This window comes from Ixodes scapularis, unplaced genomic scaffold (assembly GCF_016920785.2).
Source record: "Ixodes scapularis isolate PalLabHiFi unplaced genomic scaffold, ASM1692078v2 PGA_scaffold3__209_contigs__length_174095766, whole genome shotgun sequence".
NCBI classification, from domain to species: domain Eukaryota; kingdom Metazoa; phylum Arthropoda; class Arachnida; order Ixodida; family Ixodidae; genus Ixodes; species Ixodes scapularis.
Window position 1 is genome coordinate 11300483 of NW_024609868.1, and position 71864 is coordinate 11372346.

The window sequence follows — 71864 nt, forward strand, 5'->3', positions numbered from 1 at the left end:
CAGGAATGGACAAGCTGCGGCTCCCTCGCTACTACCCCGCCCCGTCCCCCCCCCCCCTCCCCCCTTCCCCCGCTAACTCCCGGTCACGCGAGCACTTCCCCAAAAAGCGAAATGGAACGCGTTTTAAATCGAAAGACAGATTGCGGTTTGGTTGTCTTGGGCTACTGCTACCTGACGTACAGTTTGACTGCTTTTGACTCGGATAGATTGGAAGTAGTTCGAGTTTCGTTTATTGCTGTAAACAAAAGTTTGCCCCCCCCCCCCCCCCCCCCCCCCCCGCCCCCCGCGGCTCTTGGAAGTTTCGTGGTTTTGTTTGCGGCTCTTAGACCGGGTCAGCTTGGCCACCCCTGTTATAAACGAATAACGTCGGGAGACAAAAATATATGTTTAGAGCTACGCTGGGTGTTTAACAGTTTTCCTGAGCTCGGAGTCATACTGAGTTCAGAGGGGGGAAACCAAAATTGTTGTATAATTATACACCCATCTTATTTCCTCGCTAGATTTAGGAGGCGCGTGATAATAAAATGAGGGTAATAGCGCAAACTAGCCTGTAAACGGTTATACTTAAAAGAAGAAAATCAAAATCCGAGCGTTTGCTACGTTTAGGGCGTGTGTCGCTGTTTATGACATTTCGTTTTATATAAAATCCCAGCTTTAGAACTGTTTTCGGGCAAAAGATTGTTTGTAAATACGCGCCACTATCGTACGCAAACACAATCCTGTAAACGACTTAATTTTCGCGAGGATCTAACTCTCGCAAATTTCGCTAATCGCATACAATTCGCGAAAAAGAGGTCCCGCGAACAATTCCGGTAAAATGTAAACACATTGGAATCTATATGGAGATCCCACCGCGTCGCGAAAATTAGAACCCGCGAATTAGTTAAAAACTTCACCTTTGATGTAAAACGCGAAATATTGAGCCGCCGAAAAATAAGTCGTTTACAGTATTTGTATATTTGTGGGCAAAAAAAAAAAAAAAAAAAGAAAAAGAAAAGGCCTTCCATTTTTTGTTTTTTGCAACTTCGGTAGCGTAGGTCGAAGTCGGCAGTTTTCTGGAAACGAACTTTGTCGGCAGACAGTTAGAATATCGCACATACTTGAGCGAATAAAAAAAAAATGTAATTATTCATAATTAAAACAGTGAGACAAGGGAAATAAAAGGCGACCTACACATGACAGTCTCATGTGGGGTGGTGGTATGTATGTCCAATTTTATTTCCTTTATTTCAAAACGTTTTTTTAAAATATGATTATGCACCAGCTCACCCGCGTTTTGATTCTTATTTCAGGTCATCCGTGCATCATGCCAATGCTGTAAGACCTATCGAGCAGGTTGCTTCAAGTGTCCAACCAAACTTGATTCCCCATGGGCGCTATAGATAAAAATACAATTGCAAAATAACAACAAAAAACAATCTCCGGTGAACAACAGTACTGGTATATGATACAGCAAAATATATAGAAATATTTTTCTCATTTTGAAAACTCGGACAACCCGAAAATTGATGAGCCTTATAGGCGACGAGGATCAAAATCCCTCGTGACTTCTAAACTTCCTTTCAGTAGAGCTCCGCAAGCGGCGAAAACTATATTTCCCACAGCGAGCGAAAGAAAGCGTCTCAGCGAGGCATGGGACAACGTCATGTTGTAGGGCGTGCCTCCTGTACACAACCGTCACGTGCCTCTTTTCACCACTCACATTCCCTTACGGGTACCGTAGTTTTTGCCCTCGCGGTATGTAGGCGATGCTGACACATTGTTCTCCCTTAGACACCCTGCTATCGCAGTGACTTTGCATGAAAACTAAGGAAAAACAAATACATGGCTCGTTTTGGAAAAGTTTTTACCGGGAGCACGGCAATCAATGACCCACCAGGACTACTGCCTACTTCCGTCACTGCACACGTGACTTCCCATACGCGGTTGCCCACAATGGCCATTAGAGCCAGCGTTGGTAGTGATTCCGTGACAGTGCACGCGCAAGGTCGTCTTCGTTGTGCTCCGACGACCAGTTCCAGTCGCAATGTCCGTGGCCCTGTTCAGCAGCGAACTTAGCGTTCCCTGCCGCGTAGTGAGGATGGTAGCCAGGCACATTAACCTACCCGTCACCATCAAGGACGTCGACGGCCCCGACCGCGATAGGTTTAAGGAAGAGCTCCTCAAGGTAAGAGGGGCATGCGTTTGGCATTCTTTTTTTAAAGGCTCAGAACTCAGAGCAGAAGAGAAAAACCTAATTTTAATGTTTCACCTCAATTTAAAAAAAAAACAAAAAAAAAACACACACACAAATCGGACCTCAATATTTCTCCTCTAGACGAATTTTTTTTTTTTTAATTTTACTTCTTGTCACTGACGATAGTTGTTCAGTCGTGCCGGAATACTGACACTCACGCAATATGAACTACAGAAGACTTTGGCAGATGCCAAAGTACGTAAAGGTGTCCTTTGTCTTAAAGTGCTTTGATGCTGTGTGGATCTTCTTTAACCAGTAACAACGGCTAAAATGCGTACATTATAGGCACATTTTGCGCAAAAGAACTTGGTATTCTCGTTTAATCTGTCCGCTTTACGCCGTCATTTACTTCGCAAAACCTGCGTCCGGTACAGCAATTTACGCTATGAAGATGTCGATACTTGTAAGAAGCCAAAAGCGCGCCTTTTATCTTTGAACTTTATTTCGACGTCTGGCGCATTCGATGGTTAGTGTCATTTATGTTCATGTTAATTAATGAAGTCGCTCCTACTCTTTCTTGAATCAGACGAGAGTAGGACTTCAATCTAACCTGACACTGGGAAAATAAATGACCAAACTCTTGTCTCTAACTAAGCGGAACCGTTATTTCACAAAATTGATTATATAGGCGCATGAAACCCTCTCCATGTCTTTCAAATTATTTTTAAATAAAGAAGTAGCTAATCTTGAAATGGTGGAGCGCTTTTTTGTTTCCAGTTTTGTATAAATTATGGAAGTCGTACGCAAGCCTGATTGCGTTTTTAATTTATAAAAAAAATTGAGGGAAATGAATTGACGGAAAGAGTTGTTATGCAAAGTCTGGAGGATCGTCGGAGAAATGTGAAGGGCTTTTGTTTAATCATAAGTTCGGAAACAAAGTGCTCCTTCTCGTTTTATTTGTTTAGCTTGTATCTATCTCCGCACTTTATTGAATTGCAGTTCGTATACTTTGTTTGTTTAGCGCAAGAGCCCACACGTGTCCCAAAGTGTTTGAAAACGTGCATCGATCATTGCCTTTTATCTTGACATCAGCCGTTTTTCTAATGAGTTTGGTTGAATAATAACAAAACGGAATTATAATTTAATCGAGCGGTATAAATGGGTAAATCGCTGCTAGAACCATGCACCCGACTAGGTTGGACTCCCGAATATCTTAGTCATTATTTCATATTCACAAAATACTATGAGTAGAAATCTACCTTCCCTCTTTTTTCAAAAGAAAAAAAAATCATGAGAAGTGACTCAGGCCTAATAAAATTTCTGTTGCTTGGGTTCTCTTAGATGAATCCGCCTCACGCTGTGCCCGTCCTCGTCGATGGCAGCTTCACTCTCTTCGAAAGGTACGACCCCTCGCATTGAGGAGCAGGGTTCTTCTTCGACCTTAGTGACTTCCTTTGTCACAGTCACGCCATCATCACCTACCTGGTGGACAAGTATGCCAGCGGCAGTCCCTTGTACCCGGAGGACATCGAGACACGCGCCGAGGTCATGAGTTACTTGATGTTCGACGTGGGCACCCTCAGCAGGAGAATGATCAACTACTTCGTGAGTATGATAGTACTCATTTGGATAACAGCCTAATGATATTTTTTTGTCATTTCGTGGGACAATGTAAAGTACGAAGATATCGTGAGTTTCGCATGGACACTAAAATGAACCAGTTGCTAAACGCTAAAGTTTTATCGCCGAAATTAATTAGGGAACATGCTACTCCCATAATTTGAATACTATAGTTAAGAAAACCAATATGAAAGTTCCACACTACAATAACACTCGTTGGCCAGAGGTAAGACCACTGCGGCTGTTCCTTGTAGTGTCGCTCTAGAAATCTGAATAGGGTCTCCGAGATTGCAGGTGGAGTGACTTGCAAGACGCCGCTGTCGTCCCGAGGCGCCTCGCTCTCCACTATTCACCTTCATAGCGATGTACTCCACACTTCATCGCTGTATCATCTTCTAAGGCACTGTTTATTAAAAAAAATGATGAGTAGTGAAATGTGGAAGAGACTCCCACAATTACGCTTGGAAGAGTGACGTAGTCATTTTAATCATGTCGTCACTGACTCGGCAGAATGCCCTTGGTGTGTGAGCCGGCCACCCAAGTGACGACGTGACTGTAACGATCACGTCACTCTTCTAAGCGTAATTGTGGTCAGTGCTTGTGGTACTCTTTTTGGCGTAATCTTCAGATCATAGGAAAAAAGAATATTCATAAATTAATATCTCACACACCATTATATTTTCTCAAATTGTTTAAATTGGTCTGGCCTCCCAATAGCAACTGGCGTCAATACTGCAATTGCAACAGGGTCCGACCCCTAGAACCAATAATTCACTAGTTAATAACAGATTTGAGTGAATTAGTAAACTGACGCTGGCGATTATCCCCTGATCTAACAATTTATTTTTTATCGGCCAAAACTGGTAAATACATAGTAAAGACGAACTCGCCCAACTCTCACCCCTTTTTTTTTTAAATAAGTATGTTCGAAATCACCCTATATACCCTACCCTGTTTTCCCAGTACCCGATCCTAGTTCACAAGGCGGAGCCCACCTCAGACGCCGAGACCCCGATGAAGGACGCTCTGCAGGTCCTGGGCTACTTCCTGTGCCACAAGCGGTACCTCGTGGGCGACCAGGTCACTCTCGCCGACATCGCCGTGGCCGGAACCCTGAGCTTCTCAGACGTAATCAAAGCTCCGTCTTCTTTCGTGACTACAGACCTTTCTAGAAAATCCCACAAGGCCTCTCGCCAACCCTACACTGCACTTCGCGCCGCGCGGAATTGTGGGGCAGTTCCGATGTACGCTTGGGACGGCTCGTACGGCAGCCTAGAATCGAGCCACTTCCAGGACGTACGGAGCACACATTCTGAAAGTGACTCGATTATTTCTCTCCTACCGCTGCGAGGTCAAACCACAAAGAAAGGAGAGCGAACGCATCCCGCAGCCGATACGCACCCTGTATATTTTTTGTCGCCCTGCTTTCTTTACGTTCTGAAATCGCAATATCGCGAATAAACACGAACCGCTTCTTCTATTTATGTGTACTCCCTCACGCGCCGTACATCGGATTGCCGTAGTGCATCAAAAACACGCCGGAAGGCGCTGTGTGTCTCCGGAACGGTCTATTCGCAGCATGCAGTCCCACAAACGTTTCCTTTACGCGCACCACCCATGTTAAATTTTTTTTTAACGAACAAATGTGCTTGTTGTGAGCATGCGCTGTGTACAGCCTGCTCAAATATACTGTCCAGTGAATGCTACCTGTTCAATGCATTTAAATGGCCGCAGTTACAGCGTGTCTTGGTGTCCAATACAGGCTGAAAGCAAAGTACTACAGTTTTCATTTGCAGACGATAAAAGCTGATGAATTTTGCAAATCACCGCGAAGAAGGCCACACGCCCATACTTTGTTTTTTTATCCGCACTTATTACATTTAGTTTCGCTGCGTCCTTCTACAGCTAAATCGAACTAAAGTAGTTCCCACTCTTATGACCACTTTCTTTTCACCCGAGAAAGCCTTGATGCTGCGGTATGCTGCTTCAGTGCGTGCTCCATCTGTCGCGAATACGCAGTCCCACCACTGAGTGTTTTAAACGTAAACTCAGCATGCGTTTTTTTTTTTTTTTTTAGGCTGCTGATTACAGCCTGAGCGCTTACCCAAGGGTTCAGCACTACTACCACTCCCTGAAGAAAGAGCTGCCATATTTCGTTGAAGAGAACAGCAAGGCTACTGAAATATTCCGGCAGACCGCGCGTTAGAACCGCGCACGGTTACCTTTTTCTAGAGCTTTGTTAAAACAATTTTCGCATTGTTCCCTCTGATTATTTTCATCATTGCGTATTGTTCGCAATATCATGCGTTGGTGTGCTGTAGGCACCGATGACAATAAAACATCGAAAACGACTTTTGTTTGTTTGGATCTCATGGGTGATGCATATTCAGGTTGGTTTATATAGAAAAAATTATTGAAAGTGTGCTGATGGTGTATACATTGTTCCCATATTCGTGGATCTACGAGAAACAAACACAGTCAGTCCTTGGTCATGGTAAGATAGACGAATAGGTGTGATGATCGCGCAGGCGAGAGCGGTCGTAATCTGGGGTATTAGTGCTATCTTGCACCCCTGGGTCATTAGGCGAGAAGTGGTGTTGCAGGCGTTGCCTTCGTCAAACCGGTGATGGCTGGCTGCTGACCGAGCACCTGGGTGAGCGGCAACCTACGGGTGAGGGTAGGACGATAGTGGTTCGGGACCGCGGATGCAGCGCGGAGCGCAGCTGTGCACTCTAAGAAAAAAGGGAGCGTGACTTGCTCCCTTAGGGGAGCAAATACGCTGACACAACCATCGCTCCCCTAGGGGAGCAACTGTAGCGGGAGCAACTGTTGCACCCCGTCCGTTAGTCCCTCACACTAGCACCCCCAGGACCAACTGTTAGGCCCTTGCACTTGGACCCCTGGGACTAACTGTTAGGCCCTTGCACTTGGACCCCTGGGACTAACTGTTAGACCCTTGCACTTGGACCCCTGGGACTAACTGTTACACCCTTTCAAATGAACCCCGAGGACCAACTGTTAAGCCCTTGCACTTGGACCCCTGGGACTAACTGTTAGGCCCTTGCACTTGGACCCCTGAGACTAACTGTTGCACCATTTCAATTGAACCCCGAGGACCAACTGTTGAGCCCTTGCACTAGGACCCGTGGGAGTAAATGTTAATCCAAGACATTTGGTCCCCGGGGACTAAATTTTAATCCTTTACATATGATCCCAAGGGACCAAATGCTTAGTCTCCTGGGACTAAATGTTCCCCTGTTTCGAACCGTGGTTAAAAGCGCTAAAAAGACGAACACAAGAGAGAATACAAACAAAGGAGCTTCTCTCTTGTGTTAATGCTTTTAGCACTTTTAGCCATGGTTCAAAACGTTCATCACCAACTAGCACAACAAGTACTTTTAGCTCCCCTAATGATGGACTCAATATTGCAGTGTTGGGAATGACATTGTGTGGTTCAAGACAAGAATAGCTTTATTTTTGCATAAACATGTGTTCGACATTTTAAACAATTAGTACATGGCGCAGCACTTCCCTTTAAACTAAGGCGAAAAAAATTGAGTATTACTTTTCCAGGAAACTGGACTTCATATATACCTTAAATCCTCATTTACTTCTTCTGCCACATGGCATACAGACGTTTAAAAAAAAAAAAGTCTAATTTCACATTTGGCAAAACAATAAAAGCAGAAACTTGATAAAATGAGCGTGCTCGTCGAGTTATGGGATATTGAGGAAAGCAAGAAAATGGGACAGAAACGGGACGAGACATCTTTGCTGGTTTGTCCACAACTACAGCTTAGAAAGCTTAGAGAAGCCTCCCCCTTCATCCCACTTCGAGGTCAGTTCCTTCATTCCCTTCCCTTCCCCCCCCCCCCCTCCCCCCTCCCCCGCACCCCGCCTATCATTACCTATCTTTCTGAAGCAGGCTGTCGCCACGGCTACCGCGGTACCTGTGGGTCAAACATGTTCCTTCCTCCTCATCCTCCCCTCCTTTCCCCTATCTCCTTGGGTATCCGCTGCGATGGTTGTCGTAGATGGACCAGCAATAAATGTGTTTGCTGCCAGTTGGAAAGATGTCTCGTCCCATTTTTGTACCACATTTTGTTGCTTTATTCAATATCCCAGGAAAAGCATGTGGAAGGTATTCTTGAAATAAACTGAGCACCAGCTTAGCCATTGATTATGCCAATTGCCATCAGCACAAGGGGGCTGGCCACGAGCCCACTGTCAACTCCTATCATATGGGACAAGAGTTGAAACGTTCTGGTCGCCTTTGGAGGAAATTCCATATTCAACGCCCAATACAGCGCAGTCATTGTGCTCACTGCAGCCAGAAGAGTTGGTTCTGCGATTTGCAGCTCATCAACAGACACAACAAGTGAGGTGGCATCATAGATGCTGCTGCCTTCGTAGCCCACAGCTGGATATGTTGGAAGTTCTGCAGGGTCCTAAAAAAAGTGTAGAAACAAGACAAAATTATGTTAAGAGGCGCTGAAGTTCATAAAATTCTTGAGATTGCAGTTTTCTTTTTAACTACAGCCCTTAGACTGATTTTATAAGATTAACACGCAGATTGCATCCCCACATGCCTTACATGAGATGGCATTCTGGCCATGACACCAAAACACAAAACATCCCACAGTGAAATGTGTGCTGTTGCATACCTTCATTACCATCCTACTACATTTAATTATTGCTCTAGAAGGTCAGCTGTCATTATAAGTCGAAAGGACGAGGATGAGAGAGAAAGAAGTACACAAAAGAAGCGCTTGTGGTCACTCTCCCTCGTTTTTGCTCTTGGCGCTTGTGTTTATAATGAATAAACATATAAGCAACTAGCCTAACAGAGAATTTTTGGGCAGCTGCTGCATACCAAGCACATCCATTTGCATCACTACAACCTTGTAGATTTCCACTTCCTCAGAACAAACATTTTTCTCCCCATGAAAACATATGCTTGTTTAACAAAGATATTAAATTCCAAAAAAGCAACAAATAAAGCATACAACATTACGTAAATACATTCTTAAGAGGGTACTCCACCAATTTTTCGAGCTACCCAGACTAATAACTTATTCTAAATACCCAGGCTTTGCTCTTCCAGGCCCGCTACTCAGTTTCTTTAAACTCAGCATAGCTATTGAGAAAATGCATAATCAGTTGATGCCAAAATCAACATTCAAGGTTCTGCGTGCTTACCAGTGGCGTGACGTCACGGGCGATAAGACTTAGATTGAGCCAGCACATTAGGAAACAGGCTGTGCCGCAACTTTTTAGTGAAGGCTGGAGTAAGCTTCCCTAGCCTTCATTTCACGCCATAAAATGTCTTGTAACCAGTAAGAAACCAGTTTTACTGCCTTCCCCTCTTTTACACACACACATACACAGCATCAAGTTTTAAACTTCAATAAGAAGATTAAGCGCAAAAAGAGAAAACTATTTAAAGCTTGTGAAATCCTGCCCCACCTTTTTTACTCAAACAGTGATTGTATGCAGAGGGCGAAGTGAAGAGGTTGCTCAGAAGAGCTTTTTCAGAATATAAGGTAAACTTGACGTTGGTTCAAGTCCCAAGTGATTCAATGCACTAGAGGGGCATTCGCGGCGAGAAGTGACCAAGAAGGGTAGCCAGCGCGTCGACCGGCCTGATACTAGCTAATTCATCACAACCAAACTCAGGGGAAGCAATTTTCGAACCCTCCCTTGGCTGCAACTCCCTTGATCCCTTCCGCAAAATAATTTAGAGTTAAGCTAGAGATGTGGTGTCAGTCCATCACTTTACTAACTTTCTTATATACAAATTATTTATCAACTAGCAAGTAGTCTTTATTTTAAAAGCACCACAAGGTGCACAAGCCCTTTTAACTTTTATTTACCAGATTCTTGCTCCACAAACCCAAAGCCGGGGACGGCTTGTTGTCGTCAGAGCGCTTAGGAAACTTGGGCTTTTCTGGAGAAATGATTGGAGGATACAATCTGTTTTGACTCCACCGCACTGCTAAGTACTGTGAAACTGCTAGTAAACATTGAGGTACAAACTAAAAATCTCTGGACTCCTGTCAATCCATTTTGTTTGCTACCGCACCGGCAATATCCAGCCACGAAAGTCGCCCAACAGGAGAGCCACAGAGTGCTTGGCGGCATCCGTTTTGCTGGAATCGCGAATGTAACGCAATATCCCGAGATAGCCCACTCAAAACTGAGGGCACATTAGGTGAAAATAGGGGGTGAGCTAACCTTCAGTGTGCAAAATTTAGCCCACCTTAAGAAATGGAGATTCATGCAGAAAATAAGGATGGGCTATATTTCAGGGGATGGGTCTTCTCTCGGGATATTAGGCTTCAAAGCTATGAAAGAGTATTAATGTCCTGTTCCAATTACATTGCTAATTGTTAAAAAGCAACTCCATTCCATTTTTACGACTACTGGGTTACAATTAATTTAACTAAGTCGGCGACCCCGAAACACGAGATATAATTTTTCCGGTGGTGTGTATAGTATTGTAAATATCAGATGTCAAAGTTTCGTGTGGGCGACTTGGCGAAGCCAAAACTAGCAGCGTAGCACGTTGCCAACACTTATAATGAGATGCCGTCGACGCTGTGACGCAATTGTCATCCAGCGGTCCCGCTATACGCATGACCGGCTCAGTTGCACGAGGATTTTCAAGACATAGAGTAAGCTGCTCATTTCTTTTTCTCTTCCTGCTCCGCTTCGTAAATGAACATCAAATGCAGTAAGTGTTAGTATGTATTTATAAAGTTTCCGCTTGTAAAGCGACTGCTATGAATAATAGGACACGTGCAGTGCAGGTGCAGCGCGGCTGTATCGGTATAATTGTGTGTTGCTCGCGAACAAAAAGAAGGAAGAATGGGAGACAGATGCTGTTCACAAGCAGACACATGAAGGCTGGGTGCCTTCATGTGTGCTCATGAAGGCACCCTAGTGCAGGGGTGGAACTTCTAAAATGTACTTGGGAGCAGCTGAAACAGCTGTTTTGGAGGAGGTTGGGGAGCAGCTAAAACTATGTTCTAGAGCAGGCTCGGAGCAACTCAGATCAGTTTTCACTGCACTTCAGCTTGTGCCTTAGACAAGCACGGGAGAAATTTCAATTGTGCTTAGCAGCATAAATGAACATGAGTAGTTAGAGACCTAGGTAAATGGGATAACAGTGTAACAGATGCGAAAACTTGAAACTTTGTGAGCCCTAATGAGAACCAAAAAGCAAGTACCATATGTTTCTGAAGATAGTGTCGTTGGTAATTTCTGAGTGGCTTTCAGCTGCTCAAAATGCAAACCAGCACTGCTTATCGCACAACCCACAAGTGCTCTACAAAATAATTATATGTGCGAACCACGTGACGTGCGTAAGCAACGGACGTGCAGTTGCACGGAGGAACAGGGCAACGAATTTTGAGTCTATCCTATTGTGCAACTCAATATCGAAGCAGCAGGCTACGATTAACAGAGTTATCGTATTTGAAGCGATAAGCATGAGCAAGGTTAAAGTATGCCGAGCAGATCTACCGCTCGCGTGAGGGCTGCTGGCCCGCAAGGTTTCGGATCGGACCGCATTTCAATTCTATCAAATCATGATTTATCTTGCGGGAATGCAGGTTCCAAGTTCTAACAATGAAGTACTAAAAGGAATTGTTTGCTCATTTGTTTTCGACTGGCTGACGTCCGGATCTTGGGCCGCAGAGCCTCCGGCAATCTGACGCTCAACGACTCGACCTCACCTCGGCCGACTCTCTTAACCACTTATGGTTCAAGAATAACAATCCAGTCGCAGGTTGTGTAGCGCTAAGAATGCGAGTTTTTTCACGCGCTTCCGACTCGGGATACACAGGAAGAATAAATAGTACAAAAGATTGCAAGGCCGACCAAGCTAAACACGCTCATTGTTGCCAATCGAGTCGATAAAAACCGAAACCAAGACAAAATACTATTTTTTTGAAGCATGTTTTGTGATTTAGCGCATAATGGCGCAAGGTATTGGTTGTGGCACAGTTTCTGCAACATGGCGCAGGATGGCGCAGACAAATGCGTCTGGCGCAAAATGGCACAAATGGCGCAGCCATGCCACCCCAGTAGTGTACGCTTGTTAGAGTTGCTGCGGCCGACAGTCGAACGGCGCTTGTTTATATCGGTGAAATTGTGCGAGTCTCACATACACACAACACTGTTAGCGCGAACACGACATCGGCACATTTTTGCATTTTACTTCGAAAGAGTATTGGCGACTACGAAATTTTATCACCTATATTATAGACCTAAATAAGCTATTTCCGTTGCAATAAAAAGTTTTGATGATATCACTTGGTTTCTAAGACAAAAACTGGAATAACCGGCGATCACTTGTTCGCGCTAACAGTGTCGTGCTCTACTTCAACTTTGTCGTAATTGTTTCGGACTTACGTACTATGCATACTATGTAACTCCAAAACACCTAGGAAAATTCTTAAAGTATGTGATAAGTGTAGGACGCCTATGGAAACATCTTGAAATACGTAAAATTTGTGGCACCTAAACAGTCGCTGATTGATGGCAGGTAGCCAGCTAACCTGCTTGTGAGCAGCATCTGTCTCCTATTCTTTTTCTTTGCTGTGCGCAAGCAACTAACAAATAATAGAGCCATGCTGCACACGCTGCGCTGGCACTGAACACGTCCTATTATTCATAACAGTCGAATTCGCTCTTAGACCAGCAGGTTTATAAATACACACTAACACTTATTGTATTTGGTGCACATACACGAAGCAGAGCGGTAAAATAAAAAAGAAATGTGCTGCTTAATTAGTCTTAAAAGTTCTCGTGTGACGGAGTCAGTCGTGGCTACCACGGGATCACAATTACATCACGGCGTAAACGCGCAGTTCATTATCAGTGATGTCAATGTGCTACGCCGCTAGTTTTAGCTTTGCCGTGTCGCCGACATAAACCTTTGACATCTGATATCTTCAAAGCTATAAACACTACCGAAAAACAAATCATATCTCGTGTATCATGATCACCAACTCCATCATATCCCCAAAATTGAAAAATGAAGTAAGGTTGCTGTTGAAGGGGCAAGCAGGTCTCCAAAACTTACACTTGGCCGGAGGAATGCCACACTCCTTTCCTTGACCAGAGCTGGCAGTGCACACAGTGCGGCTTTGGTCAACATTTCTGCAATAACAAAAGCCACAAAGACAATTAGTACAAAATCAAACAAGAAATGAGGCTGCAGAAATTTCGAAAGTCGAACAGTGTAAAAAAGTTCCCTTGTTAAAATTAAATTACAAAATCCTGGCTGTTTCCTGTGCACACATCAATCAAATTGAAATGTGGAAATGCAAAACTGTTCAGTCATATTAGCTTAGACACCAAAGATACTATTCACTTCTTTGTGCGACACAATAAACCCTCATGTCAGGACATTGCATATCAAAGTTTTCACTGCAGTTACATATATATTTTTATAACAAATAGATCAAATCGAAACCAAGGCACTCATGCAGTATGGTGGGGTGCCACACCTTTCCAAAAGATGATAACCAGAAGTGCAATCACTAGCGCTCTGCAAATGTCTACACCAAAAAAAAAAAAAAAAAAAAGATTTTGTGGTTAGAACGCTGGAAGTCACGTGAATTGCTCCACTCCTCATGGTCCCATGCTCCCCAAAACCACAAGTAAGCCTTTCCATGTGCCATCCTAAGAGACAAAATTTTGTTCCATTTGCTTTGCCGCACTGGAAGCTTTTTTGTGCTTTTTCGTAAAAGTTAAGATGTACTGGATGTTGTCAGTAGCTGCCGTAAGAAACCTACTTTTAAAGGGATACTACAACGAAATTTCGGCGCTCATTTTTTTGTCTATATGTGTTCAAAAGAGCAGTATCACATGGAACATACCAATATCTTGTTAAAAAAGTCTCGAAAAGGAATTTTAAAACGAATTAAACGATTAGCAATGAGCACCTGGTGGATGTCGCTAACGCCTCATTTCTAATGCTCGTCTAGGAACCTTGACAGCTAGTGACAGAGGTTGCCTCGACTCCGGCCACGACGAGAGAAGGGGGGCAGGAGGAACTCCCCTCTTCTCGAGAATCCCTTTTGTGTGTCGCAGAAGTCGCTATTGTCCCCCTAGAAGATTATAGAAGATTAACCCGTCACTCAAAATTCGTACAAAAGCAGCCGCTTCGGTGGCTGGAACGACTAGGCCATCCTCTCGACGTCAGCCTCGCCGTAGCTTTGCTCGTCCCGAGACGACCTACGTCACGATTGCATTGGATGTCACGAGCTCTAAGCTGGGCCTTCTCCGAGCGCTTGCCAGAGTGGGCCGTTTATAACGAAAAATACAGCCACCAGGATCAAAATACAAACGTGCGATTGTCATTTACGGATATTGTGGATCATATTCAACCTATTTTTGAACACGACGGGAATATTTCAAATTTCGTTGAAGTATCCCTTTAAAGGCCATCAATATGACAAAAATATGTTGAATACAAAATGTAACACCAATCACCGGAGGAAAGTGAATGTCATTTTCATAATGCTGGACGATGTGGTGGCAAGATAAATGTATTGCCAGTGTGAGAAGTGTACATGAGTGACTGCATTAAATCTGATAGTACAGCCTTGATTTAGATGCTGAACTGACCAACCAAGAGCTTTCAGAACAAAGTTTTAGAATGCTCGCAAAGGTAAGATTGTAGCATGAAAAATTCAGACAGGTAGGTCGCGTAGTCGTTGCCCAGTCTCCAAACTGAAAATGTTTGCTGGCTTGCAAATCCAAGAGATATGGCATATTTACAACTTGTTGATTAGGTCCGTTAAGGCGGGTGCGTTGGACTACTTGAATTGGAGCCTGGCCAGTTTGGCTGCTGCCGGGAGACGGGCAGAAAACTTAAAAGACTCGGGACGGCTGGTACCTGTTACTCGACACTTGAATTTGAATGGCTCTGCAGCACACTCCAGAGAAATTTCAGGGAGCGGTATAAAACCAGTGCTGTTGCATTTGCATCCATCCTGTCACAATATGGCACAGACTCAAATATGACAGTGATTGAATGGTTGCATAAGCTGGCTGTAGCTTGAGGGGATTTTTATCACAAGATACGGGTGACTCAATGAAAAATCTAAGGCCAAGTAGATCGGCTTAACTGAAATTCCAATAAGAGCAGAGGCTGGATTCACAAAACGATCTCACAATGAAAAAAGTCTCTACAACGAAACTTGAGAACAAATCCGTATTCACCAAACAAAATTGTCGTAAAATTTGTGTGATGTGCGATGAAGTCCTACAACAACCTCCAAGGTGTCTTACTAACTTTTTAGTCAACATGGCTGCACGTCAATTGGATACCTTGCCGTGATCCCGCGACAACCGAAGAGTTTAAGGTACAAGCGAGGGCCATTTGTTTTGCATGTTATCGTGCGTTCCGGTTTCAAGCAGCAAGAGAAGAGAAAGGAGGATGCAAAAATACGCTCTCAGGACATAGCTCAGGATTCAGCCTAGCAACCAAATTTGTCCTACAAGGCCTAGAAGGGTGAGACGGCTAGACGCGCCATAGTGAATCAGTGGAAGGGGCCGCCCGTATGACTCTTGAGCGGACCTGGTGGACCGTTCTCGTATGGATAGCGTGATATTGATTTGGTGATTAGAAGTGTCCCCTCCATCGCTCGGTAGTGATTTTCTAAAAAGGTGGACTGCGGTGGCGTCCCGGGTAATGTGTGTTGGTAGTGGACGCATTCGCAAAGTGGTATTAGGGTCCAGCACATTGGATGCGTCGTTTCATTCGACATAGAGCTCAAATAAATGCCGTACAGATTTCTTTTGAAGCATGTAGTATGTAGAAACGGGCAGGCAGGTCGAGCATTCATCCTTGCGTTACGACTCCACAATCCATGTTATGTCTGGTGGGCAGATTTGTGAGCATTTTGCGCGACTCCCTTTTTCAAATTGTTGAATTAACAGCGCAAATACGACAGGAAGGAGAGATAAGGGAGACAGGATAGAGCGCTGAACTAACAACTGACGTTTAATAAAAAGAGAAAGAGGATGAAGAACCGAAGAATGCTTTTAAAACATGCATAATGAAAACCCGCAAAAACATATGCTATGGTTTGAGTTGCCTGAAAATGAATTGCTAAGAATACCAAGCTTTAAGCTTGTCGCTTAAATGACTTGTTGAAATCGATTGAGTCCTGGGACGACGTGAATAGAAATTAAGGTAGAAAAAAGAAAGAGGAAGTTTACGTTTAAAATATTCACCGAATCTAAGGACCGTTAAAGATCGCGACTTAAAAAGTAAAGTTCTTTTTGTGACAAGGCCACGGACGGCGCGCTTACGCAGGCATCCCCACAGGACAGAATAACCTGTGCCTCGTAGAGCTCGCGAGTTCGTCGTTCCCCTAAACGTTTCAGGATTTTTGTTTTCCTGAACAAGGCGGAGCACTGGCAGTCCCTGCCATGTATGGCAAAGTGGCCTGATGGCGACGACTTTAGTGACACGGCATGTTCTCTTAGACGATCGTTGACACACCTTCCTGTCTGACCCACATACACTTTCCCACAAGTAAACGGTACTTCGTAAACGACCGCACATTGGCATTCGACGTATCTTTGTTGATGTTACGAAGTACCGTTTGTTGATGTCGAACTCGCGGAGTTCGACATCAACAAAGATACGTCGAATGCCAATGTGCGGTCGTTTACGAAGTACCGTTTACTTGTGGGAAAGTGTATGTGGGTCAGACAGGAAGGTGTGTCAACGATCGTCTAAGAGAACATGCCGTGTCACTAAAGTCGTCGCCATCAGGCCACTTTGTTATACATGTCAGGGACTGCCAGTGCTCCGCCTTGTTCAGGAAAACAAAAATCCTGAAACGTTTAGGGGAACGACGAACTTGCGAGCTCTACGAGGCACAGGTTATTCTGTCCTGTGGGGATGCCTGCGTAAGCGCGCCGTCCGTGGCCTTGTCACAAAAAGAACTTTACTTTTTAAGTCGCGATCTTTAACGGTCCTTAGATTCAGTGAATATTTTAAACGTAAACTTCCTCTTTCTTTTTTCTACCGGAATTTCTATTCACGTCGTCCCAGGACTCAATCGATTTCAACAAGTCATTTAAGCGACCAGCTTAAAGCTTGGTATTCTTAGCAATTCATTTTCAGGCAACTCAAGCTATAGCATATGTTTTTGCAGGTTTTCATTATGCATGTTTTAAAAGCATTCTTCGGTTCTTCATCCTCTTTCTCTTTTTATTAAACGTCAGTTGTTAGTTCAGCGCTCCATCCTGTCTCCCTTATCTCTCCTTCCTGTCGTATTTGCGCTGTTAATTCAACAATATGATTAACCAACTAGCCCACCAGATGATCGTGATGCAGTCCCTTTTTCAATATCGCCTACGTCCTTTTAGATCCACGAGTTCTTGAAAAACTATGTGAAAATTTGTTTCCTTGCGCATGACTAAGTAAGCAAATGCGGCCCGTCTCCTTTTGCTTTAATGTCATTTGATGGCGCCAGTGACAAATCTTTTCTTGGCCTCGATAAAACTGAGCATTCGAGACCGTTTCCCCTTCGGTAGGTACCGGCATCATACTGCATGAGCACAGTAAACAAACAAGCATAATGAGACGAGCATGCCGCGACTGGCGCCGCCTCTGTTTTTCTCGAAATGCTTGTCTGCACCAGCACGGTAAGCCTCCTGATTGGCTGTTTGGGACGCTCAAGATGCCATCACCATAGCAACAGTCTGCTCTTGCGGTGTTCAGAGACTGGCGAGATGCCGGAAGTTGTAGTTTTCCTGAACGAAAACGGCGCCTTCCTCCTCTCCCCTAAGAATGCGTCTGTGAATACCGATTTCGCCTCTTACAATGCTCGTAACTTACAAATTTCTTAGCTAAGATGTCGTAATATAAGACATTTTTTTTGTAAATCTGGCCTCAGGTAGCAGAATTGTGTAGACCAATCAGTATTCCTCTTCTTCGTTCTTAAAACTCGCACGTAGCGACATTGAGCACTGCAGTTTCCTGCAATCCATATCCCTTCTGTCCACCTTGACTACTTTGATCAATTCCTACCATCAGATGGACCGTCGTCGTCTATGGCAATCCTGCGGTCCAGGTCTTCAAAAAATTCGCCGAGATGGCGTTTCCCTCTAGCAGCCTCCAGGATCCGGAGGCTGCTCCTTGCCAGGGCGGCTGTGAGGCTGTCCTGGATTGATTTTCCTGTAGCAGCAGTGAACTCCTGCTGCAGCTAGAGGACCAAAGCAAACCAAATACAGTCAACACAATGGCACTCTTCCTCTCTGGCACCCAAGTTTTCAATCTCAATAGTACTCACGATGGTACCAAGCTGATACGCTGGGTACATAGAGAGGACAGCGGCGACAGTCGGGTGCTCCGTCGTCACCCAGAGTCGCCGTGAGGCGAACGTTCTCGCCATGGCGTCGGCCACATAAACCATGTTGGGCCTGGTTTTGCAGAGTTCTCTTTGCATTTCTAGCACATGGCCGTCCACGCTTTCTTTGTCCTCTCCATCCGCTGGGAGCACCACATTCTGCAATATAATTAATGGAAGTACAGAATTTGTGTCAAACTTCACTTGATAATATAATTTAAAATAATATTTCTCAAACAATCCTTCATACCGTGCCAGGCCTGATCACGCGTTTTGGGCAAGGAGTCCTCGGCACCCTCTGCTGCTTCGGTCGCGCTGGTGCCTCTTCCTCGCCCTCTTCCGCAGCTCGCTCCTGATCCCGGAGCTTCTTGCGCTCCCGTTTTGCTTTGAAACGCAAGGCAACGTGCCAAGAGTCCTGCGTGCACAAGCAAAAAAAGAATCTCAAACAGCTGCAGAAATAATAGTGCTGAAAAAACAATAATAAAATAAACTTAAAATATACAGCACACATGGTTCACGCTAAAACTTGAAACCGAAACTGTATAACAGGCCTCCTTTCGTCTGCCATTTTCACCGACTACCGCGCCCTCCATTCGGGACTCCAACTATATAGACCATTCCATTTAGCACTCTCTGGGCAGCACCATTTTGTTCCACAGGAGCGCCCTCTCCATACATCCGGGAAATTCAGCAGGTTCGGCGGGGTAAAATGAGAGAGAGGGCACGTGCCCGACTCCGCTAGCAGATGACAAACCGGGAGGTTGCCATTCTCCATCTTTGGGCTGTACCAGCGGGCTGTACGCAACATCAAACTCTCGCTCGTGGCTGCTGTTGTGAAGTGGTTCGCATTCTTAGAATAGTTATGGCTACTACAAAATCAGCCTATGGCTCTATGTGGTTCTATTTTGGTAAATGATCAACTAGCATATCTTTTTTCTGTTACTTAAATAGCAGTTGAGTAAGCCGGCAGTACTACCTTCAACTACTCCGTGTATTGCGGCAGGAGAGCATGTTTTTATTTATCATTTCGGACTTCCACTCATGGCCGTTAAAGGCCTACAACAGTACGAACTTTGTATAGTAAAAAAGGTACAGCAACCGGATTTACTTTTCACCAGAGACCGGCTAATCTGACACAGTTTTCCTTTTTTTTTTTATTTGCACATAGGTAACAGCGCAGTTTGACCCTGTTAGTCTTTTTATCTAGCATAGTATTACACGATAACTGGCAAACCAAAATCTGCGCATCTGCACTTTAAATTTCCAAAATGACGCTATTTTAAACAGAGTTTGCATGCCAGCCGGATGATAGGTACAGCCCACTCGGCGGAGCAGACGTCATGCGGGGTGAGAGGGGGAGGGCATTTTCTCTCTCTATTACCGTCTCTGCTATGACCCTAATTGAACGGTCTATAGGTGGCGCCACCGATTTCCAAAATGGTGGACATAGGGAGGGTTGGAGATGCTAGGTGGGTGCAGTTGCCGAGATTTGCTGGTATTCTGGGTTTACTAGGCGACACAAAGTAATACCGCTTCTAGGAGGTAGAACTAGACAAACAAGGGCACATGTTCCCATGTGGGAAAAAATCAGCGATCGGCCCTTACGTTGCTATATTTGCCTTATTGCCAACGAGCGCAGAGTGATCCTGTTGACAGCTTCTAAGATCCTATACTGCTTCTGGTATTTTGTGATCTGGATCCCTCTCTTTTTGAAGCATGCGACAACACAGTGGTGCCACGTTAAGGCTCCTTGCTCAGCCAACTGATGTGGCCATGTGGTGGAGCGCGGTGGACGAGGCGAGATTCTATGCAAGGGGTGGCCAAGCTGCGGCTCTTCGCGTGTTAAAATGTGGCTCGCGGCTCCCCCCCCCCCCCCCCCCCCTGCCACTTTCCTGCCTCCCTTTCGGTCACACGAGCACTTCTCCCCAAAAAGATATTGAACGCGTTTTAAATCGAAAGACAGGTTGCAGTTTGGTAGTATTGTGCTACTCCTACCTTACGTACAGCTAGACTGCTTTTGACTCGGATAGATTGAAAGTAGTTTGAGTTTCGTTTATTGCTCTAAACAAAATATAGCCTCTCCCCTCCCCCGCGGTTCTTGGAAGTTTCGAGGTTTTGTTTGCGGCTCTTAGGCTGCCAACCTGGCCACCCCTGCTCTATGCTATCGTGTACGCAAGGAGCGAAATGGCGAAGCTTCGAATTGTTGAAAAACAAACTTTTGCACTGTTACCTGCATTATAATTGTCCGCAAGGAACAAAATTTTTCCCTTTCTCATCACGCCTATGCCTCCAAGACCACCAATACAGTCAAACCCGTGTATAACGAACAGCAGGAAACGATACAACAAGTTTGATATAGCAAGTAGTTCAATATAGCAAAAACCATTTACAACGAACTTCCACAATGCGTTCGTTATAAGGCGAGAGCTTCTCTTTCTTTCTCATCTTTTCGCTTCTGCCTTGTAATGACGCGTTGAATTTTTTCTTTTTTCTTTGCATGCGATTAGATTTTTTTTTACCTTATCTTTTCTTCTGAATCGCTTCTCTTCGTGGGCAACCGCTTTGGGCTGAAAATATTTTTTTTTCTCTGCGTGCGTGCAGTTTTTTTGTTTTTTTTTAGCTTTCTCTCCTTCTGAATTGCTTCACTTCGCTCAACTTTGTTCGGGGCTTGAGCTTTAGGAACTTTCTTTCCTACTTTTTTTTATTTTTGTTTGGGGAGGGGGGAGGAAGAGGCTAGAAGACGATTGTTTGCGCGTTTTTGGGAGCCTTCCTGGAGGGAAAAGTTTGATATAGCTAGGGTTCGGAGTTTTCAGTTTAAAACTATAAAAGTATGCCGAATCCATTTTCTAAAATTCAGTTTTAACCGGAAAAGGTCAGTCGAACCGCAGAGCCGTGGCGAGAAAGTGGAGTGACAGTGTCTATCGAAACGTGTCCAGATGTATGGGATACACGAATGTCATCACAATGTTTTGGTTTAATGTGCGCATCATCGATTGTAACATGAATTACGAAATGCCCCATGACTTCGCCATGACCGAACGTGTTTCCAAACTCGTTGTAAGGTAGACTGACTTGATGCTAGCTCTGCATGTTGTGTTGTGCCTCAAAACGTCGCACCGTGTCTCTTTTGAAGGTCACAATCGGTTCATTGTCCAATTTTGGCTCAGGCAGCGGTTCATCTCCTCAGCCTGCCAGTGTCAGCGTTGAGAGTGCATTCTCGAAGCTCAGGGTCATATTACCAAAAAACAAAGAGTGCAGATCAAGGAGGAGGACCTGGGAAAGTACATGTGCGTGTACTATAATAAGATCACATAATCCTGATGTACAGAAGGTGAAGGAAGTTTCATGTTTTTTGGGCATAGGCTTCATATCTGACTTGTTTGTACTTCTGTGTTGTTTTTTTTCCTTGTTTCTTTCACAGTTGCACACATTTGCCAAATAAAGGGTCCATTTCTCTTTCACTGTATCTGTGCCGTTATTCTTTGAGTGATCACAAATATCAGAGCTACGTACAAGGATCATCGGATCCGGTGTCCGTTGGTGTTTATTTTATACTTGCCGAAAAGAAACGATAAACTTTTTAGGCAGAGGTATACGCCGAAAAAAAACGAAAATTCAATTTTAAAATAAACACCAAAAAAAGTATGCCGAATTTTGAAAAAAAATAGAAACCGAAAACGCGGAACCCTATATATAGCCAATCTATTGTTCGTTATAAGAAGTACTTTTTACGTGCATTTTTATTTAAATTTTTCGTGAGCTAGATATTGACAATAACTCGCTGTACGTGGGTTCGTTCTAAACGGGTTTCACTGTAGTTTTGGATTCGCTGCGTACGTCATGCTATTGATAAACAACTCCCTATTAAACAAAAGAAAAACAATGGCGGAGGTGGTTCATCCTTAACATTGTGTTGAAATAATCTCCTGGAATTAAAAATGTCAGACTGGTGATTACAGATTGTGTGAACAATATATGAAGACAACAAGTTTAGATGGATATTTTTGAAAACTGCCTCGCACAAGTGAACGTTTGGTGAAAGTTAAACTGTATCACCACAAACCGCGAACGATTTTGCTACTGTACGACGAACTCAAAAGATTTCTGTGTCCTCTCCATCGGCTGGGAGCACCACATCCTGCAATGTAATAGATGGAGGTACAGAACTTATAAAAAACTCCACCTATTACTATAATTTAAAATAATTTTTATTCTCTGGACTGCTATCAATCTCCAGGAAATTGGGACTATCCTTATCAATACCTTGGTATTATGAATATCAAGACATTGATAATAAATCTATACCTTGCAATTTTCAAATGTGAGAAATTCCACAATTTATTTTCAGGACTGTTTCTTTCAAACCTACACATGTTCCGCACACCACTTGATTCAACTGAAAAGAGGAATGACAACAATAGAGATAGTTTTGGAGCCCACGAGTTGTTTTGTCGAAGGGTATGCACTTGGGCTAGGTGGTGATCCATACTTCCGAGGGGAAAAGCGCTAAAAACAATGGACCCGTAAAAAAAACATTTTGTCACCACACTCACTGCTGCATGGCTTGTTTTTTTTTCCGCTTGTTGATGAACTTAATGAATATAAGTATGGCACTTTCTCTCGCATTTAGGTCGAAAGAGGATAAAAAGATTGAAAAATCCCATGTAAGCAGTATTTGTTCCATTGGCCAGAGCCCTTCATATTTGAAGAATGCATATCCTTTTGCATTCCAGTCACTAGGCACGTTTCGTTCACCTTGGAACACAGCAACCAATAATGCGATTTACATTCAGAAATGGTTCGGTGCAAGACAAGGTCCCAAACAAATACGCCTTGGTTGCGGGCGGAGCAGCCGGAGGACACTTGCTAGAGTGCTTCCTGTTTCCGCTGCAAGAGGGCGAGCAGTGAGCTGGAGATGTGTAAAGTTCAATGGAGTCGTGAAAAAGCTAATACATTCAAATAAAATAGTATTCATTCAACATAGTGAAAAACAGCATAAAAAAGGCGGGACAAAAAGTAGAAGACAGACACAGGGCATACGCTGACTAACAACCGAAGGTTTACTGGAACTTCCACGCGGGCACAGTGACACGCGCAAGTACATGCTCTTCTTTTTCTTTCAACCCAAAAAATGCAAACAAAAAAAAAAATTGGAAAAATAGTGTGAGAAGACAATAAAAATCTACAGCGGAACAAGAAAGTTTTTGGCCTGAATCATGCGATCGCACCACGATTCTAACCATATTGGGAGGTTGTGAAACGTGCAACAAAAAAAATTGTACAATTTTTTATTTCTTTTTACAATGGCACGAGAACACAATAAGCTCATGGGCTGTGTTCACACCGCGTTCAGGACACTATAGCAAAGACCTTCACAACTGAGCAATTGTAGTTCCCTGTTTGTCAGATGCACTGTCGCGACACTGATGCAGTGATCGTGATCTGGTCTACAGGCAAGTATATGTGCCGCTTCCTTGATCTCTCTCTCCAGCTTGCTCCTCTTGCATCCCACCACCCGGGTGTTGTCCAACGCAGGGGAACACGCCCATACTCCCTCCAGTGTATAGGTAAATGTGAAACATGGCCACTGCCGAGCGAGCTGCGTGCACGTGCAGTCACTCGTTCAAACAATGACCGGTCTTTCCAAAGTAGACCCTACCACAGCTCAGAGGAATCTCGTAGACGACCCCTTGATACAAGGCTCAAACTGCTTGGCATGCCTTGTATCAGAACAACCATTCCTAGGTTTGGTCCCGCTTGACATCACGCACAGTTTGGACAGCTTGCAGGGGGCCGTGAAGACAACGTCGATGTTGAATTTCGCTCTTACATGCTTCAGATTATGCGAGATTCTGTGAACATAGGGCAGCACCTCAAACTTGTTTAGCCTTTTCCTAGTTGCCATGTCGGGATTTTTCATCTACTTAAGCGGGGATTCAGTCACTCCTCTCAGCAGAAAGGAAGAAAAACCCTAAAGTTCCAGGCAAAGTAGCTGACGGTCGAAGTTCTCACGTACGGCGTGAGCATAGGACTTCTGTAAAGCCGAGCAGAGGCATAGGTTGGCGATACCCCATTTTTCTAGTTTAGAGTGCCCAGAGTCAAAAGGTTAAAATCGTCTTTTTGGTTCGCGGCGAGCACATCTAACAGATGTGATCGGAACCATTGAAGGACAAACGTAAGCCCAAGAACTGCAAGAAACAATCCGCCAGCAACTCCAGCGTCAAACGTAAGTGGCTCGAGCACCGTTCAAAAACTTGTCAAACAGACCGAGCGACTGAGTCCAGGCGAGTTGTAGAGGGTATGCTAACGAATACGACCAAGTCATCCACATATCTACAGATCTTAACAACAGGGACGTCGGTCAAAGCATGTGAAACAATGCGGTCGAACTTAATAACAGGAACCAACGTCCCTGTTGTTAAGATCTGCACATATGTGGATGACTTGGTCGTATTCGTTAGCATACCCTCTGCAACTCGCCTGGACTCATTCACTCAGTCTGTTTGACAAGTTTTCGTACGGTGCTCGAGCCACTTACGTTTCGCGCTAGAGTTGCCGGTGGACTGTTTCTTGCAGTTCTTGGATTTACGTTTGTCCTTCAATGGTTCTGATCACATCTGTTGGATGTGCTCGCCGCAAACCAAAAAGACCATTTTAACTTTTAAACTCGGGGCACTCTAAATTAGTAAAATTGGGTATCGCCAACCTATGCCTTCGCTCGGCTTTACAAAAGTCCTGCGCCCACGCTGTACGTGAGAGCTTCGACCGTCAGCTACTTTGCCTGGAACTTTCGGGTTTTCCTTCCTTCCTGGTGAGAGGGGTGGCTGAATCCCTGCTTAAGATGATGAAAAATCCCGACACAGCAACTATTAAAAGGCTAAACAAGTTTGAAGTGCTGCCCTATGTTCACAGAATCTTGCATAATCTGAAGCACGTAAGAGCGAAATTCAACGTCAACGTTGCCTTCACGGCCTCCTGCAAGCTGTCCACTGTGCGTGATGTCAAGCAAGACCAAACCTAAGAATGGTTCTTCTGATACAAGGCATGCCAAGCAGTTTGTGCCTTGTGTCAAGGTGGTCGTCTACGAGATTCCTTTGAGCTGTGGTAGGGTCTACTTTGGAAAGACCAGTCATTGTTTGAACGAGTGACTGCACGTGCAAGCGGCCTCGCTTGGCAGTGGCCACAGTTCACATATACCTATACACGGGAGGGAGTATGGGCGTTCCCCTGCGTTGGACAACACCCGGGTGGTGGGATGCAAGAGGGGCAAGCTGGAGAGAGAGATCATGGAAGCGGCATGAATGCTTGCCTGTAGACCAGAACACGATCACTGTATCAGTGTCGCGTCAGTGCATCTGACAAACAGGGAACTACAATTTTTCAATTGTGAACGTCCTTAGTATAGTGTCACACGCAATCCGTAAAGGTAAAAAATGCGTCCTGAACGCGGTGTGAACACAGTCCATGAGCTTATTGGGTTCCATGCCATTGTAAAAAAAAAAAAAAAGTTCTACAAGTCTTTTTTTATTAATTTTAGGACCATATCGGGGTGTTTCACAACGTCCCAATATGGTCCTAACTGTGGTGCAAATGCATCATTTGGGCCTAAGGTTTTCTTGTGCCGCTGTAGATTTTTCTTCTCTTCTCACATTCTTTTTTCAAATTTTCTTCTTTCTTTATTCACATTTACCTCTGTCGAAAGAAGAATTAGAGCATGTACTTGCACGGGCCACTGTGCTCGCGTGAAAGTTCCAGTAAACCTTCAATTGCTAGTCAATGTACCCCAGGTGGCGGGTTCGAATACCGACCGAGGTGCCCGCAATATGACGGAGGCTTATTGCAGAGGAGGCGCCGTGTAACCGAGCTTTCGGTTGCACGTCAAAAGATCCCCAGGTGGTCCAAATTAATCCTCAGCCCTCCGCTGGGGCGTGCCAGATGCCCGTCGTAGGTTTGGCACGTAAAACCCCCAAATTTGACTTTTGCTAGTCAGAGTATGTCCTGTGTCCATCTTCTACTTAGTGTCTAGTATTTTGTTTGCACTGTTTTTCACTATGTCATTCAACCAACCAGCCCAGCAAGCAACCCATTACAATATTTATTCACTCACGCATTTGGTTCCTGTGGTGTCCTCCAGGACGGGGAAATTTCTAATAAGCCCCTTGGCAGCCTCTGCATACAGCTTGTCTGGATACCTGTAGGAAAAAGAGCAGACGAAATTGCTGAGGAACATCAGTTATCATTCACGGAAAAAAAGTGCCAGACATTGGCACTACTGGTGCCCTTGGAACAAACCTGACGGCGCACACAATTCATTCAGGACCACTACCCCTCCCATCACCCAGTGTAACAGGCACTGTCAAGACGAGGAAATCTCGGCGCGCACCAAAACGACCAGTAGAATTCTCTCTAAGTTAGTTTTGGGGGCTCTTATAGAAAGAAAGTCAATTCAGCTCAAAATTAACTTACAGAGTGTACTGGCATAAATCGTGGTACAACCACTGAATTATGCGATTCCTGGATTTCAGGTTGAGTCCCTTCTTGTGCTTTGCCAATGATTGCTTGATGTCCAGCGGAACTTGGGGGAACCTGTACTCCGACAGGTCCCTCAGCGGAGCTCTAGATGGACCATGTTCTTCCTGATTGACGACATCCATGACCCTAGATATGCCACAATGATGAACATATAAGCCATATTGTCAAAATAGATACCTATACTCGGGGACAACTAGGAATGCAGGACGCGGGAAGAAAGAGAAAGCACACGGAAAGCTGAAGGCAGAGGAGAAACCTCCTCTCCCCTTTGGCCTTCATTGTGCTCTTTCTTTCTCCCCTTGCCATGCGTTCTTGAGTTGTCCCCGAGCATAATTGGTATATGCACCAATCCAGCTCATAAAAATGCCCCTGAAAGCCTCCACTCAAACATTTTAGCATAAAGGATTAAATCTCATCTGAAATAATTATGTCTGATGGCCTGAAAATTCTAACAAGTATAATTTGTAGCAGAAGTCTATCAACCCGCTTGGAGATGTCTCACATAACCATTGAAAACCCCGACAGCTTCAGAATGTGCACGTGCTGTGCAGAGCATATGAAAACATGTGATAATGTTTCCTTCATAATCCCACCTTCCACTGCTTTTCAGAGGTCAAACATGCCTCTCCTTGGCAAGCTCTTTTAAAACTAGCCCTGCCATGAGCATCATGGCTTGAGCAAACTAGACCTCATCGCTTCAGTCTTGGTGAGCATTTTAACCCACCGGAACTGTGCCTCGTCCATCCTGATCTTGATGCGTGCTCTGTTCTCCAGAACAACATCTTCGGTCATGTCGACATCAGTGTCAAAGCCAGCATGGTAAATCTTAAAAACAAATAAATAACCAGCAGCTAATTAGCATGATGGTAAATAAGTTATATTCCATTTGCACAAGTGGGCCCATGGAACTCTTCATCTCTACTCTACAGATGCCACATTTTTGTTGCAGCCTCCTAATCATAAGTGTCCAAAGCAGACAATAGCAGCTGCCCTCCTGTTCTCCCTAATCAGCTTAGTTCATCTTCCTCATAAGCACCATATATTCTACCTTCAATCTTCCAGACTGCAAATTGTTTTCAAATTCTATTCCAATTTATCTCTTCCCCGCACTTTAAAACCTGCCAAACCTACAAGGTTGAAAGCACAACGGTTAATGGAGCTTAAGCTTCGTGAAAGTCTACTAAATTGTTCTGCCCTAATTAAAACAAAATAAAGTAACAACTATGCTACTGAAGCATAACTGAATAAAAGTGGATATTGCCTACAAATTATTAGGCCACTGGAAACATTGCCAATATGTTCGTCGGCCATTTGCTTGAGAATTGCAGCCACCTTTGTGTGATTGAAAGTGTAGCTCAATGCTGCCCGGGTTTAAAGATTCCCCAGATGAGGTAATCAGCACTACACGAGGGGCGTTCAAAAAGAGTCCGACCTGAATTTATTCCGTAGAAAAAAATTAAGTGCTGACAATGTCCTGTAGGGGAAAGGTGGGGGGAACATTAATGCACATGCGTGAATTTTGTCACGTCTGGAGAGAGCGTGAGTCGCTGGCAGTCAGCCTCTGAGGGAAAAAATGTAGTCAGTGCTCGTCATTTTCCTGATCTCACTGACAATTGGTGGATCGCGCCCTCCCTACTTGTTCTCTGCAGCGCAAGTGAAGCCACCGGACGGCCATCTTGCTCGGATAGGATTTGCGGTTTTGCTAGACTTTTGCTGCTGTTTGCCAGCATGCTATAGACACGTTTTCTACTCGTTCGTCGTCATTCGCCGAAGAAGCTTTTAAGACTCTGCGTACCGTGGAGACTCGCCGTTGTGAACACGTGGAAAATTTTACGAAAGCGCAGTGTCGCAGGAAAAAGGCACAACTCGTTGAAAGCAAGTTTTGCCGGTCTCGCGGCAGGATTAAAGCTCCCTTGGCACGCCGAAGTGCTGCCTCTGTGTCTTCGCACGCTTGGATACTGACCAAGAACCGACGTCATGTGAATGTGTTTTGCGAGTGCAATGTGCGTGAAGCCGTATGTGCCTCTGAATCAGTGTCTCACTTTACTCTGACGACTGTATACTTGCGGCCCTTGTGGTCCAGAAACGAGATTAATCCAGCATCCACTGGCGATAGAAGAGGGGGGCCAGGTACGTCTTTTTTTTTCGTCCTTAGATGATTTACACAATACCGTGCACAACAGCTCCTCATCACTGATCAGTGCTGGCTCATTATCAACCTACTTAATTGCACTTGACGTTTGAGCGTGGCTCGCCTAATTGTAATTGGTCAACAGATTGCATACGACCATATCGGCCGCACTTGAAAGATTTTCATTCTCGCCGTCTTGTACTTTTGCCTTCGAAAATCCTCCTTGCTCCACAACGTTGCCCTATTCATGCTCCCACAAAATCCATTAGAGCAGATTTGGAACACAGCCATGGTTAATAGTACATAGGAGCAATTGCAAATCCACCCCCCCCCCCCCCCCCCTTTATTGATAGCAACTCCTGGAAGCCGCTGGACGATCCAGAACTCCGTGGCTGATATATATATGATCTAAAGCAGTAGTTCTCAAATGGGGGTTCGCGGACCCCCATTTGAGACCCTAAAGGGTCTCAAATGGGGGTCCGCGAACCCCCATTTGAGACCCTAAAGGGTCCCAAATGGGGGAGACGGACCCTTTAGGGTCCGCGAACCCCCATTTGACCCGCCTTCGCCCCCCTTCGCGGACCCTCGAAGGCATTCTAGGGGTTCGCATTCATCAGTCAAGCCCGGCAATAAAAGTTTTTTTTCCAGGTCGAGAAGAAATGTTTCAGTTTTTGGGCGAGTTTCCTCGTGTGCATGCCAGTAAGAAAGGTCTACTTTACACAAGCCCTTACTGAAATATATTTATTCAATTATTATTATAGTTACCCTATACCTTCCCCCTCCCCTCACCCCAAACGGGGTCCTCCATCATCTCCGCCGATCCACAAGGGGTCCGCGAAACATCAATGGTTGAGAACCACTGATCTAAAGGCACCTACGAGCGACACACCTTCAGAACTTCGGTGCGGTGTCGATTCTTGATCGGTATCCAAGCGTGCAAACGCACAAAGATGCAGCACTCGGCGTACCAAGGAAGCTTTGCTCAATTTACTTGTGCAAAAAAGTAGAGACCAACGACACTTGCTTTCGACGAGTTGTGGCTTTTTCCTGCTGCACTGCGCTTCCGTAAAATTTTCCACGTGTTCACAATGGCAAGTCTCAACGGTACACAGGGTCTTAAAAAACTTCTTTGGCGAACGACAACGAACGAGTAGAAAACGTGTCTATAGCATGCTGGAAAACCACAGCGGAACGCTACCAAAACCGCAAATCGTCTCCCGGCAGGATGGCCGTCCGGTAACCTCACTTGCAGGAGCGGGAAGCGCAATCCAGCAATTGTCATTGAGACCAGTGCCCCAGCCCCCTCAACAAATCTGGAGGTACGAATAGAGGTAGATTTTATCCAATTTACGAATGCTGCATTGGATGTAATGCAGTAATAATTCGCATTTCTTTTGTATTTATATCATGGTATCATATGTAAAGCGAAACCTAGGTTGCATAGGTTACATAGGACGTAACCAATTTTATGTCAAGTTCCGTCAGACATAAATTTAATTTTCATTTTGGGTACCGTCGGATGTAACTTTAATTTTTATTTTGGGTTCCGTCAGATGTAAAGCTAGACACTGTGATTGTAAAAACGAGTTCATCCAAGCTGTGGCGTAGCTTAGTGGGAAGATGTCTGCCTCATACGCAGTGGACCGAGGTTCGATTCCCAATGTGGGCTTACTTTATTTATTTTTTTCTTGGAACATTTTGTTTTGTTTAGGCATTTGGCGATATTTACATTTAATTTTTACAATTAACACAATAAATAAAAAAATGCTGTCGACAAAATTTCGCTAAACAAAATGGTATGAGACTCTCTTTCCGCGGGTCCATGGGGGACAGCGGGACTTGGTTTGCCGGCTGGACGCCGCGAAGCGGGGCCAAGTGGGTTAATAAGTTTTGTAATTAGCGGCCGCATACTGTCGCCGCGAAGCGGCGTGAACGCAGGTGGGTTAACGAGCTTCCCAGTGATACACGCGCCGTCCGACTTTCTTTCGAAAGGCACTTCTTGGCGCGAGTGGAGTGCCGTCGGACGGCACTGTAGACACAGCCAAAATAAAAAAAAAAATCGAAAAGCATAATTGTACAACACACACAACACTGATCGCACAAAAAAGGAAGATCCATGTGCTTACCAGAATGTGGCTTGTGTTAAGATCGAATCCCTGAAAGAGTTCTTTTTGCGCAAGGCTACTAATTAGATCGGGTCGCTTCCGCTCTCCTCCCACATTAACCACCACCTTGTGTGCGCCGTAGACCACCAAGCACTCGATTACGTCCATTGCGCGAAGTCTTCAACATGCCAATCACGACGAAAGTGACAAACTCTGTGACTCCGCAATCCGACATCCGCAATCCGTACAAAGGGAACTTCATCTCTCTCCCGGATTCTGGCTCCCACAATGCACACAAGTATTTGACGCGCACAGGAACACAGAATGCTAAGCTCCAGTCTTTCCATCCTTTCCACCAGCGGGTCCGATACGTGGGAACCACTCTCTCCCGACTCTGGCTCGCACAACGCGCACATGAGTAGGCAGTAGACCCGTAGACCAGTATTACAGAGAGAGGGCGAGAGAAGGTGTTTGGAAAGAAAGAGATAGTTCTGTAGACCGGTAGACTCACTGATGGGAGTCGTGCTAACTATCTTTGGGTGAGAGGGGTGGGAGTGAAAGATCAGTAGAAAGAAGTGAGATTAGGTAGAGGTCCGGGAGTGGTCACAGAGGTGCGGGCGGAAAGCGCCCGTGGAGGGCCGAAGACACAGGCGAGTCGCGACACAGAGTTCACGGGCACACACGGGCGGGCGCAGGCGTAACAGGGGCGACAGGAGGCCAGCGCGGGAGCACGGCGGAGGCACGTGATCACTCCGGGAGTGGGGCAGGGTCAGCCGAGTCAGTCACGGACACAGCAGAAGGCAAGGGCGGAAGGGGCACGGCGGAGGCACGTGATCACTCCGGGAGTGGGCCAGAATCAGCCGAGTCAGTCACGCAATGGGAATACAAAGCATTAGCGCCTTTAGTCTCCTTTCCACCAGCAACAGCGTGCGTAAAAATTACGAAAAACAAAAAGTGTGTGTGTGTGTGTGTGAGGGGGGGAGGGGAAAGAAAGGGGTAGGTTTTTAGGTTTGGATTGGCCTGGATTGTTACTTGTTGCAGATAATGTTTTTTTTTATCATCTTTGTTGGTTATAGAAATTCACAGTTTCCAATATTTTTTTTATTACCATGTGTTGACAAAATAACGTGTATTTACAATACTGTATTTACGTATATAAACACCGAGAGACTCGCACATCAGTGCACCACATCACCGATATAATCCAAAGGCTGACAAGCCAAAACCGAAACCGAGCCGAGCTGAGCTGAACAGCCCTCCGCAGCGCGCAAGAACCTTTTTGGCAGCGCGGGTGTTTGCGGGGTGCTTTTGTTTTTCTTTCTAAAAATGGTAATAAGGCATTGCCCCAGGTGTCCTTACTTTTCCGACCAATTTACTAAAGTCCTTAACCATATTGGCTTTGTGCATGGTGCTGAAAACAACTTCTCAATCTTGTGTGGAATCGACGGATGCCCGAGCAGCTACAAGCTGTTCTCGTCATACCGAACTCATATTTATCGATGTCACAAGCAAGTGCTTCGTGAGACTGGAAGCAACTTAAGCACCGAAAAGACAGATGAGGACGCTCAGAACTTTCGAGACGACGGCAGTGATGCCGACATGGCACAAGCTCCAGACACGGACACAATGGGTGCTTCATCGGAAAGCAACGAGGAGTTCCTGGATTTTTTAGGAGAAGCCCGAGGCGCGATCTGGAACTTTTTTTTTAATGTGACCGAGAACTGCAAGCTGCCCCACACTGTAGCAGAAAAGGTGTTCAGCGATCTGCAACTCGTCTTTGAACAGATAATGAAGGCGTTTGCTAACGAAATGGCATCCAAGCTTGATCTGTCCGCCATGTCTCCCGATGTGCTCTCGCTGCTCAGATGTTCGTTCCTGCCGGACCTCTTCAAAGGAATCCAGAGCAGACATCTGCGGGAGCAGTATGCCAAAGCACATTCCCCCTATGTAGAACCAAGGAAGTGTGAACTCGGTTCCCATGGTGACAAATATCACTATGTGCCACTACCAAGAGTCCTTGAAAAGCTCTGCGAGGTGCCCGACATTGCTGCCCAGCTCATGACACGACAAGCGCGCTGCGACGACCCTAAGGTGTACAGAGACTACACGGATGGTCTTCTGTTCCAAAGCATCAAGGACCTCATCCCCGATGGCACCCAGTACACCATCTTCATCCTGCTGTACAGTGACGAGGTTGAAATTTGCAACCCATTAGGGGCAAAGCGTGGGGTGCATAAACTGCTGGCAGTTTATTTTACCCTGCTAAACCTCCATGCGAAACACAGGTCCCAGCTGAGATTTATTCACTTGGTGCTTCTTGCCAAGTATGATGACGTCCAGACCTATGGCCTGGAGAAGGTTCTGAGCCCGTTGATTGAGGATATCAACGAACTAGAAATGTGTGGAGTGAGGTTCATTGACAGAGGGCAAGTACAGAATGCACAGGTCTTCGTGTTTTGTGTTTGCGGTGACAACCTTTCCATGAATCGACTTGGAGGATTCACGTGCTGCTTTAGTCGAGGCAGGGTGTGCCGCTTCTGTATGGCATCTTCTAAACGTCTGCCAGAGCTAACCACAGAGGACTTTTGTACTATACGTACAGCTCAGGCCCATGAGGGACACCTGCAGGCCGTCTCTCTCAACCCCAAGGCCAACAAGAAACTGTATGGCGTGAATGAACGCTCTCCCATGCTGGAAGTGCCATATTTTGATGTGACGCGACAACTTCCCCCAGACCTCATGCACGACATTTTGGAAGGGGGCTTTGAGTGTGTGCTTCGGCCGGTTCTAAATGCGCTCATCGAGGATGATGTATTGTCGTACAGTGATTTGGACCGCATCACTTCGTTTCAGTATGGGGCAAATGACAGCAAAAACAAACCTGTTGCGATTAACAGGTCCTTCTTGACTCGCAAAGCAAGCCTGAAAGGCACCGCAACTGAGAAGTGGTGTCTTCTCAGGCTCATGAGCATAATCCTTGGTGACCTGGTGCCAGAAGAGAATGCTGACTGGGAATTATACCTTCAGTTCCGTGAAATTGTAGACATCTGCTTTGCAACAGTCATTCCCAGTGAATACCTTCCCTACCTGGAAACGGCTGTGCAGGCTTTTCTTGTGGCGTTCGCAGAGCGATACGGAACTGCAGCTATAATTCCCAAGCTGCATTTTCTTGTTCACTATGCAAGGTTCATCCGTGAAGTTGGACCACTGCCACAGTTCTGGTCCATGCGGTTTGAGGCTAAGCACCAATACCTCAAGAGCCTTGCCTCGCGTATCAAAAACTTCCGGAATGTGACACTGACGTTGTCGAAACGACATCAACTGCTGCAAAGCCACCAGCTGAAGGATATGTCGTTGGCCGCTGAACTCGTGGCCTCGTCTGGCAAACCGGTCGAGCAGAATGCCCTGCCGGCCTGTGCTCAGGGTGTGCTACCATTGGATGCACACCAGGTGACACATGCAGCAGTGGACCACCGCAGCTACAGGTGTGGTGACATTCTTGTCAGAGCTGCACAGAATGATGGGCCAGAATTTTGGAGAGTTGAGGCTCTGTATGTTGCCTCAGGCAGACTGCTAATCTTGGTTGAGACATTGACCAATGAAGGGTTTGACAGACACAGGTTCTGCTACAATGTGGGTAGGTCTAGCCACCGAAAACTCGTGGAGGCTGAGGAGGACGACACCCTACACTGTGCTCTGGACTTGTACAACGGCAAGGAAGTTGTTGTCAAATGGGAGGTGGTTTAATATTTGTATGCTATTGTTGGTGCTAAAATTACTGTAAATATATGTGGCAGCGGTAATAAATATAAAGCATGAGCCATGGTCAATTGTCTTGTTTTTTTTTCACCACAGCAGTTCGGGGCTCTACAAAATCTCATCATGAGCCAACTCGTCTTGCGTACCGTAACATCCCGAGAAATATCCCACCTAAAATTGAGAGGATATTTGCGGAAAATCAGGAGTGGGCTAACCTCCGGTGTGCAATCAAGAAAGGTTAAAACAGTTCAATTTTTAAATAATGGGTTTCCGTCAAACTGTTATCGCGGCGAGGGGCAATGAAGCAAAGATGACTGTACTTCAGCCAGCAATGTTCGCTTATATCCAGCAATACCTAACTAGAAACATTTACGCCGAGGTCATACTTGTTCCCAACACTGAGGGGTGAGCTACATTTCGGTGCTTAAAAGAAAATTGCAAATCAAGCCAAAAATAGGTGTGGGTTACCTCTTGGGTGTGCGGTACGTTTCGGGATTTTCAGGTAAACTGGTCAAATAAGGCAACTCGTCGGAGTCTACCTTGTATGTAGGGAGGTCATTATGGGTGGAAACGGTGCTAGCCCATTCAGCCAACATTTGTTTCCTCACTGCATACACCTTTGAGCCACAACTTGAGTTGTTATTGATACATTTCCAAAGTGATAAAAACAATGTGTGATGGAATCCCTGCAGTGCCTAGAGAATATGTTAGGTACAACACCACATTGGGTTTTGTTCAATTTAGGACTTGGTGCTGGTGAGTGACATTATCAGAACATGCCACTTTCCAGGGTTGCTAAAACGGAACGGCAAGCACACCTGCAATTTGGAGCTTTAGGGTTCATGTTTCTTACATTCGGTGGCATATGTGAAGAGATCTGCAGTGCCCCTCAATCAAATAAAAACAGAAAGAGTAAGCATAGGGACGGACAGAACAGCACCTCTTTCGACTTTCAACACAAATAGCTTTATTAGGCACTGGCACCCAGCCCAAGAGACCCAAATGTTGGTGCCGGTGCCTAATAAAGCTATTTGAGTTGAAAGTCGAAAGAGGTGCTGTTCTGTCTGTCCCTATGTTTACTCTTTCTGTTTTTATTTAACTTCACAAACGCGCTCACATCGAACTAACCCTCAATTAAATTGCTCAAGCTGCACTTTTTGTGGCGTTCAGATATTAGGAAGCAGGAATGATAACACAACTTAAGTGAACCCCTAGCAATCAATTCGGTAGCACTTGCCTTCAAAACTCACAAAAGTTTTAGAAGCACTCCAGAAGCTGCCTACATTCAACTAAATTTTTCTGGACCACTCATGACCTTTGATAAACTGTCTGCACTGAATAGTTTGTCTCACACACACACATCTCTGCTCTTTCTTAAACTAGAGATTGATAGCAAGAAGCTTTGCATCCACTTAAGTCTATCAGGATGCCAGGAGATCCAGCCAAGTCGTTGAGGGACAAGTCGTCAAAGGACAATTGCTCGAATGGGCCAATTTGTACAGGGCAACCTGTCGAAGGGCGATTCGTCGAAAGGGCTAACCTGTTGAAATGAGATTTGTCGAATTGTCCAGTACATGGTACAAGGTAAAGCTTGTTTCTTGCTACATTTGCCCCAAGTTTCATTTCCTTTCATTGCAAAGAGAATGTCCTGATCAGAGGGACTATGTTCGACAAATGTTTTGTTTCTCCTAAAAAGAAACGGAAGCGACGATATCGCGTCTGATTGGCTAGAACAGGGGTGACCAAGCTGCGGCTCGTGAGCCGCATGCAGCTCTTCGTGTGTTAAAGTGCGGCTTGCAGCTCCACCCCCCTACCCCCCCCCCCCCTCCATACACACACACACACTCCCCGCCCTCCCTCCCGATCAGATGAGCACTTCCCCAAAAAGAGAAATGGAACGCAATTTAAATCGAAAGACAGGTTGCAGTTTGGTAGTCGTGTGCTACTGGTACCTTACGTACAGATGGACTGCTTTGGCTTGGATAGATTTATCTTTTATTGTTCTGGACAAGATTCCCCCCCACCCCCTCCCCCCTGCGGCTCTTGGAAGTTTCGTGGTTTTGTTTGCAACTCTTAGGCCGGGTCAGCCTGGCCACCCCTGGGCTAGAAGCTCAAATGACGAAAGACGGAACTTCTGTCATTTGGGCCTCTAACCAATCAGACGCAATATCGTCACTTCTGTCACTTCCCTTTCTTTTTAGGAGAAACGAAACATTTGTCGAACATAGCCCCCAAGGTTACCGAGTTGAAAGGGAACTCACAAGAGAGTGAAGACAGGACGAGACGATGAGACAAGTAGAGATCTGTCTCATCCCACCATTATATATTCTCCTTCTTACTTTCAACTTATTTTTGTTTAGTTGAATGCCTGTGGGAAGGAGATGTTTTTGTTGTTTCTCTTTCCTTCTCTTGTAATTGCGTGAGCTTTCTTCTTTTCTGTCGATTGTTGTTGAAATTTATATAATTTTACTTGTTATATAGATTTCTGCATAGTTTGGGGACAATGTGCATTGTCCAGTTTCTGTCCTCCTTCGGGTTTTGTTTATTATGAACAGTTTTCAGCTGCAGTCTTTTGAATTGTAGCTGGTTATGGGATGGTACGCCGCACCTGATAAGGGTCACCATCTAGCTCCTTCTACACTATTTGAGACAATCAAAGTTCGAGTTTGGTCTTATCTTGTTTGCTGGTGATGGAGTTTCTGCACATAAAATTTCTAACATGTGCCTGTGTTCTGAGATAGGAGCTAAATGCAATGCAGCGACTGAATGGCCCTTTAGACGAGTGGTGACAAGTTGGACTTTTCGACAAATTGCCCCTCAACGAGCACCCTACTTCGAATAGCCCGATTCAACCAATTGCTCTTCGACGAATTGGTTTTCGACGATTTGGCCTAGACCCCAGTGTCAGTGCAGGCCCACGCCTCGATTTTTGCTTCCTATCGTGGTCACAAAGGAACAACCTTTATGTCAGGCTCGTGACCTTCACTATCTGTCTAGTCTTGTAGGCATGGGAATACCTTCAACTAGCACAGTGTATTGAAATTGTCTGAGAAGTAACTGCAACACCATCATCATTACATCGATCTGCATGATGCCTCCAATAAACTGTTTGTTTCCACTCAATGCAGCGACGTCTTGAGGATAAACCCAGGATGTAAAATAGAAGGAGGCAAATCGTCTTGAGTGCATCCAGTGATTGAGCCCTTGACCCGGCGCTTTGGAAGCCGAAACAGAGCCTCAGCGCCACAAAGGCTGCCAGTCAAACAAAAAAGAAACAGTATTTGCTGCGTTGGATTCTAGCAAGTTGTTTTGTGGAAAAATTTTAATAGCTAGTTTAGGGAAAAAAAGATTTTAAAATCATTTCATTAAGCTACATCAGTAATGTTTGACATTCAGATACTCGTTTCCATAATACAACTAAAATATCCAAGAAGAAGATGTGGGGGTCCCATTTGAGATGTCTCCTTAATTGGTTGACAAACCTTCCATGACATAAGCGATGATGCAAAGTCTACCCGTGAGAAAGATGTAGTTCAACCTGAGACATCAACTCCAGAAAAAACTAAGGAATGAATGCTTCACCGAATATGAAAAGGTGGTGCATGTTTACATCATGCTGTCTATCAGATCAAAAAAAGTTTATTTATAAAGGTGAGATGGGATGATTACGGATGAATGGAGAGGGAGAGGGTGTGGTTAGATGAGGTGTGTGAAGTTCACTGCGTTAAGGTAGGTGGGTGAAGAGTCCAGGATCTCGATCCTGCGTGGGTCTTTGCTTGGAGTTACCCAGTCCTGATACATTTGAAGTCGTGCATTTTGCGGAATGATGAGGAGTGCGTCGTGCCTTTGTGGCTTGTTTACCTTGCATTCATAGACTAGATGTTTACATGTAGCCGGGGTTTCGCATGTCGTGCAGTTAAGGTTGAGACCAGGGTCGTCTTCGTCGTGCAATCTGTAAATATTCCTTTTCTGCACAGGTGTTAGGCCTGTGTTGGTGGCAATGCATCACAGGCATACCTTCCCCCACCTTGAGTAATGGGATTAAAGAGGGAAACCTCCGCACATCTTTGATCGCCGATAGATAGAGATGTCGTTTCGGGGCCAATACACCATAGGAGAACAGTGTAACCCACCTCACTGGGGGTGAAAACTGGTGTCACTCAGTTCATTGAATGACGTTTCCCCGACAGTTAATTTCCCTGACACGCGATGTTTCATCGACAGCTTCTTTTTTGCGACATAGCCTTGGAAATATACTATTCGGTGGCATTCATACCGCGAGCATGTGAAGAGGGCTTCGGGGGCCTCATTTAACGAAACGGCGGCACACTCCCTCATTATTAAACCCAGTTTGCTTAATGATTGGCGGTTCAGACTAGGTGCGGTGCGATAACTCGAGCATGAGATTAAATTGAAACTCCCCGAGCCAGTGGCATCACCAGGAGGGGTAGAGGGAGGGAGGGAGGGGGGGGGGGGGGGGGGGGGCGACAGTTCCGGGTGCTGCGCTCGGGGGAGCTAGGGGGGGGGGGGGGGGGGGGGATGCAGCTGGGCAGTGAAGAGGGGGGGTGGTGCAATGACAAAGAATTATGCACCGGGTGCCACTGACCTCAGCAACGCCACTGAACCGAGCGTAGTGAAGCTAAGCAAGGGGTCACCGTGCGAAATAGCGGTCTGTTTGGTAGTCTACCTTACCGCTACGAACCCGAAGGGCGCCCTACTACGGCGCCGGTATCCGAGAGTACGCTATCGATGAAACGATAGGGACCCGTGTCTCCGTGTTTGTATCGACACACGAGCTTTCTGGGCGCTTACAAAACGCCACTCATTTGTTACTTCGTTCACTCCACGTCCGTGTTCAAATTCAAGCGGCTACTGCGACACCGTTTCCAGAGCTGCTTGTCGCCGCACGGTCATAGCCAAGGAAACAAAACACTCTGCCCTTCCGCGCTTGCGCCCCGGTGACCGCGCCGATGTCCATCTGCAGCGCCGAGAGGTTTGTGTGTCAGCTGACAGCAAAATCGGGACTGGCCGTCCGCGATCCATTCCGCGCGACTCCGCGCTCCATCGGCGCGCGATTGCTGCCGTCGCGTGGACGAGGCATAGCTCGGTCGCAATACATCGAACTGGCAGCAAGGTGTATCTCCATGCCGGCGTTCTTCGACGCGCGTCCGCGACAGATCAGATGGTTCAACTTTCCGTGCACCGTCTTAAAAACAGAGTGATCGAGTCAGCCGGTAAGGAAAAGTTTGAAATCGTGAAAAGCACTTCGCCGTCTCCTCCGCAATACTAAAACTTAAGCACCATAAAAAAATTCCGTCGTGTGAGTAGATCGTTTCAATTTCAATTTCGTTTATTTTGCAGAGAATGGAGGGACTCAGACAAAAAGCTGTTAATAGCAGCTTGATGGGATCTGAGAGTCCCGCCCAGATAGTCGGCCGGTCATTGGATGTAATCGATAGATATAATTTGCATTCGCACGCCATTCGACGTACCAATATCTTTGAACAAAATTTCAGCGGTTTCAGCGATTGCCAGTTTCTTTAGCACTTCAATCGACGACCGCGCTGGGCCGCAAACCACAGAACGAATGATAAATTAGTTGGGGCAATGGTGCGAGCATTTCGCATTTCGGGGACCATGTGGTGAAGATGCACCCTCGTCTGGCGAGAGCAACTGCTGCTTATGCTCCTCCCCACTTCTCAATTAGTCCCAGTCGACCGCGGTTGGTCCCCCAGTTTTGCACACGGCACATAGTTCCAACCAGATGGTCCCCGCGAGGTGCAAATGGGAACTCAAGGGTCCAAATGCTGTCGTTGCTCCCCAGAGGCTCGATTTTTTCTTAGAGTGTGGTGCTACTGTCAGACTTCAGATGGTACCGTGGGCAGAGTGACATTAAGAAACAACCTTTCTCAGTCGCAAAAAGAAACGAATGATTGTCACACCTTAACCTTTTAGTTTTCCCGTACCTTCGTTGAAAAAAGACAGCTGCAGCATGCACAAAAAAAAAAAAATGGTGGAAAAAGGTAGTCACGGCGCGTTTTCCTATTGACGCGCCCCCAAGCGGACATGAGAAGTGAGGAACGAGTCGTTTTTTCTCCTTCTCCAGACAGACCGGAAAGACGTTCTGCTTTCCAGTCTCATCTTCTTTCGGTATCGTTTTTCGGGCACGTCGCGCGCGTTGTTTAATAAACCCTAGAAAGTTGATTCAACATCAGAGGCACCGCCTGAAATTCAGTCTCCAAGTTGAAACACTGAGAGTACCTTGGTTGCATTGACGTTTTACCACTAATTTTGTCAAACGAGCAAACGAAGCCGTTAAAAACAGTGAAATTTCCGATCACTGCCAGCAGTGTTACGTGTGTACACTGGGCTAAGATGTCCGTCTCCGCAACTCCGCTACACTAACTCCGCACCTCCTTGCTCCGCACAATGCGCACAATACATCCGCAACACTCGGTAACGTCCGCAACAACCCTTGGCAACGACGTTGTTGCAACTTCGCGTCCCAGACAGGCAGGCTTTGCTGTGCTTCTACATTCGGTTCCGTGTCGTGTTACCAAGTGCCGGCGGGGATCGCCGTGGTTCTGTATTTCTGCATATCACCAACATCTCCACGTCAGTGTCGTCCGCTGTGAACGAAGACTAGAATCGTCGTGGTGTAACAACAAGATGAGACGACGTATGCTCGTACCGTCGCAGGTTGGCATTCTGTTTGACATGAGTTCAATTAGGAGGTCCCTTGAGCGATTACGAGCAATCGATCGACCGGCGGCTCAAGTTGGAACGCTGCTATGAGCCGTAGATCCTAATGCACGAGCCAATGTAAATATCGTCTGTATTGTCCCGTTGTTACTCCTTGAGAGTGATTGCACTCTCGGAGAGGGGCGGAAGAGGCTTGAAATATACACATGTATATTTCAAGAAATAATGTACAGTTTGGCATATTAACATTAAACAAAATCAAACAGAAAGACTGATGTGGCAAATTTGCTTCGTGATATAGCCTGTTAGATTTTAGTAGACACTCAGCTTGTGGCCGAGAAGCTGGTTTCGAATTCACCGCTGCGTAGCTAGCCGTACACAGCAGCAGCTGAAAATCGCGGCTTTGAGCCAGTTCTTGTTGGCCGAAATGCGATTTCAGTGCCTGTGGAGTATACGCCTCCAGCGGAGTGAGTTTCTCTTTTACAGAGGTGAATTCGATACTACCATTGCAGCCGCACACGAACAGCGTAAAAACAAAAAAAAAAAGTACCACGATAGAAAAACTGTTGTTCCTCGCGCCAGCGTTGTGCAGAAATACGCTAGAAAGGTTTTCGAAACACAAATAGTGGGGTACATAGAAAATACGCCTAAACTGATACTGAAATGCATTTATAAAAAGGTATTGTGATACGTATCAAAAATGCATTTGCAACATATAAAGAGTATCTGAAAATACATATACAGGAATACATTCTGCACAAATACGGATAACAAAATACTTTTTCTTTCTTTCAAAATTGCAGTTTTTTTTTTGTGAGAGTGGTTGGGTGCACCCGGTGGTGCGTACAAGTAACTAAGAGGAAACACGATCTTTATTGACTGTCTAATATTTCTGATCCAACAAAGAAGTACTCACTGTAGAATTTCAATGTTCATATTTTTGCCTCCGAAATAAATACGCGAGTCCTTGAAAAAATGCAACGTGATGCATCCGCTCCTTATAGTATCGCAATACCAGGAATACACCCAAAAATCTATTTAAATACAAAATACAAAAAAAAAAATTAAAAATGGTATCGCGATACAGAAATATAAATCCAAAGTGTATTTCGCGATACATTATAGTATCGTGATACATTTGTATCGCTTGGGGTTGGGCAGCATCGCGATACATTAGTATCGCGATACTGCCCAAATATGCCTCGCGCCATTCACGACGTGCTTTGTCGGCAAGTGAACACATGGCTTCTACGAAACGTAGTTGAGCGGGTCGCTTTATCAACTGCCGTAAATAATTACGGTATGAACGTTTAATTTTTACAAAGATATTAATCCCCTGGACCATTGCAAACACAGTCTGATGAATGATATCACCGAGAAGAAAATAGCCTACGTGGAATGTTATTTATGACTTAAGGACTCATCGAGAAAAACCGTACATTCAAAACGACGAGTATAAAAAGGTGAACTCAGTGCTCGGAATTAGTAATCGGGTTAGTGTGCGTTCATTTTGATGTAGTGTTGTGTATGTGTATGCGCTTGTGGTGTCCAGCTGATGCTATCTTGTGTTGTGGTGCGCGTAATGTATGTTCATCTGTGTATAATAATTAACGAGCTTCGAAATGCAGTGGTGGCGTAAGCAAGCAAGCAATTTTTATTTCTGGCCTGCGAATTGAGCGGTACCTTGCGCCACCTAGCCTAGTTCCTTGGAATTACTATGCTTGACCTTGCCATCTGTGGAGAGCGATTTTACCTTCTTTCACGCTTCGATACACGTCTTTTCCGGTTATCATGCAACAGCGAGCCAAGTAGGCGGCTTCAAATTAACTCTTTAGAGAGCGGCTCTTGGTTTCGCGAATAGTTTACGACTCCTCCGTGATGGGCTTTGCTGACGAAGGAATTGTGGCAAGCGGAATAGCTGCCGGCAACAGCAAGGCGGTACCAGCAGGGTGAGAGCCCACGGTTATAGCCCGTATCGTTGTAACTTAGCAAAAGGTGAACGATAAGCCCCACATTGCGTGCCGATGGCTTCGATATTCGCTACGTATGGGAATTCTGCATTCGTTAGGAGCCGCTACCGATCACCCAGCGAACTGCGCCACGCGCGGCTACTTCTGAGTCGGCGCAGGGCGAGCGGTATAGAGCTTTGCCGCCGCTCCCGCTGCTCCCGCGCTTGCACCAATGTGGTAACACAAGCAGGCATGTCTACCATGTGACACCCACGGGTGTGCCCCTGCAGTCGAGCTGCGATTGCCGAGGTCGCTTCCCGATAAACACGCGCGACGCCGCCGCGAGAGGCGCGCGTATCGGCACTGAGTTAGATCAGCAAGGTGCCCATACAAGCGCAAAACACACATATTGGAGCATGATGCAGCGAAAAGCCTGATACTTCTTCGAAGTAGAAGCCTGTTCCGGTGATAGGTAGTCACGTTCCGATTGGCCCGCCAGGGCCGTAGCTTCCGCCGTTCTGGCATGTTATGCGATCATGGCTCCCTGGCCTTCCCAGTATTTCTTGCTTCAGACACTAAGCTAAGCGGCGCCATCAGAGTGATAGCTCACGTTTGACCAATGCAGCCGCCACTCCCAGGCATACCAAATGTTTCTTGCTTCAGTATCTAGATAGCGCCAAACCAAACAGCATTTCAGGTTGGTCTCCTCGCTGCGCGGGAAGCTGGCTTGGGCAATAAGCGCATCAGTCGCTAGCTACAGGTTGGTTTCCTTGCCTGCACGGGGAGCTGGCTTCGGCAATAAACAGTTTTTGCAAAACTAGCGTTTTGTCTTTATTTGCTACTCCTCTCGCCCCGAAAGCAATTACTTGTTGGATGAATGCAAAGCGGTTTACTGTTTTTTTTTTTTTTTTTTTGACGATAGCTGTTTGCAGGCACGCTTACGCTGCAGGAACGGTGACGCCGCCAGTAGCCCCAGACTTTTGTTTGTTCGATAATATGCCAACTATTGATCCGTTAGCATTAGCACCAACATGACAGGGGAAAGCTGACGGCGTCCGACTGTGGAAAAAACAGTGTAAAGGGAATCGTGCCGCGTAAAGAGGAGGAAAGTAGTGAAAGACAAAGGCGAGAGGGAGGAGACGTCACGGGGTGGAAGCCAATACGCCCGCAGATGCCTTGATTTGAGCTACAAAATGGAGTGTAAACCAAGTATTAGCGCTGGTCTATTAGGCGGCAGAAGAATTAAAGGTAGATCCATTGGTGAATCCTTAGGAAATGTGTCAGCAACTCAGCATGACCCTTTTAAACAGATAAAAAAAGCGAAAAATGACCTAAAAAACTCGCTGCTGTTTACTTGCATTAACAGTTTAGCTCAGTATACGTACACTCACGCAGGAGCACACTTGGGAAGTAATCCGTTACAAGTAACGGGTTACTTGTAACTCGTTACTTTTTCAAGTAATTTTGTAATTGCCACGCTACTTTTTTTTCGGAAGTAATTTGTAATATAATTTTGTTACAAAATATTGGTAACGGATTTCTTTAATTACTCGTTACATTTTTAAAAATATGAGCATAATACAATAACTTTAGCAATACGAGCAGAGAATATCAGCAGCATAAAGAGATCAAGTTAAACAAAATAGAAAACACCAGGAAGGGGAAAATAGCCGAAAAGAAAACACAATTTTTTTCTATGACCGGTCACTAAAATTACTAGAAAACCGGGCAAGGTATGTACAAATACACGAAAGATAAAGGTCAAGTAAGACAACGCTGAGTAGGCTCTTCGTCTCCATCGTGTTTTTCTTCTTCTCCCGGGCAGGAGAAAGCTCTTCGTGTTTATTTGTATTTGTGTTTTACACCGTTTCACCCTTTCCAACTTCTTCGACGTCTCCCGCCACCTGCACAGACATCAAACGCGGGTCCACAACTCGCGTAACAGAAGATGTAGCCTCGCTCCAGGGGCTCGAATTATTTTTGTCTTTGATGTGCGCTACTGTATTCTAGCACGCTCTTGAGGCACGGCTGAAAAGCGTCCTGCGCGAGGCTTAGTGCATCGCCTTCGAGGGTACGGACGATACTTCTTTTGGTTTACTTGTCTGGGCAAGGTGATCGAATCCACTCCTCACTTTACAGGGGGGGGGGGGGGGGAGGGTTAGGCCATTTAAAGAGTGCTGACAGAGAGAAAGAGAACGCGTAAAAGTGGTGTGATCCTCTATTACGCTCCCCACCCCTGGCTTCCACAAATATTGTAATGGAAGTGAGAACCGATGAAAGTACGATAGACCGTAACAGCCACTTGTTCTCTGACAGTTCGAGTTTTTGGTCATGGAGTGTCCGTCGTCTCCATGGCCATCTCTTAATGAGATGTTCAACGTTCAGGGCATTAAGGAGAACGGAAACTTAGAGTTTCAGTGTATACTTTGATTGCCAAAAAAAAAAAACACACATTGGCATCAGCAAGAACAACAAACTCTAATCTACGGAAGCACATCAAGGTAAGCTGGGGCACCTGCATTCTGCATTTTAGAATCAAGTTTTTCTTTTCTTGTGAGTGACAGGAAACTTTCATAGATCGCTTCTTTAGTTCTGAATTTCGTAGTGGACGTAGACTCTGCTCATGCCCACCGCTAGCGTAAGCTAGCGGAATGGCGGGTGTGGTTGCAGCTTTCGGTGCCTTAACAGCTTAAAGGTGAACGGCGTGCACCTACACTCTTTCTATTTAATACAATATTTTATTTTTACCAGGACTACCATATTACGGGCGTTTGAGCAATAAAAAGTAGTGTTGCAGAACAATTTAAAAAAAAAATATATATATCGAAAATGGTTTCAATTGTTTTCTGGATAAGTGTACAGAAAAAGTATCGTGAAATTAATTTGGAATGTAACGAGTAAAGTAATCCGTTACTTTTTAGCGAAAGTAATTTGTAACGATAATCCATTACATTTGAGGCTGGGTAATTTGTAATTGTAATCCATTATATTTTTCAAGTAACGGGCACAAGTCGGCCCAGGAGGCGCATGTAAATCAAAAGAGCGTATTATTTTCCGTCGCAGATACTGATTGGAGAATAAAAACAAACTCACGTTAGTACACATATGAACAATAAGCGGCCGTACTCTGCACAGCAGTTTTCTGCTCGCTACTTGAAAAAATGTACTGGATTACAATTACAAATTACCCAGCCTCAAATGTAATGGATTACCGTTAATAATTACTTTCCCTGAAAAGTAACGGATTACTTTGCTTGTTACGTTACAAATTACTTTCACGTTACTTTTGTGGCCGAGCGGGCTAGCGCACACCAGCTCGGAGCACGTGGAGCGCAAGCTCGTGCTGCGGAACCCAGGGATCCTGGGCTCAGTCCTCACCCTTGCCCGTTTCGATCTGGATGAGCATCGTACAGGCGTGCGGTCATGTATCACTACAGCGCAATGCGCGTTACACACCCCAGACTAGCGCGGTCGTACCGCACTGACTAAATTGCTCATCTAAAGCCGAGACACCAGACGCCCACCGAGCCAGACTAACTTCCGGCTGTATAAACATACACACACCAATTTGCTTGTTCCTTTTCGGCTATTCTCCCCTTCCTGATGTTTTCCATTTTGCTGAAATTTCTTTCTTTATGCTGCTGAATGTCCTGCTGGTATTGCTCCAGCTACTCTAGTATACTCACATTTTAAATAAGTAACGAGTAATTGAAGTAATCCGTTACCAATATTTTGTAACGAAATTACATTACAAATTGCTTACAAAAACAGTAACGTGGCAATTACAAAATTACTTAAAAGCGTAACGAATTACAAGTAATCCGTTACTTGTAACGGATTAGTTCTCAAGTCTGCTGCATAGTATCTAGCAAAAAAAGAAAAAGAAAAGGGTCGTGCCGTGTGTGTGTGTGCTTTCTTTTTTTTTTTTTTTTAAGGATCGATCAACAGAAAAGGTAGCAGAAAGGGGCAGGATTGTTCTTCTCGCCGTAACAAGCTTACGACACTGAGATTCCACTTTCACATCCGGAGTCGTTCCCCGAGCCGCCAGATCATATTGCCTGCAGGGGTGCCCGCTCTTTTTGTTTATTGTTCAACTACCTCACTTACTCGCAAGGTTCCATATGAACCTTGTGACTGTGGCGCGTCTTTTGTTGTATCTCGAGTGCTCCTGACAGGAACAGATTAGGTTCCGCCAAAAGGCAACATTAATACTGCCTTCGGTGATGTCGGGAAAGGATTTACGAAACACCGCCCGACTACCTGCGCATTCGCGGTACGCTTTCAAATGCGGAAAGAAAGCACGTCATTAAAAAAAAAATATATATATATATATATATATATATATATATATATATATATATTACAATATATATATATATAATATATAATATATAAATATTATATATATTATATAAATAATATATATATATATATATATATATATATATATATATATATATATATATATATATATACATATATATATATTGTGAACGAAGGAGGAAGAAGGTGATTATTGAATTTATTGCATTAAAGTTAGGGAAAGAGACAGGCCCTTTCCCTTTCCCTAACTTTAATGCAATAAATTCAATAATCACCTTCTCCCCTCTTCGTTCACAATATTAATACGGCTGCACTTGTCAGTCTTCACTCATTCCCATTATACATACGGTGCAGCCTGTCCCTACGAGGACGAGGGGTTCCCTAGATATCTTGGAGGAGGGGCCCTTTCCGACATTTGCAAGCTGAGATGACGTGCCACGTCACTGCCGCATGTCGGAAATAGCGTGGGCCTTAAATCAGCAACGGTTGTCGTCTACCAAGTTAAGCGAATTTGAAACTAAACAGTACACAGAGAGCTGGTCAGAAATTGAGTCCGCCGAAACCAGTGGCCGGGATGGTCTAATCGGTTAAGGCGTCGCCCCGGACAGGCGAAGGTTGCGGGTTCAATCGCCGCTCCTGGCCCAATTTTTTGCCAGCTTTCTTTCCCTTTCCCTAACTTTAATGCAATAAATTCAATAATCACCTTCTCCCCTCTTCGTTCACAATATTACTACGGCTGCACTTGTCAATCTTCACTCCATTCCCATTATATATATACTGCGGGTTTTATTGTTTATGAATGTGGAGAGATTATAATGAAGATATGGAATCCAGAGTAAACACAAATAGTGCCATGATTTTTTTAGGGGACCCGTCCGACAAAGCGCGAGCAAGAAATGAGGATAGCAGGCGCCCGTTCAAGCAAGGTAATCCAGAATATAAGCATTCTTATGTTACGTAACTCGTGTTCAGGCCGCACCACCGAAAAGTTGATTTTAGGGAGCCCCGAGGGGGCGATCAAAGTATTAGCAAGAATATTAAAATTTGCTCTACTTTTTTATTCACAAATTGTGGAAGTTTATTGTTACATGAACTATCTTAAAATCAATTGTAAAGTTGAAACCAAAAATGTTTTAAGCGAGAAAGCAATTGTCAGTTTTCTAAGCTGGCACTGGTCATCACAACCTTACACCAGTATCACGCGTAATACCACAGTGAGGTTCCTGTAATCACGTAAACTTAAACATCTGGATGGAATAAAAATTACTTCTACACTATTCCTAGTTCTTGGAATCATTCTTATTTTTAAACGAAAATGGGTTTCAACTTTTTTATGAACTTTTTCGTGCTACTTCGTTGCACATACGACACACATATGACAAAATTTGCACGAACGCGAAACTCTGTCGAAAACACTGTTTCATTCACGCTTTGAGAATGGTATGAACAATGAAATAAGATGGTTTCTTTTGTGCAATCTGTAGGCACGCGAGTCACTTTTGTCTATTGTTGTTTACAATCGTGTGCTGTAAACATTCGTGTGTGAATGTTTACAGTCCACGACGGTCTGCTTTTTACCATCGAGTCGGCATTTCCATGCAGAATTGATTAACACATGCCAAGCAACTTCAATAACGATCAGACAGAGAAAATGCCGGACGGGCGGTTCCAAAGACGCTTGATTCACATCACATAAAAATAATAGCGTGAGAGAAAGAAAATGTGCAAATAGAAGGGAAAAAGGAAAAAGAAAGGCAGCGACGTTTCGTGCGCACGCCCTTTGCGAGGCTACGGGAGAACTAACCAAAAGAAACGCGAGTCGGAAAATGATGCCAAGGATAAAGAGGATAGCCCCTTGCTCCTCAAAACATATAAGAATAAAATGAAAACACAAAACGAGAAGCATAGCAATCGAAAGCTTGAGGGAGAGACGAAGGTCCAAACGATACCAAAATGGAGGAGATCAGGGGAACAAAGGGAAGGGGGGGAGGGGGAGAGGGAAGGTAGTGTGTGGACTTCAAAAGAAGGATTTGATACATTAGTAGCCAAAGATGAGCCTATTGTTTAAGCCGCAAAGGGAATTCAGTGCGGCGATTAAAGATCAAGCGGTTTCCTTCTTTTTTTTTTTCAAAGAGTGAGAACAAAGAAATCAGATTTAAGGAGGTCAGACGAGCACATTGAGTGCGTTGTGTCCGTTGGTTGGAGAAGTGGTCGGAAACATGGGCGTGTAGAGGCTTGGATCGAGTTTATTGGCCATCTTCAGGGTTACAAGCCGGCGGTTCTCTCGGAAACGTTCATGAAGTTTACGATTGGTTTGGCTAATACCAAAAGGGTCAAAGCGTGGGGTTCAGAAAATTACGCAAGCGATGTCAGCCGATTGGCAGGTATGGTTATCAGAAATTTTGTTTTGCAAGTTAGGGGCGACTGTGAAGATGGAAGGCGGCTCATTACCATAATCGAAGGTTTGGGCGGCGGTGGTAGGTGACAGTCGGGGCTTTTGTATTTGGAAGGGTGGAGGTGGCCAGTGGCCAAAGAAAAGGCGCTGAGCCAGTTTAAAGGGAGAAGGGTGGTATGCCAAAACAAAAGAATCGATTTTTTTTTTTTTTTGGGGGGGGGGGGGGGGGGGGGCTGAGAGAAAAGGGAGTCAAAATGAAAGGTGATGGAAATGCGGTTTAATGACCTTTCAAGAATGGGTCGATAATATACCCGGTAAAGAAAAAAAATGAACATTAATCTTATTCTGGAATTTGTTATCGTCACTGCATAAGCGTCGGATGCGAAGAAGTTGTGAAAACGGGATGGAGCCGATTTTTTGTTTCAGGAGGCAAAAAGCGTAGTTAAGGTAGCGGTGTGAATCGGTGGGCTTGTAACGACCAGGTCTTTTAAAGTGGTTGTTATCTCTAGAGGTAGAGAGATTTAAAAAAAAAATGTATAGCAGACGTAGAGACCGAGGAGCAGAATTTCAAAACGGGGTGTGCATTTCCTTGTTGTCGAAGGAAAGTATTAACCGCGCGAGGCGAGTCAAATACGAGTGTCATCGACCGCCGAGCGGGAGATGAATTTTCTAGGTAGAGCCGCCTCAACTTGATATTTCTGTCTGTGCTGCGTGCTTATAGATATCGTGCCTTTTATAATGAATATCCCAGTTGTTTCGCTGGTTTTACATAAACGGCGGAACAATATACACAAAAACAGTCTGGTGTACGCTGCTGGTGTTTCTTGCGAGTAGTAAACAACTCTACGAGTAAGGTGTCATAACCGAGGGCCTTCATCGTTCCAATAGATCTGAAACAAATCAAACACGTTTGTTGCCTTCACTTGTCACGTACCTGGAATTTTAGATAAGAACGTTGAACAAATCGCGATCTGCAAGATTACAATAAAACGACTTGAAAAAGAAATCGAGAGAGAGAGAAAGAGAGAGAGAGAGAGAGTGGGACAACGAAAGTGATAAACGTAATAAAAAAATTAAAAAATAGGGACAAGAAAAAAAAGAAAGGGGAGGAGGTAGGGGAGTTTAAAGAAATGCTGAACCGAAATCTGGATTTCGCAAAGTACGGTGACAAAAGCGTGCAACGGGATGCTACAAACATCAAAACATCACTCGTACAACGATACATCTTACGAATGACCGTATTTTTTAACGAAAAAAAAAGGAGGCGCATTTCACAGATACAGTAATACTTCGTTGACTCGAACACGGCTATATCGAAATAGTAGTTGAGTCGTAAAATTTCCTTGTCACGCAATGAGCTTCCATAGGCACAACGCATTTTGTCCATGTTGATCTTGAAAGGTTTTTATGACGGACTTCCGATATCTCGAAATCTCGTCAGCGAAAATCGCTAAAAACACAATAAACAACAAAAACTGCCGAAAAAAAAAGTGCGCGGCGCGCAAAAAAAAAACTAAAAAAAAACGCGCATGCGCAAAAAAAAAAAAAAAGAAAGAAACGAAAGCACAAGAAAATAATTGAAATAAATAAATAAAATAAAATAATCGGGGGGTGCGGTGTACGGAGACGCGGAAAGAAGTGCGACTCAACAACGTTGTTTTCTATTTTTTTTTTATTGATTTGTTGTTTGCTTTGTTTTTACGATTTCCATTTGGACAAGCTAATCGCTCGCAAGGCGGTTTGCCTGGCGTTCGGTGTCCCTTTTCCCTTGAGCGTTTTGTTCCGCTCTGCCTTTCGTTTTCTCTTTGCTCCTGGGTTCTTCGGTTTCCTTTCCGGGTCCGGTCGTCGGTCGTCGTGAATCTCGTGTTTCCCAGAGGTGTCTCGTTCGTTTCGAGAGTTGCTGCTCTTTGTTGCTTGTCCGTCATTTTTTTTCCGAGTGTTTCGATCGTCTTATGGCGTCACACGAGTAAGGGTGAAGTGTTCAATTCGGTCATCGTTTGTGAATTCTCTGATGTTGTTGGCGCGTGACTCGATTGACCGTGAAGATGGCGGAGCCCAAACATTGCAAATCACTGACGCTTGAGAGCAAAGTTGCTCTCATCAGAGAAGTAGATGTTACCGCGATTTTTAGAAGCTTTATTTAGAACATCCGCGATCTGAGGTAAACAAAATTCCGGTACTTTGCTTATCTCGAAATTCCGCTTATCTCGAATTTTTTTCGCAGCTTTTATGACTTCGAGTTAACGAGGTATTCTTGTATATTCACGCCTTGTTTCTTCGAGAGGGAGAGGGAATGGCCTCGGGTCTTCTCCGCCTCGCCGCCTTGAGGCAACACCTCCTAGAAGTAAGGCCGTAGCGCTCTTCTCGTGACGTCACCAAGGAAGGCCACGGGGGCGCACGTCGAGGCTAAGGCAATACGCGGTGACCGGCCGTCGTAACGCGCTTTTCGTCACATACGCGTGTCTTATAAGGTAAAATGAAATCTGGACATAGCAACGGGTGTAAGGAACACTTTATTACACGGGCAAAACGTTACACCCTAAATAATCGCTACGAAATGGCACGAGGTAAGCGTAGAAGACGTCTAAAAAAATGTGATTGTTTTAAATCGAAAATACTGGGCCACGCAATTATTGCTGTAGAAATGCATATTTTATACAGAAATACTTCGAAAAAATGGCCAAACACGCAGTGATTGAACACGAAAATACCGATCAGTTAAAAATCAGGTAGACGTAGCCAACGCAGACACGGCTCGACAAGTGTCACTTACGATACTGTAAGCGATGCTATCGCGTGCAGTCACTAAATTAAAATAATTTAATTTCGATTAAATGACAATATAGGGTCCACAAATCAGCTTGCGACGCTCGTATAATCACTCAAAACAGCGAGCTGATTAAACCCTGTATTATTTAATCAAAATATATTAACTTTTTCGTGTGGCAGGGGTACTAAACTTACTATTTACAGTCAACTAATTTACTTCTCCCTATGGGCTCGAGCTGCCTAAGAACAAAATATAACCTAATTTATATACAATAATACTATTACCTTAATACAGCTAAAATGCTATTATAAACGCGGTAAAGGCAAGAAAATAGCATTAGTATAAATAAACACATAAGCACAACAACGCACTTTCAATAATCACACAAACTTGTTATTTACCTTCCAATAAAAACTAGAATATTACCACGCATATTTACAAATGTTGACGCAATAACAAACGGATAACGAAGAAGAACAAAATTCCATTCTATCACAAGATTTAAACAAAAATCGACTGCAGCACTTTACTTGCGTCTTACATCACCAAGAAAGCCCGTAAATAAGTTTTCTTACTGTCGATCGTATTCATGCGTCCCACAAGATCCACCACGAAAACATTTGAACACGAACTTCAAGAAGTCTCTCTCTGTCGAGAGAGAGGTCATCGACCAGTGTCATCGTTTACTAGTTGCCACACACGTCACTCAAACCGTAGCAGGACTTGTTTCGCGAATCCACGTAAATGCCGTAGTATCAAGCGAACAAAAAAAAAAAAGAAAATAACTACCCGAAACTGCGGTGACGACAAAAAAACCCAGAAAAAACACGATGGGTAGGAGGATTAAATACACACAGACACACACACACACACACACACACACACACGCGCGCGCGCACGCACGCACCCACGCACGCACGCACACACACACACGCATGCACGCACGCACGCACGCACGAGAATGGCAGCAGCAGTGTGGGACGAGAGGCTTAACATTGTCGACCATGGAGAATAGAAGGGTAGGAGAGGGCATGACGTCAGCCGCGTAGCCTCCGCAAGTCATGCTCCCTTGACGCCTCGCCTCTTTCGCAGTTTCCTCCTTACTCTCACCACACCACGTGCCCATAGCTAGCCTTCGTCTAGCTATGGTGTACTAGAATACACCACAACCTAACCTTCGATCTGATAAAACCTACCGGACGGAGCGCGCGCAAGCCTGCAAGGATCCTCCTACAATCAACCATCCATCTCGCACGTGACATTTCACGCGCACCAATCGCCAGACAGATCTGCGGTCACGCTGGGCACAAAATCGTTTAAACTTTTTATGACTAGGCTTCACCAATATTGCAACGTGCCCCCTCCTACACTGTTAGCAAAAATAACACGCCCAGACGTGTAAACCGTTGTCCCATAGCGGACACGTCGAAACGTGTTCGTTTTACACGGAGCCATCTGTGTTTTTCGTCTACACATGAGGTGCTGTGTAAAGTTAACACGCTACACCGTGTTTGCCTTCCGAGAAGCACGGTTCAACGTGTTCCTTATGAAACATGGCGGCCAGCAGCCGCGAACAGGCGAGGGACGAGCCCAGCCAGCCGCGCCTGGACAGGACGCGTTCGTTCTCGTTCGATGTCTTTTATGCACAGTAAACAGTCTCCGAGCGGCGGACGTAGCTACGTGCAAAGGTACGTACGTGCATCGTCGGCGGTCGGTGGCGTCGGCAGCTACAACAAAACCGCTAAACAAAAAAAAAAAAAAAAAAAAAAAAAAACGAATATTGAACTTACATGGATAAATTGCTCAAGCAAACTCTTGTAATCGGACGGTAACTCGCGCCACCTAGTGCGATTTCTAGCAACCAATGAAAAAAAAAAAGCAGGAGTCGGTTAATACGCTGGGAACTATCACGAGTAGACTGCTACTCTACATACATCACAGACAACACGAGCACCACGTAGGACACAGCAGCGACACATACACAAACACAACACCGACACTACGCCCGACACTTCCTACTAACAACGGACTCTCCCCGCGGCGTATATATGCTTGACATGTACGGGTGAGCTCGTTGGTCGCTGACCGTTACCGATTTATAGAAGAAGACACAAAACACGGCACAATGGACAGCCGTATGTAAGAACTGTTTGCATTTAAAAAGTATGGAGGCAAAATCTGTAAAATTAGTCCTTTGCGAAAAACAACGATGTACTAACAATAAATCTTAAACCGGCCATGAAAAAGTTCAAATTTTTGTTATTTTCATGCTCGATCAGTGTTATGAGCAGTCCGACTCGCTTGAATCAGATAGAAAAACAAATGATTGGGATTTTATCAGTACGTATTCAATAATCAATGGAAATTATACTTGCGCAAGGCATTTTTTATATATATTATTGTGAAGGACATCCGCCCAACACTTCACTTCCGCTAGTTGTAGACTAGTACACGTACGGGAGCAGACGCCTTCACTTTTGGGGCGTTTTGATGCAGATTGTTGTCGTATGTCGTGTTGGTGTCGAGCGAAGCGGTGAGGCTTGGGAGTTTGTGACCGGTGTTATTCGTGATCATTAATGTGGCGCTGATGCGTTTTTTTTTTTTTTTTTTTTTTATATAGCCACATTGAAAATTCACGAGCCCGTGGCACTGCATTATGCTAAAATCGCGAGCTCCTTCTCTGTTGACGTCGTTTTTCTGGTAGCACTCGTGGATACTGCAAGCGTTTAAACAGTGCACAGTCTCGCCTACATCCGCGGTGACGTACTCGACCTGTTGAAACATTATGCTTGCGTCATTTTGGAGTACGCAAGGCAATTATCTCGCTGCTCTGATTTCGGTTATAAAAGCAAGGCAAAACGCTCGTAGTTCCCGCCCTCAGTACACGTTGGACATCTTCCACACTTTGACACTGGATAACTGGATGAACGAGGATTTACATTTACTTCAGAGGTCACACTCGCCGCTTCCTCACCGTCGAGCAGCAGGATCAGCTGGCGACAAGCCGCGTATGAAAGGCTCGAGCATCAACAGCCCAAGTGCACTCGGTGCCGATGCGGGCGATGCGGGTTTCTGTCAACCGCTAGCCCAGCACAGACCGTGACCGTTCCAGCTCTTCGTCATGACGCGGTGTTGCAGAAAGCAGCGTATAATACCACTACACGGACCACCGAAGCGAACGCACTGTTATCGTAAATCTTGGCTTGTGATTGCGCCTAAATTTGTAAATAATCTTACTCTTTTTTCTGGAGACGCAAACGAAGGGCATAACAAAATCGTTTGCATATTCCGCATACCTCGCAAAAGCGTCAGTCACCTTGCGAGAAGCGCAAAACACGGTGTCCGCACCGTCCTGACTTCCCAGTCTTTTACCTGCTTTAGAGCAGTTTGTACCTGTTAGTAGGTATGTCTACTGAAACTGCAACTTGAAACTTGGGGCAGTGCCAGAGGGAAAAGAGACAAATTCGGGCCTCTTCCCAATGTAAAGAAAAACCACTATGTTCTCTACGTAAAAAATTGGTCTCAGTTCATGCATCTGTGGGCAGGTAGAAAATCTTGCCCTAGTTTATTCACACCGCATGATGAGCGCAACAAACTCACACGAGTCACACGAGATTTACAGGAAAACATCGGTGGTGACTTAAGTTTCCCTGAAATTCTGTATAACCGGTCGTTTGCGGGACCGAATCATCTACTCGAGCGGTGTGCGTCGCTGTGCGAACACGTCTCTGTGCAAATGCAGTCTAACGACACGAAGCATAGAAACGGCAGATTTAGGGAAACTATCCGAAGTCCCTTGTTCAATTAAAACGACGTAATTTTGTTGAAAACGTCCGCAGCATTTTACTCACGGTATGCGTCGGGAATCTTCCACATTTTGAAACGGAACGAAGGAAGATTTACTTTTAAGAACGCTCGCTGCGTCCTCCCCGACCAGCTGGACCCGATCAGCTGACGACGACGGGGCTAAACCCGTCAAACGCAACCCCACAACAACCAATATGAGCTCCGCGTTAGTGCGGGTTTCTACCTACAAGCACCGCACCACACACCACGAACGTTTCGGCCCTTTCTCGCATCGCCGTGTTGCCCCAAACAGAACGAGATCGCCGAAGAACGCAGCGCTGTCGTGAACCTTGGCTTGTGGTGGCGCACTCGTGGACCCGTGACTCCCCTCGCTTTCAAAGCACACACGACGAATGGTACTTTCCGTCTTCCGGTAACATCACAGGGGCACTTCTCCGGTCACGTCTTCACTATGTGCTCGCAAACTGCGAAGCTTCTCGCGTCCCGTCAAACCAAAACAATAGCGGCTGCCAGAAATTTCTCCGGTCAAACAAAAAGAACGAAAGCCAACCGGCTCTTGCTTCCACCGTACATCGACGTTGCGCTTGCCATGGCCAGATCGGCCAGATCGCTTGCAGTTGAAGCAGTTGAAGGTTGAAGCAAAAACGAAACCAACTGCAATGTCACGTGTTCACATCGAAGACACGCTTTTTATATCCATTTTAACTGTTTTGAACGAATAATTGGACCCATGACTTTATTTGTGGTGTGTAAGAAACTATTATCAAGAGCCCTAAACTAAATGCAAACATGGGCGACATGAGGGAAGCCGCATTGCCATCGACCAGAAAATGGCGGTGAGCCACGGTAAGCGCGGGTTTCGCCAACGTCCCGCGACATGGCGTAATTGCTTTTGGTGCATATCTGTTTCCGAGACATGTTTCTTTCCGCGGCATTTGTCTCGACGGTCCTTTCTAAGTGTGTCCCCAAGCATTCCGGTGCTTCGATAGCCGGCAATGCCGCGGTCGTCGCCGGAGGCGATGCGTGTTATCGAGGTCGGCTACACGGTTATGCGTGTATGACCGAACCAAAACACGTTTTTTACAACCTCGCATGATATCTGAACGTATTATCCGTTACTCATCGTGTAAATTTATGGTAATTTGTGTAAATAGCGTGTTTTTCACCCCAAATATTCACCAAATACACGGCACTTGCTAACAGTGTAGTACTTTTAACCTCCTTGTTGTCGACCCATCTCTTGCTCGTGTGCGCTCCCTGCGGCGATGACTGGATTCTTTTTCGGTTCCTTTCCCTTCTGAAATGTCGCAGCGTTCCTTTTCAGACAGTCAGCAGCTCACACACAACGTAGCCGCCTCGGTGGCTCCGAGGCGAGAGTGCCGGCCTACGGATCCCCAGGTGGCGGTTCGAATCCCGACCGAGGTGCCCGCAATAGGACGGAGGCTTATTGCGGAGAAGGCGCGGCGTAACCGAGCTTTCGGTTGCACGTCAAAAGATCCCCAGGTGGTCCAAATTAATCCTCAGTCCTCCGCTGAGGCGTGCCAGATGCCCGTCGTAGGTTTAACACGTAAAACCCCCAAATTTGACTTTTTTTTTTTTTTTTTTTTTTTTTACGCACGACGTAAATTTAGCAGAATCGGAGCCCATACGAGGGAAGAAGATGTAGCATCGGAAATTCGGAGCCGGTTCATTCGAAAAATGTGGGGAGCTGCGGGACTGCGCGTAGTCCCGCGGTTACGGGGATAATCATAAATATAAATTTAGTACTTTCAACCTTGGTAACGCGTTGTATATTACGCTTATAATATATATATTTAATAAATTGTACGAGACTGCGCTTTTAAAACGCATCCTAATGTCGGATAAACGCGCACGAACACCACCGCGCCGCTCGAAAAGAAACATTATTTTCACGTCGATATGCGTCGATAGCAGAAACTTTCTCACGTAGTTGCGCCATGGCCTTCCTTCCTTCGACATTGTGATGTAACCACTCGGAGCGCTACGGCCTCATTTCTAGGAAATGGTCTTGAGTGGGCGAAAAGAAGAGAGGAGGAAACGAGATATCTTGACGTCACGCGCCTCGTCGGCCTCGTTCAATCTCGACCTTTTTTTTTCTCCAAAAATACGGCCGTCGATTCGAGATATTGCCCTACGTGTAGTGTTTTAGGGGTTGTAGTGTCCCGCACTACAGCTCCTGCATTGTTTTTCTGCAATCAAAATTTCGGTTCACCATTTTTTTAAGAAATGCTGGTATGTTTGTTTGATTATTCCAAGGTGTGGGCTTCCGTTGTGAAAGACATTGGTTAGGTTCATCGCTATCCGGTAGATCTTGCATGGGAGGACGACGGAAAAAAACACCCGCCGAATTTCCTCCCATGGTCTCCGACATCGCCGGTGCTACTGAGGTCACGTTCCAGGGAACAGCATTCGACCATATGCCGAGAGTTGGAAGAAGCGACTGTTTGCGTATGCGCATAAGTCGTCTCGGAATTTGGTTCATTGCTATGCATTGAAGGTGCACACGTAATCAGGCGAGGGAAGGCGGGGTAAAAACATTTTGATTGCCGGAGTACTTGGGCAAAAGAAGACATAAAGTTCAGTGTGGTTGTATCGACTTTCCTTCCTTTCTCCCTTCCGTCTTCCCCTTCTTCCTTCTTCCTCCGTGGGTTGTATTTTTTGAAGGAAGCTTGATTGAAGAAAATGGTTCGCATGGCAATTTCCACGCGGTTAAACCCGGGATTTGAATCTTCACAGAATGTTCAAGATTATACCCAATGGAGTGTTGGCTGGGTTGGACAGCGGAAACACGCACTTGTTTGAACTTTGTAGCAATTTATTCCTAACGTTCAGTGATAGTGGTGCCGCGGCTTGGGAATCGCTCTCGCCACATGGTCACTCGCATCTCAAGATACACAGGATATGACTTCTTATATTCACGCCTGTTTTGGTTTGTGATTGGTTTTTGGGCGTCCTTATTGTCTAATGCTGTAATCTCATTGGCTGAGGAGCCATAATGAGACTCTCTGGACTCGCCAAATCTTGCGTTTCTTAAGCTTTCAGGGACTATGCGGAGCGCAACTTCGTCTGCTTCTTGCGCAGGGGTTGCGGTGACGTCAGAACGCCGAGTTCTGTTTGGCTCCGATTGGAAGGACAGGGGGTGAACCTTAATGCTCAGCTGCCTCGAGGTCTACCCGCTGTCCTTCTAGTTTAGCCAATCAGAGCTCGGCGTACTGACGTCACATCAGCCCCTGTGCAGGAAGCAGACGAACTTCCGCACCGTATGGGTACGATGCCTGGAAAGCGTCTCTGACTGGTGCGCTTAAGGGGTGCTTCCGCGAATTTTTGAGCTACCCCAACTAACTTTACTTTCCGAGCCCCCGGGCTTTACCCTTTCGGGTATGCTACTTAGTATCGTGGATTTCAGAATAGTTATTGTGAAATCGGCAAATGAAGAGGATGCCAAAGCCAACATTCAAAAATACCCGCGCTTTTCAGTGCCGTGACATCAGAGATAAGCAGGTTCGCCAATTGTGCAAGCGGTGCAAAAAAAAAAAAAAAAAAGGATTATTCCGAGCATTTACTTTGTGCTGCTGCGCGAGGTCCTGAAATGAGCTTCCAAAGTATTCCTTCGACAAGATGAAACTGCTCGTAATCAGTTGAGAACAAATCCTACAGCCCGAAGAGTGAACCATTACCTGCCACTGGCGTTACTTTTAAGGCGTTAGCATTAGAACGCTCGTTTTGAAGGAAACCCTGCGATGTCTTTCGTTTCTCAGCTCCGGGGAGAGAGGAAAAAAAAGGGAGGGGGATGGGAGCAGGTGGTGACACTTGCGACGCCGCCATTGGTCCGAAGCGCCGACATCAGCGTGCGCTAACCTCTTCCATTGTCTCTCTTGTGCTGACAAACTGACACACTAACAAACTTAGGGAATGGGTTAGCATAACCTGTGGTAACGTTACACACGTCTCCCTTTGGGAAACGCTACCACTGACCCTGTAACTACGAAGCCAAAAAGAGGGAGCAAAAGATAGAGGACGCAAAAGAGAAAGCAAAAAGCAAAAAGTGAAGGGGTCAGCGTTAGTGTCTCCCAAACGGGGACGTCTGTGGCATTTCGAAAGGTTAGAATAACTTATTCCCCAAGCGTCCGCCATTGGATCTTCCTGTAATTTTAGAGCGCAGCTCTTAGGCGCCCGTTCCCGGCTTGAGCGGCGTCGGCGTAACCGCAACCCTCGTAACCCTCGTGAGGGTTACCAGGGTTACGAGGGTTAATCTCATGAGGGTTACCCTCACGAGGATCACGAGGGCCACGAGGGTTACTTAACCTCGTAACCCTCACGAGGGTTACGAGGGTTAGTTACCCTCAAAAGGGTTACCTTCACGAGGGTTACCCTCACGAGGGTTACTTACCCTCGTAACCCTCACAAGTGTTACGAGGGTTAGTTACTCTCAAAAGGGTTACCTTCACGAGGGTTACCCTCACGAGGGTCACGAGAGTTACCCTCACGAGGGTCACGAGAGTTGCCCTCACGAGGGTCACGAGAGTTGCCCTCACAAGGGTTACTAGGGTTATCCTCACGAGGGTCACGATGGTTACCCAGGTCACGTGACCCCCCCGGGGTCACGTGACCTGGGGATACCGCCGAGGTCACGCGACCCCCCGTTGACGTCATCACCACTGATGACGTCATCAGTGACGTCACTGATGACGTCACTGGCATCCGCATCGTCATCATCACTGATGACGTCATCAGTGACGTCACTGATGATGTCACTGGCATCCGCATCGTCATCATCATCATCACTGATGGCGTCATCAGTGACGTCACTAATGACGTCATCGGCATCGTCACGTGGCCCCAGGTCACGTGACCCCCCCCCCCGACGTCACGTGACGCCCCAAGGTCGCGTGACCCCCCGCCCCCCGAGGTCACTTGACCCACCCCCCCAGTACCCTTCCCTCCTCCTCCTCAAGAGCTGCGCTCTAATTCGGCGTTACAGGGAGTTGTAAACGGCTTTCATTTTTCAATGTTGCCATTAAAGACTTTCCGTTAAAGACCGACGACCAGTTCGCGCTTTCAACTTTTCGCCGGCTTCCTCCTCTCCTTCCTACCCTTTCCACCCACGCCCGCCCCTCTTGGTCCCTTCTTTCCATACTTCGCTTCCCTCGCCCGAAGGTGTGGAGAGGAGGGTCTTCTGCCTTGCAGAATCTCGAGTCTGGTCGTCGGCCTTTATTAAAGAAAAACATGGTAACGTGAAAAATTCTTTGCGAGAAAATTTGTTTGCCATATTATTCGGTATTCTATTTCAGTCATGTTTGTTGGTGTGTTTAGAAAATATTCTGGCGAATCAGAGACCTTGAACAAAAAACGTCGGGATACCGATATAAGCATCCTATCCCTCCTATGCATCATAGCTGCTCCCCGAAGGGGCAACAAATAACGTCACAGAAGCCAGCGTACCATGCTGACGGATGTGGCGATCATGGTGGTCGATCGTAGAAGCTCCGACAGAAGGCGCGAGCTAGCGCGAGTTTTGCTATCGTCACGGCGTCCCAACTCCTGGCTGCCGAAGCTTCTGTGAACTGTCAAGCACGAGGGCGACCTGCGGCTGAACAGGCATCGGCCCCATTCACCTACGCTGCTGTGACGCTGCCAGGATCGAGGCCGGTGACAGCATGACGCTTTTCTTACGTCGTCAGACGGAAATCGAGAGACCTTTTTTTTTGTGACGCGGTAAACGACTCAGTCAAAGACATGTTCCAGGTACCCTTGCTGAAGCTACACTTTAAAAAAAAAAGGTCTGTGAGTTTGTTTTCTTTCAGAATTCGCATACGGCCAATCACAGCGAACATAAATATCTGATCTAGTGACGAAGCTCAGAATATGACAAGATCTGCAAATGCTATTTGCGCAGGGACAATGACTAAGTGATACGTCATGATTATTGTCCCTGCGCAAATCCGTTTTGTGTGTGTGTGTCTGATTATATTACTCGCTTTGTCATTCGATGCTGTCCTCCTGTCTTTCGCCGTCAGTGAATGTCTTTGTATTGCACGGGCAAGTTAAATCACATACGATTTTTTTAGTGTAGTTCGTGGATAATTGGCTTCACAGTGTAGGAGCTTGCTTACATCTTTCTGACATACAAACATGCACGTAGCCAGGGGGGGGGGAGGCATGGGGCCCGCCTCCCCCCCCCAAAAAAAATCTTCTATTTTGCTGGGACCTTCTCTCCCCCTCCCCCTCATACAGCATTTTGTCACAAACGCCCCCCCCCCCCCCCCCCCCCCGCAACAAAATCCTTGCTACGTGCCTGCATACAAATATGATGCAATACCACTCATATTTAACAAAAATTACATACCTGCCAGAGGCTTATAGCCTGCTGCTTGCCGTTTTATGTCGATCGTCGAGATGACAACTCCTTTTGATACGTGCTGGTGTGCGCCCTTTAGGTTTCCAAAGTTGCAAGCTCCCGGTGATTCTTAGCCCAAGGAAGGATGAACTTTTTTTATGGAGCGCTAGTTAAAAATGTAAGCGACCTCTTGCTTTTTTCTTAAGCTCAAAACGTGCTGAATCAATTCACATCTGGTTCTCTTCAGTTTGGCTCCGCGTCCCTGTGGAGATCTCATTACTGAATTGGTCGAATTCCCGACCCTGTTACTCGCTTACTGTAATGACTGCAGCGATTACGTTTCCTTAAGCTGGGAACACGTGAGCGACAAAAACGGGCACCGCGCGGCAGTTTCCATGGCAACTTGCGCGCACGCTGTGACGTGGCGGCTTGGCATAGGTCCACGTCACAGCGTCCTCGACTATTGCCATGGGAATCAGCTCGCGGCGCCTGTTCATGCCGCTTATATGTTCCCTGCTTTAGGCTCTGCGAAAATGGAAACACGCGGTTATTTCTAGGCCGCATTCCGCGAGAAGCCAATAAAAAGAAAACTACCGTGGGAGCCGTCATTCTCAAAAGCAAGACAACAAAACCGAAGAATAAAAAGTGGTGCAAAACTATTGAAAAATAGAGTATCGATACTATCAATAGTTCTTCCAAGACTTTTGATAGTGTATAAAACTACCGATAGTGGGCTATCGAAAGTATATTATCGATACTACTGTCAATAGTTAACTATCGGTAGTCAACTATAGATCCTACTATCGATAGTGGCATCGACAGTTGACTATCGATAAAAATATCGATAGTGCAATCAACAGTACTATTCATAGTACCATCAATAATTGGCTTTATGGTCGACTATCGATAGTTTCGAAAGTCAGTTTAAAGAAAACTATCGAGTGTTAGGAAAATCAAGCACTCCCCAAAAAGGGAATGACGAGGGATATGTACGGTTGGACAACGCGCGGTTTTGGCAAAAGTTTGAAATTGAAAGGAAACAAAACATAGAGTTGCATTCTCGTACAAGTAATTTAGAGGTAAAACAGAAATGGGCGGTTTGCTGGTTCTTCTGCGTGCATATTTTGTATATTCATGTGGTTCAGATATCAAGCTTTACACTTTAGTATTCCCGAATTTGTAGAACTATTCAGTATACTCAGTATCTTTTTTTTTTGTTTTGTTTTGGAGTTAGGGAAAACACTTGCTGAAGACATTTCTCGTCGGGGTTTTCACAAGTTTGTTTCACGCTTGTGTTTGCTTTATGCTTCAATTGACACACATTTATTTTCAGAGCTTTGACTACTGGCCGGTGAAATGAGCAGTATGCCGGGAAACATAATATTTTTTCTCCTCATTACCATTTAGATTGAATCCCCAAAAATCGGGAATTAGATGTCGACGAAAGCACTTAGGCTTGTATGCCATGATATGTTGCCACTTTTTGTTTAGTTTTATTTTGGCAGAGTTTAATAAAGGTTGCTTTGGAAATATTTTGCTGCTAATATAAAATACAACTTCAAAATACAAAAGTTGTCACATAATCAATAAATAATTATTTTAAATCAATAATGTAACAGGGATTTTGTTGAGCAGACTTGAAATTGAACATTACCAGATAACAAGCTTATACCAAAAAAAAAACATAGTTATTTACAGATGCTCTTAGTTTTTCCATTCTTCAAATACAATAGGTTCGGGAACATTACGTTATTTCTATAAAAATAAATTATAAACATGAAAATGTATTTTGATCCAAGTAACGATATTGCTGGAAATGAGGCATTATTTCAGTGAAAAAGGCTTGTAAATACGAAATTCAATAAATATTGTTTCCTTTCTTTCTCGCAACATGTTTGTTTTAAAAGAATGCAAAATTTATCTTTTCACCCGTGTATAGTCATGTCCCCATACTTGCGTATTCAATTACCATCACTAGTATTATATTCAAGCAAGGTTCCAGATTTATGCAACCATATACCGCGTGTACACTAAAGCCGCACTCTAAGCAAAAAAGGCGGAAAAAGGTAGCGACGGCGCGGTTTTCTCCTTCTACTTACGCGCCCTCAAGCGGAGGAGGGAAAAAGGGAGGAACGAGACGTTTTTCTCCTTCCCTAGGCAGACGGGACAAAGGTCCCTCCCTCCCGCCTCTCCTTTTTTTCGGTTTGGTTTTTCAAGCACGTTGCGCGCGTTGTTTAATGAACGTTGTTTAACTGATTGAGCTTCGGCGGCAGCGAAGACCGCCTGAAATTCTGTCTCCCAGCCCAAACGTGCAGGACATCTTGGTTGCATCGTGGTTTTTACCACTAATTTGGTCGAACGAGCAAACCAGACCGTAAGAAACAGCGAAGTTCCGGAGCAGTGCCAGCAGCGCTACTTACACTGGGCTAAGAAGGCCGCCTCCTGGTTGCGGAACGACTTGCCAACGTTGACGACGTTATGGAAACGGCGGAAACTGCGTCCCAAGGCTGAGAGGTTTTGCTCCCCGGGCGCCTGCGTGTCTTCTATCCTGAGTTCAGTTTTGTTTTCCGATGACTAGTGTCAACCGGCGATTAACGTGGTTCTGTATTTCTGCGTGTCAGCAACATAGCAGCAACATCGCGATGGTAGTGTCATGCATTTTGAACGAAGATTGGAATAATTGTCGCCGATGTGACCGTGTGTTCGCGTATCTGTGTTATAAAAATATGATGAGATGACGTAAACTGTCGGGCATTAATGCCGCATGTCGGGTCGTGATCGCAGGGGGCAGGGTGTCGCAGGTTTACATTCCGCTTTATATTAAAGAGTTTTAAGACCCTTTGAGGAATTACGGTTTAATCAATCGACCTGTGGATAGTCACGTTGTAACGCTGGTCTGAACCGTAGTTCCTATTGTACATTGTTGTCTGCGATGCGATGTCCTATTGGGGAATTGTAGTAGACTGTTTCCGCAGCCCGCTAAGCACCCGGATAGCGCTCCGTAATCCGCCACAAGACCTTGAACTATGCAGAGAAGGCTGGCGGCTCGCATGCGCAGCTGCGGCGTTTTCTTCGGGGTTACCGTAGCGGAGGAGAAAAACGGTCTACTACAATTCCCTATTGTCTCCTCTCCGAGAGCAATTGCGCTCTAGGGAAAGAACTGAACAGTACGAAAATATGACGGAAAATACGTATATTTCCCGTTTCAAAGTTTTGCGTTGAAAAAAAAAATAGTTAAAATAATTTTTTTTCTTTTTGCTGTTTTATGTTACGGTGCCTGGAGAAAGTGCTCTCCAAGTGGTGCGCTAGGATAAGCACTAGAAGTTTTCGAGCTCACCACGGCGTAGTTCCTTACTCTTTACACCGGCCGCAAATCGCGGCTGTTGATCGAAAATCATGTTGATCGAAAATCAAATTCTCTCTCCGTGAAGCATCGCTTCCAGCTGAGTGAATATCCACTCAACAGAGAATAATTGAAGACGATAATTGCAGCCGCTCGCGAACAGCACAAATAGAAAACAAATACTACAACAGAACAACTGGCTAGGACGTGTGCCGTGCGGGGAAGCGATCACATGGACCAACAGTGGAGCAATTCGTTTTCTTGGCTTTCAAAAAATTACGGCATGAGAAGTTACTTTGAGCCGTTCCAAATATTCTCAAAAATATGACATTACTGAAGAAAAAAAAAAATCAACATGCTGGGGAATATAATTTTTTTTTTTTTGCTTAGATGGTCACCGTGAAAATCCGTGCCTTCAAGACTACTACGACTATAAAAGGCGGAAACGCAGAGCTCTGAAGTAGTAATCGGGTTAGTGTGTTGTTGTATTGATGATTAAACGGGCCGTGTATCTGTATGCACTCAATGTATACGTTCAACAGACGCTTGTATACTCCATTTCACGGTAACTTGGCGAACTGTGGAGGCTAGGGCCCTTGACCCAATAAGAGCGCTGGAGCGAGGCAGGTGACCTGACGTCACGGGAACATTCGTTTCACTATACGCCAAATGCGAGGCACGTGGCCCGGAGGAACCGTGGCTGTCGTCTGCTAGACAAGAGTCGTCTGCTCCGAAACCAACCAACTTCGGATGAACGTCCACCGCAGCAAAATATCCGTCCGCTAGAATAGCGAGCACTCCGGGAACAGCTCATGAGACAACCGTACGGTCAATATAGCCGCGAATCCGCGACATGTAGCTAATACCAGGGCACGGTGCCATGTTTTGTGCGGAAACGGTCGATTACACGGCTGAGATCGCTGGCAATCACCAACAACCACGACACTACAAGGCGAAAAAACTCGAACCAGCACAGATGTTGTGTTCATTTTTTTTAAAAATAAAATTGAAACTCATAAATTTGTGAATATTTATTCTTTGTTCTTCATATCTTCTCGTTAGATTTGGAATCGCGGTAGTTCAATTGCTGTCAAAAGGAAAAGAAGCCTACAACTACGCTTTGTCGCGGAGAGCTCCGTTGCTGTGGCGGTAACGAGGCCCCGGTGGCCTCGACCATGGAATGTTATCACGTGCCTTCCCCCGGAAACTTTATTGGGTTGCCGGGGCCGCAGCCTCCACAGTTCGCCAAGTTATCATGAAACGGAGTATAGTCTGCGTACTGTATCTACATGTTTGTATAATAAAGGTGCCCGAAGGGCCCTAAGCACAATGGAAGCATGAACAAATATTGCATTCTTCAGCACATCAATTTGGTGGTACCTAGCGCTACCTAGCCTAGCTACTTACAATTACTCTGCTTGACCCTGCCGCCTGGTGGCAAGCGATTTAACCTTGTTTCACACTAAGCGATAATTTCGGTCACTGTGCAACAATGAGCCCTCCCAAGTAGGGACTCTTAACTCCTCAAACACAAAGTTGGGGCCGAACTCCACGGAGCGCACCGATTGCATCATCACTACGATGACTTGGCGCTTTTGTCGCCAGCGTCCAAACGGCGCGCTCCACGAACTTTCGGCTCCAACTTTGTGTTTGTCGAGTTCAGGGCTCTATAGACCGACACGCGCCCTGACGTCGTCGCGGCCCTGACGCTGTCGACGACACTGCGCGTGCGCAGTTGCTTCACTTCACGCGAATTCGGTTTCTGAGCTCGCGCAGTGCCCACCTGTGGCCGTGGGCAAACGCGGGCTTGTTTGGAAACAGCGTGTCGGTCTATAGGCTGCTTCGAATTTGCTCTTTTTAGATCGGCTTTTGGTTTCGCAGATGGAGGCTTTGCTGTAGTTGGCTTGTATCTGTGTGAACGACAGGAAGGGGGAGAGCACGCAGTGCCTTTGCATGCTCTGCGTACATGAGCATTTTTGTTTTTTGCCGGGAAGGGGTACTAACAGCGAACGCTGTGGAAACGAGTGTCCTTGTCTAGAGGAGCAGCACCAAGATGATTTTTATTCAAAACGATATCATAGGTAGCCATGTCTGGAACAATTCTTCGCATCTCCAGCTGTAGGGCCTTGCACAATTTTCGCGACGTCAGCCGCCCTTTCTTTGGTGGGGTCATATCTCAGGGCACGCGAAAATAGGATATTTTCTGACCAAGACCAAAATTATAAAAATTAAAGTTTTATTTTTAGAACTTTGTTTCTTTTTAGGCGAAAGAGGTAAAAAGGGGGGGGGGGGGGGGGGGGTAAGTACGTGGTCGATATTGGACTTTCCATCTCGGACATTATTTTCGGACATGCCGTTGTCTCCTCCGACAGTTTCGGGACAAAGGCACAACGTCTTTTCTCTTTCAGGGCTTTCACAATAAATTCAGTCAAGTAGACGATGCCGGCGTTAATTACAGTTGGAAGAAGTCGTCTTCCTGCAAAGAGTGTAAAAACAATATGGTGGCAGATTTAACTTCAGTAAAAATCAAACTATGAAAATGGTATTACAAACGCTAGATTCTTTGAGTACGTTTTAAAAATTCAAGCATATCTACATGTTTAGGAAATAGAAATAAATTGTATCACAATATGTATCGAAACCATAATACTTGATTGAAATTACTTCTAAGGCCCTCAAAATATCATGCGGACCATCTGAAAGCTGCATAGCAAAATTACTTAAAGCAGAAATATACAGAGAATTGGGAAGCAACAGGAGAGCAGTAATCTTGGCAAATAGGAGAAAAAGTAACCACTGAGAAGGTTAAAGCAATATATGATGTTTCAGCTAAGACGGCTGATGCAGGAAGACCACGAAATTGTTGCAGTCTGAAATTTAATTAAAGGCTCAGATCAGCACGGGATGTCAACTTTAGCTGTTACAACAGTCCCAGAAACTTGCATCCTAAATAGTTTTTTTTTTCATTCTTTTTCTTACCATTTTAGATACTTATACGAACAAATCTCGGAACAGAGATATCAAGTTATCACTGGTAATTTAATAAGATATTTAATATACGTTGTGAGAAATGGCATGCTGCTATTTTCGTCTGTATTGAACTACGTAATCGTTCTCTGGGTGAACAATAAACTATTCAACCTTTTTTTTTAATGTAAAATATCGATCGTACCTCTCAGGAGCTTTACAGTTTCCAATATTTGAGTTCTGTCATTCACATGAATTGTGAGTCCTTCGAATTTTCCTTAGGTTCAAGGACACGGCACTCTTATCTAACCTGCAATTGCCTTCCGACATATGTCGCATAGCATCCAAACGGGTGAGTAGCACGGTTACGTAGAAAAATCCGCCGTCCAACAAGTGTGTAGCCGTCTCACACAGAGGAGGCTACGCGCGTTCGTGATGGTCAGTGCACCATATCATAGCAGAAACTGAGAGGGAGGAGGGGCGAGAGCTAGCGGGGAAGTTAGAACGCCGAATTTGGATTGGAATCATCAGTGGCATAGCCTCCTCTATACTCAAAAAGCCTGGCCGTTCGACGACGGAGCCATAGAGTGGCCGGTCTCGGATTTGGAGCGCGAGGGTCTGGTAGCACAGAGCATCAAAGAGCCATTTATCGGAGAACCTGGACGTCAGCGCACAGCTCTTGCAGCGGCGAGGACTGGAAACACACTTGTTCGGTCAGGAGAAGTGTGTTTCGGCGCCTCGCCGCAGCGGGGCGCCAGTGACGTGGCTCTCTTCTCATCCATTGTCTGCCGATCAACCTTTTCCATTTCGGCGGCCGCTTCTCGTGGCGATCTGCCAGGCTTTTTCAGTATATAGGAGGCTATGTCAGTGGGTAGATGCGAAGCTAGCTGACTTTGCCTCCACAGCCCTCGCTCGCCGAACGCGTTAGAAGACAGAACGCAGGCGTCCGGTGTTTGACTTTCGCACTCGGGCGCGTTTGACGAGAGCAGTGGAGACAAAGCTAGCTTTTCATCTACCCACTATTTATTCCAATCAGAACTCGACGTTGTGACATCCCCGCACGCTCTCGTCTCCTCCTCTCTTTCACTTTCTGCCCGCATAGGTATGAGCTCTCAGGGGCTTTTTACAATTGTCTATGAACATTCCAGAAAATGTAATCAAAGTACTTTAGGAGCGCATCTTTCATTGTGTCAGGCGCTCAGATGTGGTGCGCTAGCAAACTGCTTTTCGTTTGGGTTTCTCAGGCTAACGGTTCTGCTGGCCACATTGGTGATGGAAACCCACTTTTTATCCAGCTCAATCCAATTAATTTTTTTTTGCGTTGTCTTCATGAAATTAGTGGTTGCATTAGAATATTAAGAAAAATCAGGTTGAGGGTGATGGAGAGGATAGTCTCTCAGAAGTGAAATGACGCAATCGCTTGATTGGAAAAAAACTATGAAAGTGCTTTTCATAGTTTTTTTCTCATTCTTTCAAAATCTGTGGACTTGACGAACTATTGTGTGGATAACCAGAGGGGTTCCGTGACTTCGTTTTTCTGCAATTCACAAAAACTTCTTCCCAAGTTTTCCTGAAATCGTAAGATTCCCATCCGTCATTTCTCCTTTCAGGGCTTAAATTTTGTTTGTTGTTTTAGTTTCTCATCCCCGGAGCCCTTCCTGGGTTGCAGGGATGCTAAGAGAAAGGCTTAAGAAAAACACACTCCAAAGATGATACTTCACTGTCATATTTATTTTGTAAGCAAAATACGAAACCCTACACTTTTCAAACTCGGTGATTAAATTAACGGGGAGCTGATACATCAGTTTTCCAGCCTGCCGGCTAGTAAAGGACCCAGCGCAGTTGTCTTAAAGCGTAGGACGTCGTTGGCCAACACCGTCAAAGTACTTTCCTTTACATTATTAGCAGCAGATGGTAAATTTTCCTCTTTTTGCTGAACCCAATAGTCAACTTTGCGGTTACGGATATACCTGAAGCTGATAAACATTTGATTAACTACAATCCAGCAAAGTTTCTCATGATCGTTGACTTCGTATTGTAAACTTTTTTACTTTTATCAACGGCTTGATGTCACTTGCGCAGATTGAATCACTGTCTACTTTTTTGATAGGAGCTTCAAAAGTTCGTTTTCGAACGTAGCTGTATCTTTTTGGCGACATGTCATTGAAAATCGTGTATCTTCCAATGAACTCTGGTGATTAAGTTCATGTAGCATTGGTTTGATATCCAGTTTGTTCGATCATAGAGTGCTCCCAAGAAAAGAGAAATCCCAGCATTTACCATGTATTTGTTTTTAATTTAGAATACACCTTGCTGCAATGTAAGTCTTCCAAACTTTTTGAAGAGCTTTAACTTGAGGAAGGCGGTTGAATTAGGTTTGAAAATTTTCGTTTTGAGGCGGCTACTCTACCTAAAATGAGACGGCCTATACGTGAGCCGATTTTCTCTTCTACCTGAGTAACACTAGTAAACACTAAAAAAGGCGAGGAAAACGTTGCTTTCTGATGTGAAAAGGTGTGAATATTCCTTTTGAGCTTGTAATCTGG

General features: G+C 45.3%; 3 protein-coding genes across 3 annotated transcripts; 2 read left to right on the plus strand and 1 right to left on the minus strand.

Moving 5' to 3' along the window:
• Window positions 1-2026: 2026 nt before the first annotated feature.
• On the plus strand, window positions 2027-6002 carry LOC115315464 (glutathione S-transferase 1-like). Its single transcript, XM_042292554.1, has 5 exons — window positions 2027-2167; window positions 3518-3576; window positions 3640-3781; window positions 4760-4924; window positions 5874-6002. The coding sequence occupies exons 1-5, from the start codon at window positions 2027-2029 to the stop codon at window positions 6000-6002; spliced, it is 636 nt and encodes a 211-aa protein (XP_042148488.1).
• Window positions 6003-7756: 1754 nt separating this feature from the next.
• On the minus strand, window positions 7757-31751 carry LOC115315504. Its single transcript, XM_040212265.3, has 9 exons — window positions 30967-31751; window positions 27434-27534; window positions 26644-26835; window positions 26285-26369; window positions 18428-18592; window positions 18121-18336; window positions 17859-18033; window positions 12885-12961; window positions 7757-8244 (listed from the first exon to the last, which is right to left on the minus strand). Exons 1-9 carry the CDS (start codon window positions 31111-31113, stop codon window positions 7966-7968), a joined length of 1437 nt encoding a protein of 478 aa, XP_040068199.1. The 5' UTR covers window positions 31114-31751; the 3' UTR covers window positions 7757-7965.
• A 793-nt stretch (window positions 31752-32544) lies between these two features.
• On the plus strand, window positions 32545-34692 carry LOC120841317. The gene has a single exon (XM_040212189.1). The coding sequence runs from the start codon at window positions 32545-32547 to the stop codon at window positions 34690-34692; it is 2148 nt and encodes a 715-aa protein (XP_040068123.1).
• The last annotated feature ends 37172 nt before the right edge of the window (window positions 34693-71864 follow it).

Coding starts and splice junctions, on each gene's coding strand:
- LOC115315464 (XM_042292554.1), top strand. CDS start 2,027: ATGTCCGTGGCCCTGTTCAGCAGCGAACTTAGCGTTCCCTGCCGCGTA. Junction 2,168..3,517: donor TTAAGGAAGAGCTCCTCAAG/GTAAGAGGGGCA, acceptor GGGTTCTCTTAG/ATGAATCCGCCTCACGCTGT. Junction 4,925..5,873: donor GAACCCTGAGCTTCTCAGAC/GTAATCAAAGCT, acceptor TTTTTTTTTTAG/GCTGCTGATTACAGCCTGAG.
- LOC120841317 (XM_040212189.1), top strand. CDS start 32,545: ATGGCACAAGCTCCAGACACGGACACAATGGGTGCTTCATCGGAAAGC.
- LOC115315504 (XM_040212265.3), bottom strand. CDS start 31,113: ATGGACGTAATCGAGTGCTTGGTGGTCTACGGCGCACACAAGGTGGTG. Junction 18,593..26,284: donor ACACCACAGGAACCAAATGC/GTGAGTGAATAA, acceptor TTGTGCACGCAG/GACTCTTGGCACGTTGCCTT. Junction 18,034..18,120: donor CGTATCAGCTTGGTACCATC/GTGAGTACTATT, acceptor TTGGTCCTCTAG/CTGCAGCAGGAGTTCACTGC.